The sequence below is a fragment of the Echiichthys vipera genome (genome assembly GCF_963691815.1).
Source record: "Echiichthys vipera genome assembly, chromosome: 3".
Lineage (NCBI taxonomy): Eukaryota > Metazoa > Chordata > Actinopteri > Perciformes > Trachinidae > Echiichthys > Echiichthys vipera.
Genome location: NC_139828.1, coordinates 964,585 through 1,035,836, shown reverse-complemented (window position 1 = coordinate 1,035,836; position 71,252 = coordinate 964,585). Strand labels below are relative to the sequence as shown.

At 49.1% G+C, this 71,252-nt stretch overlaps 3 protein-coding genes across 3 annotated transcripts; all 3 read left to right on the top strand.

Moving 5' to 3' along the window:
• Positions 1 to 11,627: 11,627 nt before the first annotated feature.
• LOC310966836 (NLR family CARD domain-containing protein 3-like) lies at positions 11,628 to 18,336 on the top strand (the record flags this gene model as incomplete). The annotated part of the gene is made up of 8 exons (XM_083940765.1): positions 11,628 to 11,644; positions 11,979 to 12,057; positions 12,198 to 12,288; positions 12,623 to 14,462; positions 14,566 to 14,739; positions 16,539 to 16,712; positions 17,111 to 17,157; positions 17,581 to 18,336. 8 exons carry the CDS (start codon positions 11,628 to 11,630, stop codon positions 18,123 to 18,125), a joined length of 2,967 nt encoding a protein of 988 aa, XP_083796891.1. The 3' UTR covers positions 18,126 to 18,336.
• A 6,950-nt stretch (positions 18,337 to 25,286) lies between these two features.
• On the top strand, positions 25,287 to 67,597 carry LOC310966500 (protein NLRC3-like). Its single transcript, XM_083940252.1, has 10 exons — positions 25,287 to 27,659; positions 32,135 to 32,272; positions 32,602 to 32,680; positions 32,821 to 33,046; positions 61,515 to 63,315; positions 63,419 to 63,592; positions 64,676 to 64,849; positions 65,442 to 65,615; positions 66,278 to 66,324; positions 66,748 to 67,597. The coding sequence occupies exons 1-10, from the start codon at positions 27,634 to 27,636 to the stop codon at positions 67,290 to 67,292; spliced, it is 3,384 nt and encodes a 1,127-aa protein (XP_083796378.1). The 5' UTR covers positions 25,287 to 27,633; the 3' UTR covers positions 67,293 to 67,597.
• LOC310966819 (NACHT, LRR and PYD domains-containing protein 3-like) lies at positions 33,075 to 39,669 on the top strand (the record flags this gene model as incomplete). The annotated part of the gene is made up of 9 exons (XM_083940747.1): positions 33,075 to 33,093; positions 33,246 to 33,886; positions 34,004 to 35,064; positions 35,168 to 35,341; positions 36,426 to 36,599; positions 36,713 to 36,765; positions 37,247 to 37,367; positions 38,356 to 38,402; positions 38,784 to 39,669. 9 exons carry the CDS (start codon positions 33,075 to 33,077, stop codon positions 39,362 to 39,364), a joined length of 2,871 nt encoding a protein of 956 aa, XP_083796873.1. The 3' UTR covers positions 39,365 to 39,669.
• Positions 67,598 to 71,252: the final 3,655 nt, after the last annotated feature.

Sequence of the window (71,252 nt, the reverse complement as noted above, 5' to 3'; positions counted from 1 at the left end):
AATCAGGTGCCTGCAGCGCCGCCTGCTGGAGAGAGGGAGGATAATTAGAGCAAGAGCAGAAGGCTACAGACTGCAGATGGAAAAGACTAGAACACGAGGAAGGAGGAGTAAAACGAGTGTTTTTGAGGTTTCACACTTTGTTTCTTCAGTTTTGGGAGGATGTCGCACTCAGCTGCTGTTCACGTTGCTGGGTTCTGTTTCTTTAACTGTTGAACAAGTGTGTTTCAGTCGGGATCACTGATGTGTGAAGACCCCTGGAGCTGTGGAGAGAAGATGGAGAGCCACCCACAGGAGAGAGCGAGTTGGAGTGGATGATCACCTGTTCTGCAAACTCACCTGCACACGCGCACAGAGACACTGACGTCAGCACTGGGATCGCGGTTGGACAACACTGACAGGTTTGGCAGCAAAACAAGGAGGATTTAATTTCAATTCAATTCAATTCAGTTTTATTTATAGTGTCAAATCATAACAGCAGTGATCTCAGGACACTTTACAGAGCAGGTAAAGACCACACTCTATGACTTATTTATGATTTACAGAGACCCAACAATTCCCCCGTAGAGTACGGTGGAGACGCAAACCTTCACTATAACAGACAGGAACGTCAGACAGACCCAGCTCTGTGGAGGACGCACATCTGTCTGCACCGGAGAGAGGAAGAGAAGGAGAGAGAGAGAGAGGAAAGACACACAGATGGACAGAGAGAGAGAGACAGACACACTTCCAGAGATGCAAGCAAAGCCTAACAGTAACTATAATATCTATAGTAATGTGAATATAACGCATATGTTAAGGCAGTTAAAACAACAGAACAGTAGAAACAAGCACAGCTGAGGTGACAGAATATGAACATGATCATAATTATGGTGGCAAACATGATCAATGATGAGTCGTGGCAATAGCAGCTACGACGCAGCTACAAATGTTATAGTTTATTAAACTAGTGATAGTTTATATGAGTAACAGTGACAATAGCAGCAGGAAGCGTCATGTAGGACCACGGCAGCAGGCACCACCACCATCAGCAGAGACCTGCGAGACGACAAAGCACAAACAGCTCCGGGGAAGAAGCTGAATCAGTAACATGCATTGATGGGACATGAATGATTCAGACAGAGAGGAGAGAAGCTCAGAGGATCCTGCTCTGGTGCAGCACGTACCAGAGCAGGAGGCGGGGATTTGAACTGAGAAAGGACTTAACCGGAAGACCGGTCACATACCAAGCAGAGGAGATCTGACTTACTGGTTCTGCTAATGTGTGAAATGGGATTGACTTGTATTTGGATCAGTTTCCTTGAACTATGTTTTATGTTGGTTATTAATGTTTCCTTACTGTGAGCCGGATTGCTATTACAGGGACGGGTTGTATGAAAGGAGCTGAAGCTTAAACAGAGCTGGTTAAGCAAAGCAAAGAGAAACAGAAACATAGAACTAAACTCATAAATAGGCCTGACTAAGATCAAATGAGAACTTGAACTGAGTAAACTCCAAATAGATGCCAGGAACTAAACAACCAACATAGGAACCTAAGTACAAACTCATCTCAGCTCAAACAGGCTGGATTTAATCCAAACAGCAAATAGGGATAAATAACCTTATTTTTCTGAACTCTGGGTTTCATTTTGAATGGTTGAGGGGAGATTTAGTCATTCATGTCTTGTATGTATGTGAAAGTGTTTGGTACCAATTGTTCTCTACATATAAAAGCCGGCAGTTAAAGTTCTCTCCCTGGTCTGTGGTCTGTGATTCTGACACTAGGACCAACCACTCACCTGCACCTGGACTCTGGTCCTGTACATAAAGTGCTGCATATAGCTGCTGTGATTTTGGACAGTCTCTCGTTCTCCTCTTTGGTCGTTCTCTCCCTCTGTCGGTGTTTCTCTGTGTGTGCTCTCTTCCTGTTCTCTGGCTGGAGTGTGTTTCCTGGCAGCTGACGCTCGTTGGCACTGATCAGCTGCCTCTCTGTACATGAACCCGGTCCTGAGCGTCACCCTGTGCCGGATCACACCCTCTTCTTACCCTGATGTCTCCCTGTGCACCTGCTCCTCTCGTGTCCATTCACACCTGAACGCACCTGAACGCACCTGAACACACCTGAACGCACCTGAACGCACCTGAACGCACCTGAACACACCTGAACACACCTGAACACACCTGAAAGCACCTGAACACACCTGAACGCACCTGAACGCACCTGATCGCACCTGAACGCACCTGAACGCACCTGAAAGTGTAAGATGCATCTTTTTGTGGTGTTTTGCATCTATTTTTAGTCATTTTGCATCTTTTTGTGCTGGTTTTGCATCTATTTTTAGTCATTTTGCATCTTTTTGTGCTGGTTTTGCATCTATTTTTAGTCATTTTGCATCTTTTTGTGCTGGTTTTGCATCTATTTTTAGTCATTTTGCATCTTTTTGTGCTGCTAGATACCAAAACATGCTCTGATTCACTTTGAATCCCCTTGTTGTTGAATGGTGCTGTACAAATAAAGTGGCGTGACACCATCTGCTGTGAGAGCTCTCTGACACTGACGCTGTCTCTGACTCTGGTTGGACTGGTTTTGACGTCACTCTGATGTTTTTAGACTCTGAAGTTCTCAGGATGTGACGGCGTCCTCAGATCAGACGCACACAGACTCCAGGACTGACGAGGAAGAAAGCAGCAGCGTCTTCTCTCACAGTGAGTTCACTTTGATCCCATTGTGCTGTTTCACTCTGTAACTGGACACTGCAGCGGTTTCTTGGTGCTGGTTCAAAGTCTCCATTGGAAATATTCTGCAGAGTTTCTCTCTGAGTTTAAGAGCAATTCATTCAGAACGATTGACATCAAATGTTCATATTTCTCCAAAAGAGTCGACAGCACTTTGACTGTAATCTGAGTTCACATCCTGGTGAAAGCAGCAGGGAGTGTCTGAACTGCTCCGACCGGTTGGATCAACTTAGTGCTTTTATTTTGACTCTGATCCGACAGTCAAAGCTTTAGCAGCTAAATATAGCTTTCAATCACATTTTGAAAAGGTGTGTGGCTGAACTGATGACGGCAGCCATTTTGAAAAGGTGTCTGGCTGATCTGTTGACGGCAGCCATTTTGAAAAGGTGTGTGGCTGACCTGATGACGGCAGCCATTTTGAAAAGGTGTGTGGCTGAACTGATGACGGCAGCCATTTTGAAAAGGTGTGTGGCTGAACTGATGACGGCAGCCATTTTGAAAAGGTGTGTGGCTGACCTGATGACGGCAGCCATTTTGAAAAAGTGTGTGGCTGATCTGATGGCAGCAGCCATTTTGAAAAGGTGTGTGGCTGATTTGATGACAGCAGCCATTTTGAAAAGGTGTGTGGCTGATCTGATGACGGCAGCCATTTTGAAAAGGTGTGTGGCTGATCTGATGACGGCAGCCATTTTGAAAAGGTGTGTGGCTGATCTGATGATGGCAGCCATTTTGAAAAGGTGTGTGGCTGATCTGATGACGGCAGCCATTTTGAAAAGGTGTGTGGCTGATCTGATGGTGGCAGCCATTTTGAAAAAGTGTGTGGCTGATCTGATGATGGCAGCCATTTTGAAAAGGTGTGTGGCTGATCTGATGACAGCAGCCATTTTGAAAAGGTGTGTGGCTGATCTGATGGTGGCAGCCATTTTGAAAAGGTGTGTGGCTGATCTGATGACGGCAGCCATTTTGAAAAGGTGTGTGGCTGACCTGATGACGGCAGCCATTTTGAAAAGGTGTGTGGCTGACCTGATGACGGCAGCCATTTTGAAAAGGTGTCTGGCTGACCTGATGGCGGCAGCCATTTTGAAAAGGTGTGTGGCTGATCTGATGGTGGCAGCCATTTTGAAAAGGTGTGTGGCTGATCTGATGGCGGCAGCCATTTTGAAAAGGTGTGTGGCTGATCTGATGGCGGCAGCCATTTTGAAAAGGTGTGTGGCTGATCTGATGACGGCAGCCATTTTGAAAAGGTGTCTGGCTGACCTGATGGCGGCAGCCATTTTGAAAAGGTGTGTGGCTGATCTGATGGTGGCAGCCATTTTGAAAAGCTGTGTGGCTGATCTGATGACGGCAGCCATTTTGAAAAGGTGTGTGGCTGATCTGATGACGGCAGCCATTTTGAAAAGGTGTGTGGCTGACATGATGACGGCAGCCATTTTGAAAAGGTGTGTGGCTGACCTGATGGTGGCAGCCATTTTGAAAAGGTGTGTGGCTGATCTGATGATGGCAGCCATTTTGAAAAGGTGTGTGGCCGACCTGATGACGGCAGCCATTTTGAAAAGGTGTGTGGCTGACCTGATGACGGCAGCCATTTTGAAAAGGTGTGTGGTTGACCTGATGACGGCAGCCATTTTGAAAAGGTGTGTGGCTGATCTGATGACGGCAGCCATTTTGAAAAGGTGTGTGGCTGACCTGATGACGGCAGCCATTTTGAAAAGGTGTGTGGCTGACCCGATGACGGCAGCCATTTTGAAAAGGTGTGTGGCTGACCTGATGACGGCAGCCATTTTGAAAAGGTGTGTGGTTGACCTGATGACGGCGGCATTTTTGAAAAGGTGTGTGGCTGACCTGATGACGGCAGCCATTGTGAAAAGGTGTGTGGCTGACCTGATGACGGCAGCCATTTTGAAAAGGTGTGTGGCTGACTGATGACGGCAGCCATTTTGAAAAGGTGTGTGGCTGACCTGATGACGGCAGCCATTTTGAAAAGGTGTGTGGCTGACCTGATGACAGACTTGTAATCCAAAGATGAAAAAAAAAACACATTGAAACTTAAAAAGATATAGAAAGAAAAAACTAAGAAAAAAAAATTAACAATTTACACGTACAGTCTGAAAAGGGGATGGAAGGAAGCAACGCTTATATATTTCCAACCCCTCACCCAGCACCACCCAACCCAAAATAACATATTATAACAATACAATATATTGTAGTGACACAAACAGACAGACAGACAGACAGACAGACAGACAGACAGACAGACAGACAGACAGGCCCAAACCTTTCCTGCTTCTACACCCCCTCTTCCCTCCAGAACATATAGGCAACAGAGCAAATGCCGGACAGGCATTTAGACAGATAGACAGGCATTCAGACAGACAGGTGTTTAGACAAACAGACCGGATCCTGGCGTGCTGCGATGAAATAGCAGCCACACACACCCTCAGTGTAGAAGGAGGCCGATCATCATGTAGGAGCGATTGCAAAAACGTAAGAATGGTAGGAACAGTCCAGAGAACTGGATCAACATTCTCAACTGAACCCCAGTTAGAGAACAGTTTCCACCTGTGCTGATACAGCAGACGGGTAGAGGGCGCTCTGGCACCCAAATAGTTCCCCTGACAGGCTCTATGCCATCGCTCAGCAGCGGATTGGGCCCTGCAGGGGCCAAAGGATGCCAAATCCTTCCCCTCTCTGTAAGGTGCCAGGGTGTCCCGCAACAAAGTTTGTGGAGCAGGGGAAACCAGGTCCTGGCAGGCCAGAACAGGGCCACAAGCAGAAGCCTGTGACCCTGATGAAGCACCCTGAGAAGTGTTTGGAAGATCAGGGGAAGCGGTGGGAAGACAAAGAGAAGGCTGTCCGGCTATCCATGGGCCAGAGCACCCTGACCCAGAGGGGTGGTCATCTCCATTAAGGAGAACCAAAGTGGGCAGTGGGCTGACTCCTCCGGGGCAAAGAGTTATGCACCGTGGCCCCTGGAGGCAAATGCCGAGCCCCCAACCCTGTTGCCTGGTGTGATCGGTCTGGACAGTTCGTTCAAGCGCCTGTAGAGTAGCTGTGCCAAACAGCTCCCCAGGTTTCGGACAAGGGTGACTGTGCAAGCCAGACCTGGCGGCGAATCTGAACAAGAGTGGACATCAAACGTCCCAGTTCCCTCGACATTAAGGCAAAAGCCTGCAGTGAGGCATCCCTGACGCTGATGCGGGATGCATCCACTTCAGCCCACTGCAGGGACGCCGATAGGATAGGATAAGATGCAAGAGTGACTAGTCAATACGACCCATCCGTGCCGCCGTGGCGTAAACTTTATAAAGAAGGTCATCCGTGACCCGACATTGTGGGCGAGGGCACCTGGCATCTGGCCTCAGGGCCTCGTCGGGGGGAAACTATGAGGGAAGCGATTGTCGGCTAACCACCGACATGTGGTCAAGGCCAAATTGTGCCGCATCCCCCATTGGGCCAGAGTCCGGCTGTAAGGTCAGGAGAGAGCGTTAGAGTCTCTCCAGGATGCGTGCAACTCCTTCAGATATTCCTCAGAGGGACGAACGGTGAAGGTGGTAGGGGCCAGAGTGCACTTGAAGAAAGCACTAGCAGGCGCTGGCTCCACCTGCTGGAGATCCAGCTGCAGGCGTGCCAGGGCTGCACGAATGATGGATCCCATGGAGCCATCTGCCGTCCCCTCCGCAGAGCTCTGAGCGGAGGAACGAGAGCCTGGAGGACATCTCATTAATGTCCCAGGCATGGATGTTTGCTCGGGGTGAAACCAAGACAAGGAGAGGGGAGCAAGAGCACTCACTTCACTGATACCGTATCAGCATGTGCTAACTCCTGCTAGCGTAATATAACAAAACCAATCGACCTCACCAGATGCAGGTAGTTTGTTCTTCTTTCTTAGTGACGAACGAGGACGGGGCATCCGTCCTTCCAGGCAAAAAGCAACCGCATGTATAGCTAAAGCTAATGATACCGCAGTAACAAGCATTAGTCTGCAGAGCGAGAAGATGGAAAGGAAGTGATCTCGTGGATGACACAGGAACTTATACCTGAGCCGGGGGTCATCCGAGGTCACATCTGACCTTGTTGATATTAATACTCGACCTGCACATGAGAGAGACAGAAGATACTCAGTGTTAAGCGCTGCCTCTGGCGTCAGTGAGGATGAAGTAGACACTATTTTTAGATACTTTTTAAAAATCAAACATTATTTCACCATGGTTGTGAGGTCCTGTTACAGTCACCCCAGTTGATTGAAGTGATGTCAGTAATGAAGGAGAGGATGTGAATGAACGGTGTTGGGCTGTATCTCTTTAAATGTTCCCTTCTGTCATTTGAATGCATTTGGTCCTGACAGAGACGTGGACTCTGCTATGAACCAGTGTGAGGACGGAGAGGACGGAGCCCCTCTCTCTAAAACCACTCTGTGTGGGGAACATGAGGGACAGACCAAAGCTCAGAGGTGAGAGGAGGAGGAGGAGGAAGATGATGATGGACTCTTCTTCATGTCAGAGCTCAGATCACTCCACCATCATGATTCACACTGAGCTCCTGAACATGTTTGCTTAGAATATGAACGACTCACTTTATTAGTTCACAAAGAGCCAACGACTGATGATCCACTGAGATGAGACGCCATCTTTGATCAGATTACATGTTGATGACCAGGACAACGTTACTCATCCACTGTCTTTGTATCAGGGAGCAGCAGCAGAGACCTGCACCTGGACCTGGACCTGGATCTGGACCTGGTTCTGGACCTGGTTCTGGACCTGGACCCAGCTGTGTGTCCATGAAGAGTGACCGGTCTAAGGGCTGGTTATTTGACTTTAAAGATGAACAACCTGCTGATGGAAGGTGAGAATTGTAAACTGAACTTTATTTTCTGACTCTCTGTTTCTTGTGTTTCTTAAAGTGAATGCAAAACCAACAATTCTCTGGCTAATCTCACACTCCATTGCTCCAAAGACCCCGAGTTACTTGAACTCCTTCACTTGGGTCAAGGACTCCCTACCCTGTGCAGGCAGTCCTGACCCTGATAGGGACAGCAGCTTCACTCTTGCTGAGCTGAACCGATCCAGAGAGTGCTGAAGGTCACTGACCGATGACACTGTAACCCTACGCCTCGATATCCTGTCCATGAATATCACAAACAGGATTGGTTACAAAGCCCAGCCCTGTCCCCCACCTGCCCAGGGTGAACCCCGCCGTGTGTTACAGCCGTCAAGCCTGGAAGAGCTCATGGTTGAGGCACCCAGAGCAGTGCCTTGGGTGCCACAACCATGAGCTCCTTTTTTTGGTGCTGAGTTAAAGTAGATTTGATGACATCCAGGTTTTTTATTGTGAAGACAGTTGATAAGACACTTTGGGGAGAGCTGCATGAATGGAGCGGTGCTGAGATACAGTTGGGTGTCATCGGCATAACAGTGGAATTTGAGTCCATAGTGGAGGATGATGCCACAGAGGGGGAGCATGTAGATGGTGAAGAGGAGTGGACCGAGCATGAAACCTTAGGGAACGCCTTGGTTGACTGGGGCTGGTGGGGAGCTGGAGCCATTTATGGTGACATACTGTTTCATGTGGGTGAGGTATGACTGGAACCAGGAGAGGGCTGTGGTGGTGAGGCCTAGGTGGTCGGATTGGCGGTTGAGGAGTATAGTGAGGGAGACATTGCCAGAGTCAGCAGTGGTGAGGAGGACGGATCTCGTCAAACATCGAGGCTTTGCAATGGTGGACTTGTTTGACTCTCAGAGACTTCTGCCGGGGAAATTGAAGCTAATCCCCATCACCCTCCAGTGGCTCCTTCTGTAACACGTTTACCTCCTCAGTTGAGGTCAACAAGGTCCCATTCTTGCTGTACACAGCTTGGAATGTTCCCTGTTTCCCCTTCCTGAGTGCCAGACGGTTTTCCAGAAGCACTTTGGTACTGACTGAAAGTCCGTCTCCATGGCTACTCCTGACTTCTCCCACACCTATGACAAAATCAGAAGCAGAAGCTTTGAACATATCCCCCTCTGGTTCAATGCCCCCAACCTCCAGAGGGGTGTTAGAAAGAAGTGTGAGGTGAAGATCTCATGGACAGGGTCATCCCCCAGACGTTTCCAATTCACCCACACTGCCCGTTTGGGCTTACCAGGTCTGCCCCCACCTTCTGATCCAACTCACCCCCAGAGGGGGATCAGTTTACAGCACCGGCCCTCTCTTCAACCGAGTGTCCAAAACAGATCAGGCTTCAGATCACATGATACGATCACAACATTGATCATTGAGCTTCGGCCTAGCGTGCTCTGGTACCAGGTAAAATTATGAGCATCCTTGTGTTTGAACATGGCGTACAAACCAAGCCCCCACCACAGCGACTTCCTGATTGATCCAATATGGAAGTGCCAAAAACGTCAGTTCCCTGAGTGTCCACTAGGGGCAGACTTTATATCAGAGCAGTTTCTCATTGACCCACATGTTAAACAGGCCGTTTACACAGCATCATTAAACCTGTTTAAGGCCTGGGACAATTGCACCATGACTTGAAGACAGTCTACTACCAATGGCAGCGACACTAGATGCTAATCTGGAGCAGCGGGAGGACCCGGGCCGTGAGGGTTGGTGTTTTACAGTCTATGAGCATGGGACTGTGTTGAACATCAGTTTAAATCAGAGATCAGAAATTCTGCCTGGACTTCACTCGCAGGGCCGCTGTAAAGTCCACTAGAGACGCGGGATAATCTTTTTAAAACTGACTCCTGTTCCCTCCTCGTCCCGGAACAAAAATCTCAACATTGACTCCAACTCCCATTTATCAAGCACCGTATTGTGTTAGCCAAGCTCCCGGGCGATGGAGCTTATGTGGTTAATTCTGTATTCATCAAGCAGACCGACAAATCTCCCTCCCCCAAACGTCACATCACTGCCCTTTTTTGGTAAGAGGAAATGTACTGTACCCTGCCTCACGCCCAAAGCCCGCTGGGACCGGCTCCAGTCCCCCGTGACCCCGTCAAACATATGATGTCCATTCCTCTGTCAGTAATGATGTCATGGGTGAGCAGGGCTTCATTGTTAGAGGAGCAAGTATTCAGGAGCATAGAAGTCACAGTGTTGGGGGAAGATGCTGGAGTAGGCGACAAGGAAGGAACAATGCTATCAACATAGACGATTTGATTTGTTGAAGAGACCTGTCATCCAAGACAGCCCCCCCCCCCCCCCCCAAAGCTTTCAGCATCTCTGGACGGATCTCGTCAGACATCGAGGCTTTGCAATGGTGGACTTGTTTGACTATCTCAGAGACTTCTGCCGGGGAAATTGATGATAATCCCCATCACCCTCCAGCTCACGCCCAAAGTCCGCTGGGACCGGCTCCAGTCCCCCGTGACCCCGTTAGGAATAAGCAGTTGCAGATGATGGAAGGACCGAGACACTGGACTGTCCAAACAAGTCTTTGTGTTCGTGTTATCAGGATCATGACAAACAGAGAAAACTAATTCATTAATCAGGTCAAAAGTATTGTTTCCATTTCAAACTGCTTTTCATAGTTTGTGTGTGTCAGGATGCAGAAGCAGAGACCTGGACCTGGACCTGGACCTGGATCTGGACCTGGACCTGGACCTGGATCTGGACCCAGCTGTGTGTCCATGAAGAGTGACGACTCTAACGGTCGTCTTATTGACTTTAAAGATGGACGACCTGCTGATGGAAGGTAGGAATTCAAAACTGAACTTTTTTATTAGCTGATTTCTCTGAAGAAGAATCACATCTTTAAATTCATCATATTTGTTCTCAAGAAGAATGACATTGCCAGAGTCAGCAGCGGTGAGGAGGTCATTGCTGCAGAGTTCATTGGTGAACCATGGGGCAGGGCGGGTGACAGAGATGGTCCGGGTCTCGAGGGGGATGAAAGAATCAAGGCTGAGGGATAGAGGGGTTTAGGGGGGGGGGTAAATGAGGACAACATGGAGCGGAGCAGACCCAGCCAGTTTGAACACAACACACTCAAATGAGGTGATATTGTGTACTGGGAGTTCTTTGACCAGGATGTCAGCTCCATGGATAATAGCATACCCACCACCACGGCCCACGGAGCGGGGCTTCTGAATGAACACATAGTCAGGAGGTGTGGCTTGGTGGAGTGCCAGAAAGTTCTGCTGGTTTTGCCGTGTCTCAGTCAAACATATGATGTCCATTCCTCTGTCAGTAATGATGTCATGGGTGAGCAGGGCTTCATTGTTAGAGGAGCAAGTATTCAGGAGCATAGAAGTCACAGTGTTGGGGGAAGATGCTGGAGTAGGCGACAAGGAAGGAACAAAGCTATCAACACAGACGAGGGACGATAGACACCAGCGTCCTCTCACATCCGGGCCATGACCGTATCCATTTGTGGATAAAACAGGATGATGTTGAAGAGACCTGTCATCCAAGACACCCCCCCCCCCCCCCCCCCAAAGCTTTCAGCATCTCTGGACGGATCTCGTCAAACATCGAGGCTTTGCAATGGTGGACTTGTTTGACTATCTCAGAGACTTCTGCCGGGGAAATTGATGATAATCCCCATCACCCTCCAGCTCACGCCCAAAGCCCGCTGGGACCGGCTCCAGTCCCCCGTGACCCCGTTAGGAATAAGCAGTTGCAGATGATGGAAGGACCGAGACACTGGACTGTCCAAACAAGTCTTTGTGTTCGTGTTATCAGGATCATGACAAACAGAGAAAACTAATTCATTAATCAGGTCAAAAGTATTGTTTCCATTTCAAACTGCTTTTCATAGTTTGTGTGTGTCAGGATGCAGAGGCAGAGACCTGGACCTGGACCTGGACCTGGATCTGGACCTGGACCTGGACCTGGATCTGGTCCTGGACCTGGACCTGGACCTGGATCTGGACCCAGCTGTGTGTCCATGAAGAGTGACCGGTCTAAGGGTCGTCTTATTGGCTTTAAAGATGGACGACCTGCCGATGTAAGGTAATCATTTCACAGTGAAGTTTGTTATTATCTGATTTCTCAGAAGAAGAATCACATCTTTCATACATTCATCATGTTCGTTCTCAAAGAGTCAAATGTTGTTTAAGACTCAACTCAATTACAAAGCACACAACTGTCAGTTTCATGACTTTACAGAAGTACACAGAAGATGTGTGTGTTGCTTCTCTACTTGTGTTGAAACACACACCTCTCTGTCCTGCTGCCTCCTGAGACACAGCTGCTGCTCATGTTGTCTTCAAATCAGCATGAATCACCTGTGGACACATGTGAGTCCGTAAATGTCCCTAAACTTGATGTTTTCTCTGCAGAGTTGAGCAGGAGAGCTCCGAGGTTCCCACTGATCGGTCCGCTCAGCAGCATCACACACACCTGGACTCAGTGTTTACGGTGCGTACATGTGCAAACACACCTTTCACTGTGAACTTCATCAACTCCATATTAAATGATGATGGGGCCGTTCAGGAACAGCCTGATGAATCACATGTTGTGTTGAAGCAGTTTAAATCCACTTCATCGTTCTGTTCCAGCTGCTGGAGAAGAACATAGTCACTTTTGTGAAGAACGAGCTGAAGAGGATCCACAAGGTTCTGAGTCCAGATTACCCAGAATGCTTAGAGAGTCAGAGGGAGGATGAGGAGGTGTTGGACAGTGAGGATGAAGAGCAGAGGAGCAGCAGAGAGGCGTTTCTGAAGATCACACAGTTGTTCCTGAGGAGAATGAAGCAGGAGGAGCTGGCTGACTGTCTGCAGAGCAGTAAGAGGATCTGAATGTCTTTAACATGATGGAAAAGGGAAATGGAGGCAGCATGGGAGAAGTTTACATTTCCAAACTGTGCTGCACACATCTGCATCAGACCAGAGGCTGTTTGTCCTCCACTGATGAGCTGAATGAAACTGTTGGAGGAGGAACTATACAGCCAGTGTTCAATGTTCTGTTGTCTGGTTTTCTGTAGGATCCACTCACTGGTTTCATTTGTTCTTTGTTCGTTCAGGAAGTCTTTCTGGAGTTTGTCGACGTGAACTGAAGTCTCACCTGAAGAAGAAGTTCCAGTGTGTGTTTGAGGGGATCGCTAAAGCAGGAAACCCAACTCTTCTGAATCAGATCTACACAGAGATCTTCATCACAGAGGGAGGGAGTGCAGAGGTCAATGATGAACATGAGGTCAGACAGATTGAAATAGCATCCAGGAAACACGACAGACCAGAAACAACAATCAGATGTGGAGACATCTTTAAAGCCTCACCTGGAAGAGAGGAACCAATCAGAGCAGTGATGACAAAGGGAGTGGCTGGCATTGGGAAAACAGTCCTAACACAGAAGTTCACTCTGGACTGGGCTGAAGGCAAAGCCAACCAGGACGTACACTTCACATTTCCATTCACTTTCAGAGAGCTGAACGTGCTGAAGCAGAGAAAGTTCAGCTTGGTGGAACTTGTTCATCACTTCTTTAGTGAAACCAAAGAAGCAGGAATCTGCAGGTTTGAAGAGTTCCAGGTCGTGTTCATCTTTGACGGTCTGGACGAGTGTCGACTTCCTCTGGACTTCCACAACACTGAGGTCCTGACTGATGTTACAGAGTCCACCTCAGTGGATGTGCTGCTGACAAACCTCATCAGGGGGAAACTGCTTCCCTCTGCTCGCCTCTGGATCACCACACGACCTGCAGCAGCCAATCAGATCCCTCCTGAGTGTGTTGACATGGTGACAGAGGTCAGAGGGTTCACTGACCCACAGAAGGACGAGTACTTCAGGAAGAGATTCAGAGATGAGGAGCAGGCCGGCAGAATCATCTCCCACATCAAGACTTCACGAAGCCTCCACATCATGTGCCACATCCCAGTCTTCTGCTGGATCACTGCTACAGTTCTGGAGGAAGTGACGAGAACCAGAGAGGGAGCAGAGCTGCCCAAGACCCTGACTGAGATGTACATCCACTTCCTGGTGGTTCAGTCCAAACTGAAGAGCATCAAGTATGATGGAGGAGCTGAGACGGATCCACACTGGAGTCCAGAGAGCAGGAAGATGATCGAGTCTCTGGGGAAACTGGCTTTTGAGCAGCTGCAGAAAGGAAACCTGATCTTCTATGAGTCAGACCTGAGAGAGTGTGGCATCGATATCAGAGCAGCCTCAGTGTACTCAGGAGTGTTCACACAGGTCTTTAAAGAGGAGAGAGCACTGTACCAGGACAAGGTGTTCTGCTTCATCCATCTGAGTGTTCAGGAGTTTCTGGCTGCTCTTCATGTCCATCTGACGTTCACCAACTCTGGAGTCAACCTGCTGTCAGGAGAACAAAGCTCGAGCTTGTGGTTTATACTTAGAAACAAACCTAAACCAACACATCTCTACCAGAGTGCTGTGGACGAGGCCTTACAGAGTCCAAACGGACACCTGGACTTGTTCCTCCGCTTCCTCCTGGGTCTTTCACTAGAGACCAACCAGAAACACCTACGAGGCCTGCTGACACAGACAGGAAGTAGTTCACACACAAAAGAGGAAACAGTCCAGTACATCAAGAAGAAGATCAGTGAGAATCTGTCTGCAGAGAAAAGCATCAATCTGTTCCACTGTCTGAATGAACTGAAGGATCGTTCTCTGGTGGAGGAGATCCAACAGTCCCTGAGTTCAGGACGTCTCTCCACAGATGAACTGTCTCCTGCTCAGTGGTCAGCTCTGGTCTTCATCTTACTGACATCAGGAAAAGATCTGGACGTGTTTGACCTGAAGAAGTACTCTGCTTCAGAGGAGGCTCTTCTGAGGCTGCTGCAAGTGGTCAAAGCCTCCAACAAAGCTCTGTACGTGCTCACATGAATATCAGATTACTGTAGTTTTTATTCATTCAGAACTAACAACCATTGTTCGTCATTACTGTCTCATGTATTGCTGATTCCTCTTTAGACTGAGTGGCTGTAACCTGTCAGAGAGAAGCTGTGCAGCTCTGTCCTCAGTCCTCAGCTCCCAGTCCTCTAGTCTGAGACATCTGGACCTGAGTAACAACGACCTGCAGGACTCAGGAGTGGATCTGGTGTCTGATGGACTGAAGAGTCCACACTGCAGACTGGAGACTCTCAGGTTGGTGCTCTGCTATTTTAAGAGGATGACCCTCTGAAGTCTGATTGTCCCTAATATATGAATTACTATTTGACCTTTCTATTGAATCCATTCAAGATTAGTGACTGCAACCGTGCTTTAGCATGATTGTCCCTCCTCCCCCTTGTTCCAGGTCCGGCATGCGCTCACATTACTTGAAATGATCCGGGACTTTGCTCAATTTCTTATACCATCATTCTTTCATCACCCCAGATCTGCAGAAAACACAACAGACGCATATAAACAGACATCAGGCCTGCCTTCAATGATCCTGCTCGTACATGTTCAATCGTGCTTTACTAAAGCCCTCTTCTCTCAACCGGACCGGGGTCCAGAATTGTACCGTACTTAAGCACAGAACAGTTGTACTGACACTGGTCTATCAAACTAGACTTTAGACGGGAGCTTGATCTGCTGGGGCTCTGCCTTCCAGATCATCCTCCAGGAGATCTCCTTCTCCAGTGCACCCTCCCACCTCGTCCATGCACCCTGCTGTCGCATGCCCACCTCCCGCTGGTTCTGTGCTCTTTGACACCGGCCCGCACTTCCTCTAGGACTAGCTGCCACATGTCCCTGCCATGGGCCTTGTCATATCCGGTTTGTGCAATGGTTCCTAACCCTGCCCAGCCAGTGTGTACCTTGCTCTCCAAAGCCCTGTGTCTCAGCCAGGACTATGCTATCTCCAGACCTTCCTGGGCTCTCCACTTCTTGCCTGTCCAAACTGCGATACCAGCTAATGCCACTTTCGAGTCCTTTTGGTCCTGCTAAAGCAGTGCTTCTCTGGTAAGACATTGAACTCCTCTTCGAGGCTGCTCAAAGGCAGCTGGAGCTTGGTACTCTGTCTGTAAAGTGCTGTGCTGCACAAGCTGCATGGCAGCCCCAGCCACCTGTGGAGGTGGCTGCTGACCTTCTCCATGGTCCCTATCATCGACAAGGTAACCTCATACACCAGAAGAGGCCACAGGTAAGATGCCATGTTGTCATATCCAGGCCTTATATCGGCCTGGTAGGCCAGACTTCTGCAGAGCGGTGAGCCAAGATTCCAACTCCTTGATGGTGGATTGGATGGATGTTACGTCCCTGAGGATGCAGTCGAAGACCAAGGCTCTTGATGGTTTTTCCGTGAGGGACAGGATTGCAATTCCATCCCCTTTGAAATGAAACTTGTCCACCACTTCCCCATCCTTCAAAACCATGGACCTGGACTTGACAGGCTTGACACTCAAACGCTGGCTTGCTGTTGGCCATTTCATCTGCTACTTCTGGACTACTCAGCCTGGAGCCGAAGAGTTTGGTGCTTGGAGGGTCTGGGAACTGTGAGGTTCCTCCGGGCTCGGCTCCTCCTGCATCTCACCAGAAGAGACTTCTTTGCACTGTGCAGCGCTCTCCTGCAGCATGCATTTCATCTTTGCCAGGTTGATTTCAAGGCCGCGTTTATTCTTGAAGACCTTGCAGCAAATGCACATAGCAGTTGTCGTTGTTGCTCAAAGGTTTGAAAGGCCGTCATCGTTGGGTCCGTCCTGTTTGGATGCTCATCCTCCTCCCTAATCCAGCGAAACTGAGACAAAGATACATCGTCAGATGCGTCGGGACACATCTTCAGTGATGTTCCTGAGGTCATCGGGTTTATTGAAAATGCTTCTGTCTGCTTCAACACTCATCAGAGAAGAGAGAAGCACGACAAAGAAGAAATGCAATTTCACCGACTGTGACGCATCAACGAGGTTCTCCACCAGCACTGATGTTATTACACTGGGGTGTGTGTGTGTGTGTGTGTGTAGTCTCTCAGGCTGTCTGGTCTCAGAGGAAGGCTGTGCGTCTCTGGTCTCAGCTCTGAGCTCCAACCCGTCCCATCTGAGAGAGCTGGACCTGAGCTACAATCATCCAGGAGACTCAGGAGAGAAGCTTCTGTCTGCTGGACTCAAGGATCCACACTGGAGACTGGACTCTCTCAGGTATGGACAGACAGACAGACTGGACTCTCTCAGGTGTGGACAGACAGACAGACTGGACTCTCTCAGGTATGGACAGACAGACAGACTGGACTCTCTCAGGTATGGACAGACAGACAGACTGGACTCTCTCAGGTATGGACAGACAGACAGACTGGACTCTCTCAGGTGTGGACAGACAGACAGACTGGACTCTCTCAGGTGTGGACAGACAGACAGACTGGACTCTCTCAGGTATGGACAGACGGACAGACTGGACTCTCTCAGGTGTGGACAGACAGACAGACTGGACTCTCTCAGGTGTGGACAGACAGACTGTTTGTGTCTCTAACTGATGAACTCTGGTTCCTGTTGAAGGACCTGATGAGTGAAGTTGATGGTGTCGTTGTGTCTTCCTGCAGGATGGACCATGGTGGACCACAGTGGTTGAGACCTGGTCTGAGGAAGTGTGAGTGTGTTTTCAGTGTGATTCAGGAGAACTCAGCTGCTCATGTTACACTAGAGTTTGACATGTTCTGGACTGAAGTACAAACATGAACTTCTCCAGAGTTTCAATCAGGATCCAGCTTCTGTTTTTGTGCAGAAAGATTTTAGAACTGAATCCATTTCAAATCCACAAAGACCCCAAAGTGAAGTCAGTGATCCAACAGAACTAATGGATCCATTTCATTAGCAGTGGAGCCAACAGAGAGCTCTCTTTGCTCCTTCTTCTTTGGACTCTGACATTAGAGAAGAGCTGTGTTGCCTTCAGGTGCTGCTTTAAACTCCGTATTCACAGTTTGACAGATGGAAGTTGTGTTCAGGAAGCCTTCAGTTTTCTACATCACAGATGAAAACCTGCAGCTGTGTTGTGTCTTGTTCTCTCCATCAGATGCCTGTGAACTGGAACTGGACACAAACACAGTACACAGAGGACTCAAACTGTCTGACAACAACAGGAAGGTGACACGTGTGAAGAAGGATCAGTCATATCCTGATCATCCAGACAGGTTTGACTCCTGGGCTCAGCTGCTGTGTAGAACTGGTCTGACTGGTCGCTGTTACTGGGAGGTCGAGTGGAGAGGAAAGGTTTTTATATCAGTGAGTTACAGAGGAATCAGCAGGAGAGGAAACAGTAAATACTGTGTGTTTGGACGGAATGATCAGTCCTGGAGTCTGTTCTGCTCTGATGATGATGGCCGTTACTCTGTCAGACACAATGACAGAGAAACCTTCATCACCTCCTCCTCCTCCGTCTCTAACAGAGTAGCCGTGTATGTGGACTGTCCTGCCGGCTCTCTGTCCTTCTACAGAGTCTCCTCTGACTCACTGATCCACCTCCACACCTTCAACACCACGTTCACTGAACCTCTTTATCCTGGGTTTAGGCTCTGGTCGCCTGGTTCCTCAGTGTCTGTGTGTCCTCTGCAGGTCTGAGTCTCTCCTGTGCACAGAAACACTGAAGATCAGCTGCTGAAATCAAAGTTCAGTGTGTTCACCATCACACACACACTCTGCACTGTGAAGCAGATCTGTCTCACACTCACACACTGATCTGATTTCACCTCTTTGATCATCAACATTTAACACTTTAGCTAGAAACTCTTCCTGAAACGTGACGAGAGGAATCGATCTTTCTGAGTCATGATGTCGTATATTTCTAATGTGGAAAGCATCTGGAACCATCTCCATGTTTTCTAATGTTTCCAAAAGCTTTTAATAAAATCTATGCTTCTGTTGTATGTTGAGGGTCCACGTGTCTTCATTTCATCACTTTCAACATCAGCAGGTTCCTCCTGAGGTGGATCTGGTCCTCGCCGTCGCAGTGTGAGCGCTCAGAGGGCGAGCAGCTCCTGGTTCATCCATTCTTGGAAACGCATTTTCTCAGGAATCCGCCCTGGAGTAAGTTTGGTGTCTGTGAGTATAAAATATATATATATATATATGTTATGGTTTGTGTTGGATCAGGACCCAAATGCACGACTCGACTCTGGTTCAAAGTGCAACGAACAGTCTTCAATGTTCAAAAGGGTGCAAGCATAGGTGCGAGGTGGAGGGGTGGTGCGAGGTCCCAGGATCCTGATGTGGGAGGTGGAGTCACCGAGGAGTGCGTGGATGCAGGTGGCGTGATGTGAGGTCCGCTGTAGGGGAATGGTGATGCAGTGAGAGAGCTCCGAGGAGCTGGCAGCAGGCAGGTCCACAGGCAGGTCCACAGGCAGGTCCACAGGCAGGTCCACAGGCAGGCAGGTCCACAGGCAGGTCCACAGGCAGGCAGGGAGGAAGCAACGCTCAGGACTGCACAGCAAACACAGTAATCTGGAGCAAGGTAGCAAAAACACAGGGAGATTAGCTTCACAAGCTAAGCACAGGCCTTATCCCTCCCAGTCAGCAAGGTATTGGTATCCCCGCCCCCTGCGACGCACGTCCAGGATGCGACTGACTGTGAAGGCCGGGTGTCCATCGATGAGCCGGGGGGATGGAGGGGCGACGGCAGGAGGGCACAGAGTACTGGTGGAAACAGGTTTTAGCTGGGAGACATGGAAGATGGGATGTACCCTCAATGACGCAGGGAGCTTGAGGCAAATAGCAGAAAGGTTAATAATGGACTCAATTTTATAAGGACCAATAAATCTGGGAGACAGCTTTTTGGAAGTCACACTGAGAGGAATGTCCTTAGCTGGAGTACGCCGCCGGTCCGCCAACCTACGATTCTGGTCCTGGGTGCGCAGAAGAGCAGCCTTGGTATCTCTCCAGATTCTGCGGATCCTTCGGAGGTTTAGCTGGACCGATGGTACGGCGATCTCCTGCTGTTGGGAAGGGAACAGAGGAGGTAAATAACCAACAGAGGCTTCAAAAGGAGTCAAACCCGTAGCTGCAGACGTCAGAGAGTTATGAGAGTATTCCACCCAGGTGAGATGAGTCCTCCAGGAGGCAGGGTTCTGAGCACATATGCAGCACAGCACAGTCTCCAGATATCGATTGGCTCTCTCCATTTGGCCATTGGACTGTGGGTGGTATCCCAAAGACAAGCTCTCTGTAGCGCCCAATGCCCGGCAAAATTCTTTCCATACTTTAGACGTGAACTGGGGGCCTCTGTCTGACACGATGACTGATGTAATGCCATGGATCCGGAGCACATTGTTTACCAGTATTTCATCAGTCTCTGTAGCTGAGGGAAGCTTAGGCAGTGTCACAGAATGTACCGCTTTGGAGAAGCGGTCAACAATGGTAAGAATAGTGTCATTACCTTGGGACAACGGCAGTCCGGTGACAAAGTCCACAGCGATATGGGACCAAGGACGACTGGGCACAGGGAGCGGACGGAGGAGACCTGCAGGTGGCCGATGAGTAGCTTTCCCTCGAGCACAGACAGAACATGCCTTGACATACTCACTGGTGTCTGCAGCCATGGTTGGACACCAGAAGTGGCGTTGAAGCAGGGACATGGTGCGGGAAGCACCAGGATGGCAGGCAAACCGGGATGTGATGTGTGGCCCCACAGGAGAACCTGAGGGCGGACAAAAACAGGAACCAACAAGCTACCCCGGGGACCACCACCGGGATCCATAAATGCTGAAAGCTTTGGGTTGGGAGGGGCTGTACTGGTCGACACATCTCTGCAACATTGCGTGGAAGTCTGGGACAGTGCCAAGGAATGGAAGACCAGGGTGGTGGTTCCCCTGTTTAAAAAGGGGGACCAGAGGGTGTGTGCCAGTTAGAGGGGTATCACACTAAAAAAATACAGATTCTTTCCTGGATGGGATCGGATCCTGGATAGGGGGCCTCAGAGTTGGCTCATGAAGGCATATGACCTGGTCCTTCGTGAGATACTGTGGGAGGTGCTGAGGGAGTATGGGTTCACTTCTGAGGGCTATCCGGATCCTTGGCAGTTACCGGATTCGTTCCTGGTGGGGGTCGGCCTCTGCCAGGGGTGCTCTTTGTCACCAATCCTGTTTGTGGTTTTCATGGACAGGATATGGAGGCGTAGTCGTGGTGGGGAGGGGCTGCAGTTCGATGGGCTGAGGATCTGGTCTCTGACGTGGTCCTGATGGCGTCGTCGGTCAGTGACTTTCAGCACTCACTGGATCGGTTCACAGCCGAGTGTGAAACGGCCGGGATGAGGATCAGCACCTCTAAACCTGAGGCCGTGGCTGGTGCTACTTTTTTAGAAAACATTGGTTTCTTAAGGTCGATCGCAGGGATCGGGAAAATAGAATCCCAGTATCTACAGTTTTCCCTAGGATTTGTGTTATTCATTATATCAGCTACACATATTTAGATAATTATAGCTGGAATATTTGTAAGAGGGGTCTAGGACTCATACACGCTACACAGTTCTGTTTACACATGTTAGCAGCTTGTTCAACCATTAATAACCAATTGTTATTGTGTCCAGATTCCCCTGTTGCTGCCTGGAGCCATTCATCTGGAGTATACGCTGCTCTAGGTTCTTCAAATGCAAAAACTCCTTGTTCACTACAATTATACATGCATAGACTTATCAGGAATAAAGGATCAGTGCTGGAAGACCATCCCCATAATAGAAACAGCCAGCATTGGTCTCCTGTTCCCCTAAAGTCGGGAGGGGACAATGTTTCCCCCTCTGTGAGGTTCACTGTTATTATTAGTTTGTTATCCTTTCCAGGATCCTTTAGGCTAACTATATTCCTATGGTATGTAGCCCATGCTGTGGTGGTATAAGTACTCCAGTTTTGGTTATCTGGATCATCTACCAGCGTGTCCCACCTTGTGTCTTGTTGGTCATTAGTCATGTACCATTGCGTATAACCTGTTCCGCTATGTCCTTTATGTGAGAGTCTACCTACTGGGACGACTGTTGTGGATGTTTGGTTTGCTGGTAAATATATTTGAGGAATGGAGTAGTGCATTCGTGTTGTTTTCACCTCACAGTCAGCCTTTGTGTTTACCCTTCCACGTTTAGGACGCTCTAAAGCTGAGGTTGTTATATTTGGATGTAGTCTAGGTGGTTCCCATAGGTTCCACATGAACAGGATCATTATTATTAGACAGGTAGATGCCACCCAGCACCGGATGGCATCTCCTAACCATCTTTGGGTCATTTTGGCTAAATGTATCTCCTATACTTGGTTTGGTGTCTTATAAACGCTTCACTGACTTTCAGGTCTATCCAGCCTCTAAACGTCTGAATCCACCCTATTATCAGATTTTGGCTCACTCCCCTAACGGAGCCTTTAACCAAAATGACCCTTTTGCAGTGTGTTAAATGGATCCACGTTAATCATTCTGCTATCTTTACTGCTGTGGGGTTTGTCAGCAATACGTGATACGGCCCTTCACACTTAGGTGAACACCAATGTTTCCTCTTTATGCTTCTTATTAGCACCCAGTCTCCCAGTTCCACTAGCTGGAGTTCCTGCTGGGGGACAGAAAGGTTTTTCATTAGTTTGCTTCTGTTTTGGTTTTTCCAACATGGACCTCATATAGTCAGCTAAATTAGCCTCATCATCTGTTTCCCATTGGTTTTTAAATTGGGGTAGTCTTTATGGTTTTTCAAAGAACATTTCATAAGGTATCAGTTTAAAAAGCACAGGTGATGTTTATGTTTAATGTCACTAAAACTAAACATTGTGTCCATGGTCTTCCTGTTTCTTCAAGACACTTTTTAAGTCTGTTTTTAATCGTTCATTCTTTCTACTCGGCAGCACTTTGTGGTTGGTAAGCTCAATGATTCTTCAGATCAATATGAAACATTATCCCAATCTTCTTTCCTATCTGGTTTACAACATGAGTTCTGTTATCACTGTAGATGTCCTCAGGTGTCCCGTACCTGGGAATGATGTCTTTACAGAGGCCTTTGCCACCGTCACAGCGTCGGGATGATTGGTTGGAAAAAGTTCAATCCATTTAGAAAATGCATCTATTATGAATGGACTACTTTTTACTACTTTTCCCCTTAATTTTGGTTTAATTCTATAAAATCCATGTGGATTATTTGGAACGGATATTTAGGTGTAGGGAGCTTTGCTCTACGCGGTCTCAGATGACCTTGTGGGTTGTGCCTGGCACACGTCAGACATGCTCTACAGAAATGTTCTGAATAAGAGTTGAATCCATAGGTCGTATAATATTGGTGTATCTGTCCCACCATCCCTCCTGTTGAGACACGTGTTGACCCATGGCTCAATATTGCCGCCCATTTACACAAGTTCCTTGGTAGGACAGGTTTGTTGTCTGGTCACTGGAATATGTTGTCTCGTACTTTTGCTCTGTTTTTTATCCAAACTTCTCTTTCAGTTGGTGGACTTTGTTCTTGCATTGCTTTGAAGGTAGTTTGATCTAGAGTTGTGCATTCTTGCTCTGTCAACACAGTTGTGTGACCTGTTGCTGCTGCTTGTGCTGTTTCGTCTGCAAATGCATTTCCTAGGGAAACAGTATCTGTGCCGGACGTATGTGCTGCACATTTACATCTTGCTAATGCTTTTGGAAGTTGCACTGTTTGCAATAGATCTGTCAAAAGTTCCACATGTGTTCCTAGTTTCCCTGTTGAGGTTTTCCTGCCTCTGTTCTTCCAATATGGTGCAAACGTATGAACTGTAGCATATGCATGTTGACTATCAGTATAGATAGGTACTTCTTTGTTTTTCATTCATTGACATGCTTCAGTTAGTGCTATTTATTCTGCAGCCTGTGCTGAATAATGTGACGGCAGCTGTTCTGCTTTTAGCACCGTCGGGTGAGTTACAGCTGCATCTCCTGTCAGGGTTTTACGTAGTTCATCCTTTTTAGAGGAACCATCTACAAACATCACCTCTCCCTTTTGTAATGGTTGGTCTCTCAGAGCGGCTCTGCTGTTAGCTGTCTGTTCTGCTAGTTCCTGCCAATCATGTTGTCCACCATCCTCTGGGAGGGGCAACAGCGTAGCAGGATTCAGAGTTGGACATCTTCCACTGGTCAGAGGGGGTTGTGACAGCAAAGTAGACATGCAAGACAGATGTCTAGCTGGTGACAGGAACGTCATATTCGTTTGTCGTAGTAGCACAGACGCAGCATGTGCTACTTTCAAAACCAGTGGATGAAACAAAACTATTGCAGCACTTGTTTCTACAGCCGCGGAGGCTGCTATGACTGCTCTCACACAGGCAGGCAGTGCACATGCTACACTGTCTAGTTGAGATGAAAAATATGCTTCAGGTTTCAGTTTGTCTCCAGGTTTCTGTTCGAATACAAAGGTCAGAAAATATCATTTGCAATCTCCCATTTGAACAAAGGGTTTCCCATAATCTGGTGATGCTGGTGCTGTGCTAGAAACCAAAACTTGCTCTGTGTCCCCAGAGTCAGGACTAAACATGGGACAGGTCTGCTCTGTGTCCCCAGAGTCAGGACTAAACATGGGACAGGTCTGCTCTGTGTCCCCAGAGTCAGGACTAAACATGGGACAGGTCTGCTCCGTGTCCCCAGAGTCAGGACTAAACATGGGACAGGTCTGCTCCGTGTCCCCAGAGTCAGGACTAAACATGGGACAGGTCTGCTCTGTGTCCCCAGAGTCAGGACTAAACATGGGACAGGTCTGCTCTGTGTCCCCAGAGTCAGGACTAAACATGGGACAGGTCTGCTCTGTGTCCCCAGAGTCAGGACTAAACATGGGACAGGTCTGCTCTGTGTCCCCAGAGTCAGGACTAAACATGGGACAGGTCTGCTCTGTGTCCCCAGAGTCAGGACTAAACATGGGACAGGTCTGCTCTGTGTCCCCAGAGTCAGGACTAAACCTGGGACAGGTCTGCTCTGTGTCCCCAGAGTCAGGACTAAACATGGGACAGGTCTGCTCTGTGTCCCCAGAGTCAGGACTAAACATGGGACAGGTCTGCTCTGTGTCCCCAGAGTCAGGACTAAACATGGGACAGGTCTGCTCTGTGTCCCCAGAGTCATGACTAAACCTGGGACAGTTCTGCTCTGTGTCCCCAGAGTCAGGACTAAACATGGGACAGGTCTGCTCTGTGTCCCCAGAGTCAGGACTAAACCTGGGACAGGTCTGCTCTGTGTCCCCAGAGTCAGGACTAAACATGGGACAGGTCTGCTCTGTGTCCCCAGAGTCAGGACTAAACATGGGACAGGTCTGCTCTGTGTCCCCAGAGTCATGACTAAACCTGGGACAGTTCTGCTCTGTGTCCCCAGAGTCAGGACTAAACATGGGACAGGTCTGCTCTGTGTCCCCAGAGTCAGGACTAAACCTGGGACAGGTCTGCTCTGTGTCCCCAGAGTCAGGACTAAACATGGGACAGGTCTGCTCTGTGTCCCCAGAGTCAGGACTAAACATGGGACAGGTCTGCTCTGTGTCCCCAGAGTCAGGACTAAACATGGGACAGGTCTGCTCTGTGTCCCCAGAGTCAGGACTAAACATGGGACAGGTCTGCTCTGTGTCCCCAGAGTCAGGACTAAACATGGGACAGGTCTGCTCCGTGTCCCCAGAGTCAGGACTAAACATGGGACAGGTCTGCTCTGTGTCCCCAGAGTCAGGACTAAACATGGGACAGGTCTGCTCCGTGTCCCCAGAGTCAGGACTAAACATGGGACAGGTCTGCTCTGTGTCCCCAGAGTCAGGACTAAACATGGGTCAGGTCTGCTCTGTGTCCCCAGAGTCAGGACTAAACATGGGTCAGGTCTGCTCTGTGTCCCCAGAGTCAGGACTAAACATGGGACAGGTCTGCTCTGTGTCCCCAGAGTCTCTCTCTCTCTCTCTCTCTCTCTCTCCCTCTCTCAGTTCTCATCCTCCCTCCCTCCTCCTCTTCTTCGTTGGTGTCAGTTGTCAGCTGTCTCTCTCTCTCCCCCCCCCTCAGTTCTCCTCCTCCCTCCCTCCTCCTCTTCTTCGTTGGTGTCACTGTTCTACTTTCACTTTCTCCTGCTGTGACGCAGTTTCTGATTCCTGCTGTTAAACTTTGGTGAGTGACTCTTTTCAGCTGATCTCTGATCTGTGACTTTCATCAAACTGTACAAATGTGTTTGTGTTGAAGACTTTAGCTCTGTGCTAACAGTTAGCTGTTAGCCACCGTGTTCAGGATCACCAGCTGCTCCAACCACAGAGGGCTAACTGTGCTAACCACGCTAAGTATGCTAAACATGCTAACTTTAGGAACTAGCTGCTCCAACCACAGAGGTCTAACTGTGCTAACCATGCTAAGTATGCTAAACATGCTAACTATAAGAACCAGCTGCTCCAACCCCAGAGTGCTAACTGTGCTAACCGTGCTAAGTATGCTAAACATGCTAACTATAAGAACCACCTGCTCCAACCCCAGAGTGCTAACTGTGCTAACCGTGCTAAGTATGCTAAACATGCTAACTATAAGAACCACCTGCTCCAACCACAGAGGGCTAACTGTGCTAACCATGCTACGTATGCTAAACATGCTAACTATAAGAACCAGCTGCTCCAACCACAGAGGGCTAACCATGCTAACCATGCTACGTATGCTAAACATGCTAACTATAAGAACCAGTTTCTGCTCAAACTGTGAAATACTTTGTTAGGAAAAGAGAAAGTTCAGTTTTAAATGTTACGGAGTTAAAAACACATCAGCTAAATGTAGTGAAAGTTTCAAAGTAAAAGCTTTATCAGATAAATGTAGTTAAAGTTTCAAAATAAAAGCACAGAATGCAGCTAAATGTAGTGAAAGTTTCAAAGTAAAAGCTTTATCAGATAAATGTAGTTAAAGTTTCAAAATAAAAGCACAGAATGCAGCTAAATGTAGTGAAAGTTTCAAAGTAAAAGCACAGAGTGCAGCTAAATGTAGTGAAAGTTTCAAAGTAAAAGAACAGAGTGCAGCTAAATGTAGTGAAAGTTTCAAAGTAAAAGCACAGAGTGCAGCTAGATGTAGTGAAAGCTTCAAAGTTAAAGCACAGAGTGCAACTAAATGTAGTGAAAGTTTCAAAGTAAAAGCACACAGTGTAGCTAAATGTAGTGAAAGTTTCAAAGTAAAAGCATTATCAGCTAAATGTAGTTAAAGTTTCAAAGTAAAAGCCCAGAGTGCAGCAAAATGTAGTGGAAGTTTCAAAGTAAAAGCACAGAGTGCAGCTAAATGTAGTGAAAGTTTCAAAGTAAAAGCACAGAGTGCAGCTAAATGTAGTGAACGTTTCAAAGTAAAAGCACAGAGTGCAGCTAGATGTAGTGAAAGTTTCAAAGTAAAAGCACAGAGTGCAGCTAAATGTAGTGAAAGTTTCAAAGTAAAAGTACAGAGTGCAGCTAAATGTAGTGAAAGTTTCAAAGTAAAAGCACAGAGTGCAGCTAAATGCAGTGAAAGTTTCAAAGTAAAAGAACAGAGTGCAGCTAAATGTAGTGAAAGTTTCAAAGTAAAAGCACAGAGTGCAGCCAGATGTCGTGAAAGTTTCAAAGTAAAAGCACAGAGTGCAACTAAATGTAGTGAAAGTTTCAAAGTAAAAGCACAGAGTGCAGCTAAATGTAGTGAAAGTTTCAAAGTAAAAGCACAGAGTGCAGCTAAATGTAGTGAAAGTTTCAAAGTAAAAGCACAGAGTGCAGCTAAATGTAGTGAAAGTTTCAAAGTAAAAGCACAGAGTGCAGCTAAATGTAGTGAAAGTTTCAAAGTAAAAGCACAGAGTGCAGCTAAATGTAGTGAAAGTTTCAAAGTAAAAGCACAGAGTGCAGCTAAATGTAGTGAAAGTTTCAAAGTAAAAGCACAGAGTGCAGCTAAATGTAGTGAAAGTTTCAAAGTAAAAGCACAGAGTGCAGCTAAATGTAGTGAAAGTTTCAAAGTAAAAGCACAGAGTGCAGCTAAATGCCTCCTGTCAGTGTTGAACTGTAATGAATGATGTGCTGAGGTGATTCTGAGCGGCTCTTTCCTGTTTTGAACCGTTTTCTGTGAAGCTGCAGTGATTCTTCTCCTTATTGGTCGATTCTTTTCTCGGTGGATCAGCAGAGAAGCATCGCTGACGTCTCTGCACTCAAACTACAATGAAGAGGACTTATCATTCAACCCTGTGAGCAAACAGACTCTACACGTCTAAGCAACACTAAATATCAAAATAAAGCCTCGTTTGGATTCATTTCCCTTTGCTCATCAGGCTCTTTTCCAGAAGTTCAACCATTCTTTTACACTTTTACACTATTTTACATTTAATTTCATCTCATTTTTTAAACTTCCAAAAGAGGAAGTCTCTAAATGAACATGGTTCTGTTGGTTAACTCCATGAAAGCTTTTATTTTGAAATCCCTTCACACATTGAAACAGGAACTCTAACTGGGAAAAGTGTGAACATGAAATGAAGAGTTTTTGGATTCTTTGTCCAAAAGAACAAATGTTGCTAACGTCTTGTTCCTTTTCAGCCCAGTTGATTGAAGTGATGTCAGTAATGAAGGAGAGGATGTGAATGAACGGTGTTGGGCTGTATCTCTTTAAATGTTCCCTTCTGTCATTTGAATGCATTTGGTCCTGACAGAGACGTGGACTCTGCTATGAACCAGTGTGAGGACGGAGAGGACGGAGCCCCTCTCTCTAAAACCACTCTGTGTGGGGAACATGAGGGACAGACCAAAGCTCAGAGGTGAGAGGAGGAGGAGGAGGAAGATGATGATGGACTCTTCTTCATGTCAGAGCTCAGATCACTCCACCATCATGATTCACACTGAGCTCCTGAACATGTTTGCTTAGAATATGAATGACTCACTTTATTAGTTCACAAAGAGCCAACGACTGATGATCCACTGAGATGAGACGCCATCTTTGATCAGATTACATGTTGATGACCAGGACAACGTTACTCATCCACTGTCTTTGTATCAGGGAGCAGCAGCAGAGACCTGGACCTGGACCTGGACCTGGATCTAGATCTGGACCTGGATCTGGACCTGGATCTGGACCTGGATCTGGGTCTGGACCTGGATCTGGATCTGGATCTGGACCTGGACCTGGACCTGGACCTGGATCTGGACCTGGATCTGGACCTGGACCTGGATCTGGGTCTGGACCTGGATCTGGATCTGGACCTGGATCTGGACCCAGCTGTGTGTCCATGAAGAGTGACCGGTCTAAGGGCTGGTTAATTTACTTTAAAGATGAACAACCTGCTGATGGAAGGTGAGAATTGTAAACTGAACTTTATTGTCTGACTCTCTGTTTCTTGTGTTTCTTAAAGTGAATGCAAAACCAACAGTTCTCTGGCTAATCTCACACTCCATTGCTCCAAAGACCCCGAGTTACTTGAACTCCTTCACTTGGGTCAAGGACTCCCTACCCTGTGCAGGCAGTCCTGACCCTGATAGGGACAGCAGCTTCACTCTTGCTGAGCTGAACCGATCCAGAGAGTGCTGAAGGTCACTGACCGATGACACTGTAACCCTACGCCTCGATATCCTGTCCATGAATATCACAAACAGGATTGGTTACAAAGCCCAGCCCTGTCCCCCACCTGCCCAGGGTGAACCCTGCCTTCGCCCGATGTTCCCAGTGGGAACAAGTCCGACTTCCTGCCAAGGACCTGGACACGGCTCTGACTTTGGGAGCAGTGAGATGTGACCCCCTTCGCCCCATACTCCCCCAGCACCTCCCACAGTATCTCTCAGGGGACCTGGTCATACGCCTTCTCCAGATCCACAACACACATGTAGATCAGAGTAGCATCTTCCCAGGCCCCCTCCAGGATCCTTGGGAGAAGAGCTGGTCCATTGTTCCATGTTCTGGACTGAATCCACCTGGTTCCTCTTCAGTCTGAGGTTTGACTACAGGACGAACCTCCTCTCCAGCATCTTGGAGTCGACTTCACCAGGGAGGCTGAGTCGTGTGATACCCCTGTAACTGGCTCACACGGAACCACCATCCTGGTCTGCCACTTCTTTGGCACTGTCCCTGACTTTCACCCAATGTTATTAATAATAATAATAACATAGATTTATGTAGCGCCTTTCAAGGAACCCGAGGACACGTTATATACGTGGGGCATACAGCCAAACAGTCATACACACAAAGAACAAATCTAGGGCTCAAAGACCTTGGTGAACAGGAATGAGAGCAGATTTGAAGATTATCAGGCTGAGGAGTTGCGGGTATCCTTGGGGAGTGAGTTCCAGAGGGTGGGGGCTGTCATGCTGAAGGCTCTGTCCCCAGATGTTAGCAGGTTGGTGTGGGGGATGGAGAGTAGACCTGAGTCACATGACCGCAGGATGGGGTAAGTTAGTGGAGGAGGTCGGATAAGTACTGGGGGGGGCAAGGGCATGAAGGCCTTTGTAGATCAGGAGGATGATTTTATATGTGATGCTGAACTTGACCGGGAGCCTGTGGAGGAGGATGAGTGTGGGGGTGATGTGCTGCCAGGGTTTGGTGTGGGTGAGGACCCTTGCAGCTGAGTTCTGAACATATTGGAGCCTGTCCAGAGTTTTACTGAAAACCCCAAACAGGACTCTGTCGCAATAATCCAGTCTGGAGTTAATGAGAGCGTGGATGAGGGTCTCTGCAACAGAGTCTGTGAGGGAAGGTAGACGGAGTCTGGAGATATTTTTGAGGTGAAAGACGGTGGATTTGGTGATTGATTTGATGTGTGACTGTAATGAAAATGTAGAGTCAAGGATGACACCTGGGTGGGGGTTGTGTGTGTGTTACAGCCGTCAAGCCTGGAAGAGCTCATGGTTGTGGCACCCAGAGCAGTGCCTTGGGTGCCACAACCATGAGCTCCTTTTTTTAAAAGTAGATTTGATGACATCCAGGTTTTTATTGTGAAGACAGTTGATAAGACACTTTGGGGAGAGCTGCATGAATGGAGCGGTGCTGAGATACAGTTGGGTGTCATCGGCATAACAGTGGAATTTGAGTCCATAGTGGAGGATGATGCCACAGGGGGGGAGCATGTAGATGGTGAAGAGGAGTGGACCGAGCATGAAACCCTAGGGAACGCCTTGGTTGACTGGGGCTGGTGGGGAGCTGGAGCCATTTATGGTGACATACTGTTTCATGTGGGTGAGGTATGACTGGAACCAGGAGAGGGCTGTGTTGGTGAGGCCTAGGTGGTCGGATTGGCGGTTGAGGAGTATAGTGTGGGAGACATTGCCAGAGTCAGCAGCGGTGAGGAGGTCATTGCTGCAGAGTTCATTGGTGAACCATGGGGCAGGGCGGTGACAGAGATGGGCCGGGTCTTGAGGGGGATGAAAGACTCAAGGCTGAGGGATAGAGCAGAATTATAGTGGGCTACCAGGCCATCTACCCCGGTATCAGGCGGAACTGAGGGCATGTGACTTGAGATCAGGTTGGTTGGATAGGCCTGGTGCACCCAGATTTTATGTTTCAGAATGTTATGGTGCGTTTAGACCACTGCATGGGCGCAGAGACCGGAACAGTGAAGAGGATAGCATGGTGCTCAGACACAGCTAGGTCTAGGCACTGTAGGTGGGAGGGAGGTGAGCCTGTGGAACAAACCAAATCCAGTGTTTGCCCTTTGGCGTGGGTGACACCTTGGGCATGCTGTGTGATGTTAAGGCAGTCCAGCAGTGACAGGAATTACACATGAATGTTGAAGTCTCCAAGCAAGAGTGTGGATGGAGACAAGGAGGAGACGGAGGCGAGCAATTCAGAGAGCTCTTACATGAATGTGCTGGAAGGTTTAGGGGGGGGGGGGGTAAATGAGGACAACATGGAGCGGAGCAGACCCAACCAGTTTGAACACAACACACTCAAATGAGGTGATATTGTGTACTGGGAGTTCTTTGACCAGGATGTCAGCTCCATGGATAATAGCATACCCACCACCACGGCCCACGGAGCGGGGCTTCTGAATGAACACATAGTCAGGAGGTGTGGCTTGGTGGAGTGCCAGAAAGTTCTGCTGGTTTTGCCGTGTCTCAGTCAAACATATGATGTCCATTCCTCTGTCAGTAATGATGTCATGGGTGAGCAGGGCTTCATTGTTAGAGGAGCAAGTATTCAGGAGCATAGAAGTCACAGTGTTGGGGGAAGATGCTGGAGTAGGCGACAAGGAAGGAACAAAGCTATCAACACAGACGAGGGACGATAGACACCAGCGTCCTCTCACATCCGGGCCGTGACCGTATCCATTTGTGGATAAAACAGGATGATGTTGAAGAGACCTGTCATCCAAGACAGCCCCCCCCCCCCCCCCCCCCCCCCCCCCAAAGCTTTCAGCATCTCTGGACGGATCTCGTCAAACATCGAGGCTTTGCAATGGTGGACTTGTTTGACTATCTCAGAGACTTCTGCCGGGGAAATTGATGATAATCCCCATCACCCTCCAGCTCACGCCCAAAGTCCGCTGGGACCGGCTCCAGTCCCCCGTGACCCCGTTAGGAATAAGCAGTTGCAGATGATGGAAGGACCGAGACACTGGACTGTCCAAACAAGTCTTTGTGTTCGTGTTATCAGGATCATGACAAACAGAGAAAACTAATTCATTAATCAGGTCAAAAGTATTGTTTCCATTTCAAACTGCTTTTCATAGTTTGTGTGTGTCAGGATGCAGAAGCAGAGACATGGACCTGGACCTGGACCTGGACCTGGACCTGGATCTGGACCCAGCTGTGTGTCCATGAGGAGTGACCGGTCTAAAGGTCGTTATATTGACTTTAAAGATGGACGACCTGCTGATGGAAGGTAATCATTTCACAGTGAAGTTTGTTATTATCTGATTTCTCAGAAGAAGAATCACATCTTTCATACATTCATCATGTTCGTTCTCAAAGAGTCAAATGTTGTTTAAGACTCAACTCAATTACAAAGCACACAACTGTCAGTTTCATGACTTTACAGAAGTACACAGAAGATGTGTGTGTTGCTTCTCTACTTGTGTTGAAACACACACCTCTCTGTCCTGCTGCCTCCTGAGACACAGCTGCTGCTCATGTTGTCTTCAAATCAGCATGAATCACCTGTGGACACATGTGAGTTCGTAAATGTCCCTAAACTTGATGTTTTCTCTGCAGAGTTGAGCAGGAGAGCTCCGAGGTTCCCACTGATCGGTCCGCTCAGCAGCATCACACACACCTGGACTCAGTGTTTACGGTGCGTACATGTGCAAACACACCTTTCACTGTGAACTTCATCAACTCCATATTAAATGATGATGGGGCCGTTCAGGAACAGCCTGATGAATCACATGTTGTGTTGAAGCAGTTTAAATCCACTTCATCGTTCTGTTCCAGCTGCTGGAGGAGAACATCGTCACTTTTGTGAAGAACGAGCTGAAGAGGATCTACAAGGTTCTGAGTCCAGATTACCCAGAATGCTTAGAGAGTCAGAGGGAGGATGAGGAGGTGTTGGACAGTGAGGATGAAGAGCAGAGGAGCAGCAGAGAGGCGTTTCTGAAGATCACACAGTTGTTCCTGAGGAGAATGAAGCAGGAGGAGCTGGCTGACTGTCTGCAGAGCAGTAAGAGGATCTGAATGTCTTTAACATGATGGAAAAGGGAAATGGAGGCAGCATGGGAGAAGTTTACATTTGCAAACTGTGCTGCACACATCTGCATCAGACCAGAGGCTGTTTGTCCTCCACTGATGAGCTGAATGAAACTGTTGGAGGAGGAACTATACAGCCAGTGTTCAATGTTCTGTTGTCTGGTTTTCTGTAGGATCCACTCACTGGTTTCATTTGTTCTTTGTTCGTTCAGGAAGTCCTTCTGGAGTTTGTCGATATGAACTGAAGTCTCACCTGAAGAAGAAGTTCCAGTGTGTGTTTGAGGGGATCGCTAAAGCAGGAAACCCAACTCTTCTGAATCAGATCTACACAGAGATCTTCATCACAGAGGGAGGGAGTGCAGAGGTCAATGATGAACATGAGGTCAGACAGATTGAAGCAGCATCCAGGAAACACGACAGACCAGAAACAACAATCAGATGTGGAGACATCTTTAAAGCCTCACCTGGAAGAGAGGAACCAATCAGAGCAGTGATGACAAAGGGAGTGGCTGGCATTGGGAAAACAGTCCTAACACAGAAGTTCACTCTGGACTGGGCTGAAGGCAAAGCCAACCAGGACGTACACTTCACATTTCCATTCACTTTCAGAGAGCTGAATGTGCTGAAGGAGAGAAAGTTCAGCTTGGTGGAACTTGTTCATCACTTCTTTAGTGAAACCAAAGAAGCAGGAATCTGCAGGTTTGAAGAGTTCCAGGTCGTGTTCATCTTTGACGGTCTGGACGAGTGTCGACTTCCTCTGGACTTCCACAACACTGAGGTCCTGACTGATGTTACAGAGTCCGCCTCAGTGGATGTGCTGCTGACAAACCTCATCAGGGGGAAACTGCTTCCCTCTGCTCGCCTCTGGATCACCACACGACCTGCAGCAGCCAATCAGATCCCTCCTGAGTGTGTTGACATGGGGACAGAGGTCAGAGGGTTCACTGACCCACAGAAGGACGAGTACTTCAGGAAGAGATTCAGAGATGAGGAGCAGGCCGGCAGAATCATCTCCCACATCAAGACTTCACGAAGCCTCCACATCATGTGCCACATCCCAGTCTTCTGCTGGATCACTGCTACAGTTCTGGAGGAAGTGACGAGAACCAGAGAGGGAGCAGAGCTGCCCAAGACCCTGACTGAGATGTACATCCACTTCCTGGTGGTTCAGTCCAAACTGAAGAAGGTCAAGTATGATGGAGGAGCTGAGACGGATCCACACTGGAGTCCAGAGAGCAGGAAGATGATCAAGTCTCTGGGGAAACTGGCTTTTGAGCAGCTGCAGAAAGGAAACCTGATCTTCTATGAGTCCGACCTGAGAGAGTGTGACATCGATATCAGAGCAGCCTCAGTGTACTCAGGAGTGTTCACACAGGTCTTTAAAGAGGAGAGAGGACTGTACCAGGACAAGGTGTTCTGCTTCATCCATCTGAGTGTTCAGGAGTTTCTGGCTGCTCTTCATGTCCATCTGACGTTCACCATCTCTGGAGTCAACCTGCTGTCAGGAAAACAAACAAGAAACAAGCCTGAACCAACACGTCTCTACCAGAGTGCTGTGGTCGATGCCTTACAGAGTCCAAACGGACACCTGGACTTGTTCCTCCGCTTCCTCCTGGGTCTTTCACTACAGACCAACCAGAAACACCTACGAGGCCTGCTGACACAGACAGGAAGTAGTTCACGGACAAAAGAGAAGACAGTCCAGTACATCAAGGAGAAGATCAGTGAGAATCTGTCTGCAGAGAAAAGCATCAATCTGTTCCACTGTCTGAATGAACTGAAGGATCGTTCTCTGGTGGAGGAGATCCAACAGTCCCTGAGTTCAGGACGTCTCTCCACAGATGAACTGTCTCCTGCTCAGTGGTCAACTCTGGTCTTCATCTTACTGACATCAGGAAAAGATCTGGACGTGTTTGACCTGAAGAAGTACTCTGCTTCAGAGGAGGCTCTTCTGAGGCTGCTGCCAGTGGTCAAAGCCTCCAACAAAGCTCTGTACGTGCTCACATGAATATCAGATTACTGTTGTTTTTATTCATTCAGAACTAACAACCATTGTTTGTCATTACTGTCTCATGTATTGCTGATTCCTCTTCAGACTGAGTGGCTGCAACCTGTCAGAGAGAAGCTGTGCAGCTCTGTCCTCAGTCCTCAGCTCCCAGTCCTCTAGTCTGAGACATCTGGACCTGAGTAACAGCGACCTGCAGGACTCAGGAGTGGATCTGGTGTCTGATGGACTGAAGAGTCCACACTGCAGACTGGAGACTCTCAGGTTGGTGCTCTGCTGTTTTAAAATGATGACCCTCTGAACTCTGAATTTCTTCATGTATCCCTGATCTAAATCTGAGCGGTCGTGTGTTGTCAGACTTCTTTGCTCGCCACGGATCGTCTTTAACTAACACCATGTTGGAACATGAGGATGCTCAGAAGTGTCCTGTGGGAAATAACCAGGGTTTCCTTCTTTCTTTGTACGTGTTTCTTAGTCTATGATGTAAATCCTTGGTTTCTGTGTGTTGATTAACACAACAGTGGAGCTGTGGATGAGTGCTGGGGGATTGTGGAGAGGAGTCACATGGGGCTTTCAAATGGTGACATTTGGTGCTCGTAAAACATTGATAACATCCACTGGGGTCATAAACATTGGGTAGTGTGTGTTCTGTTACTGTGATGTCCTTGTGTCTGTGAGGTGCTTTGATGTGACTGTTTATATGCTGAAGCTATCTGGAGAACGGGAGAGAACAGCTCAGACCCGGTTGTGGGAGCGTCTCTCCTGTATGCATGCAGCTTAGTAAAGACATGATTTGAGAAACTCTGAGGACTCCAGAGAATGTCTTTCACAGTACGTGGTACCAGAGCATCCTAGGCCAAAGGTCCATGATTGATTTTGTGATCGTATCTTCTGATCTGAGGCCGTATGTTTTGGTTCATTCAGAACTAACAACCATTGTTTGTCTGGAGTCTCCCTTAGAGAGAGGGGGAGAAGTTCAGCATCCGTGAGGAACTCGGAGTAGAGCCGTTGCTCCTTTGTGTCGAAAGGAGCCAGTTGAGGTGGTTCAGGATCATCTGGTAAGGATGAACCCTGGGCGCCTCCCTAGGGAGGTGTTCAAGGCACGTCCAGCTGGGAGGAGGCCTCGGGGAAGACCCAGGACCAGGTGGAGAGATTAGATCTCCACACTGGCCTGGGAACGCCTCAGGATCCCCCAGTTAGAGCTGGTTAATGTGGCCCGGGAAAGGGAAGTTTGGGGTTTCCTGCTGGAGCTGCTGCTCCTGAGACCTGATCCAGGATCAGAGGCTGAAGATGAGTGAGTGACGAGTCTGATCAATCATGGGATGAACTTTCTGTTTCATTATTTTAGGATGAGCGGCTGCAACCTGTCAGAGAGAAGCTGTGCAGCTCTGTCCTCAGTCCTCAGCTCCCAGTCCTCTAGTCTGAGACATCTGGACCTGAGTAACAACGACCTGCAGGACTCAGGAGCGGATCTGGTGTCTGATGGACTGAAGAGTCCACACTGCAGACTGGAGACTCTCAGGTTGGTGCTCTGCTGTTTTAAAATGATGACCCTCTGAACTCTGATTCTCTTTGTTTCCTACTAGAGAGCAGTTTGTGCATTGTCCTGTTTGTCTGTTTGTGTGTCCCTGCAAGAACCATTCATCCGATCGACTTCACACTTGGCAGCTGTTTTAATGGGGAGCCAAGTGAGAGCAGTGTTAGGTGCAATTTGGACACATGTTCAATATCAATACACTTCTAATATTCCCAAAGCAACTGCTGTGCAGCAGTGTGGGGTTGGTCTTCTGGGAGTCCACCATGTCAGAGCTGACATCAGCTGTCAGCTGTTGCCTTAGTAACAGTAAACATTCAGTCGTCTGTCTAAATACAGGAAGTGATGTGTCGGATAAATGAATAACACTGAAGAATGAATAAGGCCGAGTTAGTGATGAGTGGATGTTGAATATGGATGCTTCTGTCTGCTTCAACACTCATCAGAGAAGAGAGAAGCACGACAAAGAAGAAATGCAATTTCACCGACTGTGACGCATCAACGAGGTTCTCCACCAGCACTGATGCTATTACACTGGGGTGTGTGTGTGTGTGTGTGTGTGTGTGTGTGTGTGTGTGTGTGTAGTCTCTCAGGCTGTCTGGTCTCAGAGGAAGGCTGTGCTTCTCTGGTCTCAGCTCTGAGCTCCAACCCGTCCCATAGAGAGCTGGACCTGAGCTACAATCATCCAGGAGACTCAGGAGAGAAGCTTCTGTCTGCTGGACTCAAGGATCCACACTCGAGACTGGACTCTCTCAGGTATGGACAGACAGACAGACTGGACTCTCTCAGGTATGGACAGACAGACAGACTGGACTCTCTCAGGTGTGGACAGACAGACAGACTGGACTCTCTCAGGTGTGGACAGACAGACAGACTGGACTCTCTCAGGTGTGGACAGACAGACAGACTGGACTCTCTCAGGTGTGGACAGACAGACAGACTGGACTCTCTCAGGTGTGGACAGACAGACAGACTGGACTCTCTCAGGTGTGGACAGACAGACAGACTGGACTCTCTCAGGTATGGACAGACAGACAGACTGGACTCTCTCAGGTATGGACAGACAGACAGACTGGACTCTCAGGTATGGACAGACAGACAGACTGGACTCTCTCAGGTGTGGACAGACAGACAGACTGGACTCTCTCAGGTGTGGACAGACAGACAGACTGGACTCTCTCAGGTGTGGACAGACAGACAGACTGGACTCTCTCAGGTGTGGACAGACAGACAGACTGGACTCTCTCAGGTGTGGACAGACAGACAGACTGGACTCTCTCAGGTGTGGACAGACAGACAGACTGGACTCTCAGGTATGGACAGACAGACAGACTGGACTCTCTCAGGTATGGACAGACAGACAGACTGGACTCTCTCAGGTGTGGACAGACAGACAGACTGGACTCTCTCAGGTGTGGACAGACAGACAGACTGGACTCTCTCAGGTGTGGACAGACAGACAGACTGGACTCTCTCAGGTGTGGACAGACAGACAGACTGGACTCTCTCAGGTATGGACAGACAGACAGACTGGACTCTCTCAGGTGTGGACAGACAGACAGACTGGACTCTCTCAGGTGTGGACAGACAGACAGACTGGACTCTCTCAGGTGTGGACAGACAGACAGACTGGACTCTCTCAGGTGTGGACAGACAGACTGTTTGTGTCTCTAACTGATGAACTCTGGTTCCTGTTGAAGGACCTGATGAGTGAAGTTGATGGTGTCTTTGTGTCTTCCTGCAGGATGGACCATGGTGGACCACAGAGACTGAGACCTGGTCTGAGGAAGTGTGAGTGTGTTTTCAGTGTGATTCAGGAGAACTCAGCTGCTCATGTTACACTAGAGTTTGACATGTTCTGGACTGAAGTACAAACATGAACTTCTCCAGAGTTTCAATCAGGATCCAGCTTCTGTTTTTGTGCAGAAAGATTTTAGAACTGAATCCATTTCAAATCCACAAAGACCCCAAAGTGAAGTCAGTGATCCAACAGAACTAATGGGTCCATTTCATTAGCAGTGGAGCCAACAGAGAGCTCTCTTTGCTCCTTCTTCTTTGGACTCTGACATTAGAGAAGAGCTGTGTTGCCTTCAGGTGCTGCTTTAAACTCCGTATTCACAGTTTGACAGATAGAAGTTGTGTTCAGGAAGCCTTCAGTTTTCTAAATCACAGATGAAAACCTGCAGCTGTGTTGTGTCTTGTTCTCTCCATCAGATGCCTGTGAACTGGAACTGGACACAAACACAGTACACAGAGAACTCAAACTGTCTGACAACAACAGGAAGGTGACACGTGTGAAGAAGGATCAGTCATATCCTGATCATCCAGACAGATTTGACTACTGTCCTCAGCTGCTGTGTAGAACTGGTCTGACTGGTCGCTGTTACTGGGAGGTCGAGTGGAGAGGAAGAGTTCATATATCAGTGAGTTACAGAGGAATCCGCAGGAAAGGAGACAGAAAAGACTGTGTGTTTGGATGGAATGATCAGTCCTGGAGTCTGCTCTGCTCTGATCATGATGGCCGTTTTTCTGTCTATCACAATAACAGAGTAACATCCATCACCTCCTCCGTCTCTCACAGAGCAGCAGTGTATGTGGACTGTCCTGCCGGCTCTCTGTCCTTCTACAGAGTCTCCTCTGACTCACTGATCCACCTCCACACCTTCAACACCACGTTCACTGAACCTCTTTATCCTGGGTTTAGGCTCTGGTCAACTGGTTCCTCAGTGTCTGTGTGTCCTCTGCAGGTCTGAGTCTCTCCTGTGCACAGAAACACTGAAGATCAGCTGCTGAAATCAAAGTTCAGTGTGTTCACCATCACACACACACTCTGCACTGTGAAGCAGATCTGTCTCACACTCACACACTGATCTGATTTCACCTCTTTGATCATCAACATTTAACACTTTAGCTAGAAACTCTTCCTGAAACGTGACGAGAGGAATCGATCTTTCTGAGTCATGATGTCGTATATTTCAAATGTGGAAAGCATCTGGAACCATCTCCATGTTTTCTAATGTTTCCAAAAGCTTTTAATAAAATCTATGCTTCTGTTGTATGTTGAGGGTCCACGTGTCTTCATTTCATCACTTTCAACATCAGCAGGTTCCTCCTGAGGTGGATCTGGTCCTCGCCGTCGCAGTGTGAGCGCTCAGAGGGCGAGCAGCTCCTGGTTCATCCATTCTTGGAAACGCCTTTTCTCAGGAATCCCCCCTGGAGTAAGTTTGGTGTCTGTGAGTATAAAATATATATATATATGTTATGGTTTGTGTTGGATCAGGACGCAAATGCACGACTCCACTCTGGTTCAAAGTGCAACAAACAGTCTTCAATGTTCAAAAGGGTGCAAGCATAGGTGCGAGGTGGAGGGGTGGTGCGAGGTCCCAGGATCCTGATGTGGTAGGTGGAGTCACTGAGGAGTGCGTGGATGCAGGTGGCGTGATGTGAGGTCCGCTGTAGGGTAATGGCGATGCAGTGAGAGAGCTCCGGGGAGCAGGTCCACAGGCAGGTCCACAGGCAGGTCCACAGGCAGGTCCACAGGCAGGTCCACAGGCAGGTCCACAGGCAGGTCCACAGGCAGGTCCACAGGCAGGCAGGTCCACAGGCAGGCAGGTCCACAGGCAGGCAGGTCCACACGCAGGTCTACAGGCAGGTAGGGAGGAAGCAATGCTCAGGACTGCACAGCAAGCACAGTAATCTGAAGCAAGGTAGCAAAAACACAAAGAGATTAGCTTCACAAGCTAAGCACAGAGCACAGGGCAAAAATACAACGAAGCCAGGATCCAAACAGCAACGTAGACTGAAGAAACGATCTGGTGATGAGCAGGAGAGAAACCAGTGGCTTTATAGGAGGCTTGTTTGTAGAGTGAGTTCACCTGCTTCACCTGTGGAGAAGAAGCCACGCCCACATGCACACACAGCACAGACAGGGGGAGAGACACAGGAGGAATAATACAGACAGGGACACAACAACACACACAAGGAAAACGCAGGGCTGCCATGATGGAATCATGACGGTACCACCCCCCAAAGATTGACTTCAGACGGTCTACCTGGTCCTCTGGGATGTGCCTGATAGAAGTAAGTGGGAAGAGAGGGGTCCAAGATGAGCCCCCAGGAATACCAACTCCTCTACTCTGGGCCGTATCCCTCCCAGTTAGCAAGGTATCAGTATCCCCGCCCCCTGCGACTCACGTCCAGGATGCGACTGACTGTGAAGGCCGGGTTTCCATTGATGAGCCGGGGGGATGGTGGGGCGACGGCAGGACGGCACAGAGTACTGGTGGAAACAGGTTTAAGCTGGAGACATGGAAGATGGGATGTATCTTCAATGACGCAGAGAGCTTGAGGCGAATGGCAGAAAGGTTAAAAATGAACTCAATTTCATCAGGACCAATAAATCTGGGAGACAGCTTTTTGGAAGTCACACTGAGGGGAATGTCCTTAGCTGGAGTACGCCACCGGTCCGCCAACCTCCGATTCTGGTCCTGGGTGCGCAGAAGAGCAGCCTTGGTCTCTCTCCAGATTCTGCGGATCCTTCGGAGGTATAGCTGGACCGATGGTACGGCGATCTCCTGCTGTTGGGAAGGGAACAGAGGAGGTGAATAACCAACCGAGGCTTCAAAAGGAGTCAAACCCGTAGCTGCAGACGTCAGAGAGTTATGAGAGTATTCCATCCAGGTGAGATGAGTCCTCCAGGAGGCAGGGTTCTGAGCACATATGCAGCGCAGCACACTGTCCAGATCTCGATTGGCTCTCTCCTTTTGGCCATTGGACTGTGGGTGGTATCCCGAAGACAAGCTCTCTGTAGAGCCCAATGCCCGGCAAAACTCTTTCCATACTTTAGACGTGAACTGGGGGCCTCTGTCTGACACGATGACTGATATAATGCCATGGATCCGGAGCACATTGTCCACCAGTAATTCATCAGTCTCTGTAGCTGAGGGAAGCTTAGGCAGTGCCACAGAATGCACCGCTTTGGAGAAGCGGTCAACAATGGTAAGAATAGTGTCATTACCTTGGGATAACAGCAATCCGGTGACAAAGTCCACAACGATATGGGACTAAGGACGACTGGGCACAGGGAGCGGACGGAGGAGACCTGCAGGTGGCCGATGAGTAGCTTTCCCTCTAGCACAGACAGAACATGCCTTGACATACTCACGGGTGTCTGCGGCCATGGTTGTCCACCAGAAGTGGCGTTGAAGCAAAGACATGGTGCGGGAAGTACCAGGATGGCAGGTAAACCGGGATGTGATGTGTGGCCTCACAGGAGAACCTGAGGGTGGACAGAAACAGGAACAAACAAGCAACCCCGGGGACCACCACCGGGATCCATAAATGCTGAAAGCTTTGGGTTGGGAGGGGCTGTACTGGTCGACACATCTCTGCAACATTGCATGGAAGTCTGGGACAGTGCCCAGGAATGGAAGACCAGGGTGGTGGTTCCCCTGTTTAAAAAGGGGGACCAGAGGGTGTGTGCCAGTTACAGGGGTATCACACTAAAAAAATACAGATTCTTTCCTGGATGGGATCGGATCCTGTAAAGGGAGCCTCAGAGTTGGCTCATCAAGGCATGTGACCTGGTCCTTCGGGAGATACTGTGGGAGGTGCTGCGGGAGTATGGGGTCACTTCTGAGGGCCATCCAATCTCTGTACTATCAAAGAGAGAGCTGTGTCCAGATCCTTGGCAGTTATCGGATTCGTTCCTGGTGGGGGTCGGCCTCTGCCAGGGCTGCACTTTGTCACCAATCCTGTTTGTGATTTTCATGGATCTATCGAGGCGTGGTCGTGGTGGGGAGGGGCTGCAGTTCGGTGGGCCGAGGATCTGGCCTCTGCTTCTTGCAGATGACGTGGTCCTGATGGCGTCGTGGGTCAGGGACCTTCAGCACACACTGGATCGGTTTGCAGCCGAGTGTGAAACGGCCGGGATGAAGATCAGCGCCTCTAAATCTGAGGCCGTGGCTCTCAGCAGGAAACCGGTGGATTGTTACTCCGGGTCTGGAATGAGTCCTGACCCCAAGTGAAGGAGTTCAAGGACCTCGGGATCTTGTTAACGAGTCAGGGGACGATGGAACTTGAGTTTGGTAAGGATGAACCCTGGGCGCCTCCCTAGGGAGGTGTTCCAGGCACGTCCAGCTGGGAGGAGGCCTCGGGGAAGACCCAGGACCAGGTGGAGAGATCAGATCTCCACACTGGCCTGGGAACGCCTCATTTAAAGTCTGTTAATGTCCACTGAGCCCAGTACAAAGGCCGCTCTTCCAGATGCCGCACCGGTACTCTCCTCTCCGTCTGCAGCGGCTCCGTGGCTGGCTCGTGGACCCCGGATCCTGCCGCCTCCCATGCTACAGACATCTCTGACTGGATGGTCGCCCACCTCCTGCACACCCTCAAGGACAGAGCGACCCCTTTCTGTCGAACCGACAATAAATCCACGTTGTTCAGGCTTATCACTGCCTCCATCGTCTCCACAGCTCCGGGCAGCCACCCACTTCCGGGTTCCTGTTCCGGCGTTCTCCCGGAGCCCTCTCCGAGGGCCAGGTCGTAAGTCTGGCTGTGCTGTATCCGATTGGTCCCATGTTTTCTCTTTTTTCTTTCATCCACAGGCTGCACCTCCGACCCCCGCACATGCATCCCTCCTTTGGCATTCTTTCTCCTCCCCTTCCTTCTGCTAGGGTTCGCCTGGCATCTTTGGGTCCACCCGCACCCGGAGCTCCGCCCCTGCTTTCTGTAACTCAAGCCACTGGGCAGCTGTTTGGGTACCTGCAGCCCCTGCCAGCTATGGAGCTCCGCCCTTCATTTCCTCATTCTATCCCTATCCTGTCAAATCAGGATTTTACCCGAGCGGTACTCTGACCACTCCTCCTCTATGGGTCAGCAGGAAGGCCATTATTCAGGCTAATTTTAATTAAAGAACGCTGTATGATGTTCAAACATACACTCTTCCGGGCAGGGCGTACCAGACCACGCTATGGAAATTCTCGAGCGCTGGTCATCACGAGCCTACCGAAGTTACAGCCACAGCCATCACAGCGACATCAGACCGGCTAATTCTCACCCCATACGTTGATGGTTCCCGGACACTCGTCCAAACTTCAACCCAGTTCATCCATTCATCCCGCGACGGCTGACCACTCCCCTTGTCTCTCCCCTTTTCACCCCTCGTTGCACAACGGCCGATCCCTCCCCTTCGAGTCCTTTCCATTCCTTTTCCCGCAAAGACCGACCCCTCTCCTCATCCCTCCCCTTTGACCCCCCCCCTTTCCGTCCTAAGACCGACCTTGTTCCTCCCCTTCGACCCCATTTATCCCTCACCCTGTAACGACCGATCCCTCCCCTTCTGCTCCTTTCCATCCCTCATCTCTCCCCTTCGACCCCGTTCATCTCTCACCCCATCATTCAGCATCCCTTGGTTATTCCGAATCGTCATGTTTCTGGTTGTCTCTACCTCCACGGATGTCTGTCTTTGTCTCTCTGTCCAACTGTCTGTCGCTTCTCTCTCTCTTTTGTCCTTTTCCTCCTCCCCAACCGGTCAAGACAGACGCCCGTCCTCCATAGAGCCGGGTCTGTTCCAGTTCCTGCCCGTATAGGGGAAGGTTTTCGTTGCCACTGTGTGCCCCTGGTTGTCGCTCATGGGGGAATTGTTGGGTCTGTGTGAACCATATTAAGTCATAGAGTGCCGTCTTTACCTACTCCATAGGTGAAGTGTCCCGAGATGACTTTTGTTCTGAAGTTCACTGTAACTTAAATCAAATTCATGTGAAGACGCCCCCCTCGGGTTCATCTGCCCCCATAACCCCTCCCAGCCCGGGCTCTTCTACTTCATCTTCCTTCACCAACAATATCTGTGACCTCGATCCGGCGACTTCGGGCTCTGCACTGACGCAGCCCCCTGTCCCTCAGCGTCGGTCGTTACCTCTGTGGTAGACGTCCGCCTCTGAACTTCTCTCTCCTCCCCCTGCGCTTTGGAGCCGTGCCTCGTTGTTGTTGCTGCTGTTCTTTGGGGTCATGAGTGGTAATTCTCTTAAATCCATCCAGACGACCACATTACCGTCGACATCATCAACAAGGCAGCTCAACCCCACATGTCCATCCACAGCCTTAACTCAACCGCTCCGCTCACGTTTCAGGCTAACTCCATCGCCAACCCCCTCTCATTCCTGAATCCAAATGATTGCATATACTAACCCATACAGCTCGCCGGAGCACCCGCCCCTCCTTTTATATTTGTACCCCCGCATAAGCGTGTTAATCCGACCTACGGAACACAGAATCCCATATCGCTCCAAGCTCTCACCCTCTGCAGCCGACCTCCTCATCCCCAGCATCCAGACCCTCCGTGCAGGATGCATCTTCTCCCCCGTCAACCCAACTCTTCAATTATGTTCGTCTTGGCGAGTTTGGTTTCCTCAGGCGTCCAGCATTTACCACCTACGACCCATCGCTACATGCCAGCCTCACCAGCACTCCTACCCATTTCCCTAAATACCCTCTGGTCATGCCAAACTACCTAAGCCATGTACAGGTGTCAGGTTCAAGCCTAAAACCCCCAAAACTTAACAAAAGAGAGAAAGACAAGAGTTCTATGTTTTACTTGCAAGGAGAACGGACAGAGATGTGTTCAGTTACAACCTCCTGCCGCTCTGAAGTTCTCTCTGCCGAACCCTTTCTCTTTATTTACTTTCGCTGGTTCCAAAATACAACGAGTTACAATGAGTTACAGCTCTTAAGGTGAGGGGCACACAGCTGCAACTCCAGACATATGGACCATTCATTGTCTTTATGACTTTACAACTCTAAGGAAGCCTTAAAACATGTCCTGTCACTAATCAGCTGAGCAGGGTCGGTGTTTTCACAGATGCCTCTTTGGTGACTCATCAACAGTCACGCTTATCTGATTTCTTCCACCTGCAAAACAACTCTACACAAATGAGCTGTTCACACACACACACACACACCAAGTAAGGTTAGATTATATGTAACGGCAGTTTGAGTAAATATGAGATGACTTTATGCACAATTACTCCAACATTTCCCTCCTGTTTATCACTTATTTGCTCACTTTTAGCCACGTGTTTGATTTTCAGCTGTAAGATCATTTTCATGAGCACAAATACATTTACACACTGTCAGAGTCATAATCTGTTGGATCAGGACACAGTTTCGTCAAATCAAAAGGAGTTTCCGTGTCGTCGTCATCGTTGCTTTCATCATCACTTTGGGGATCGCTGCCAAGCAAAGGATACAGCTGCTCCATGTTGTTCTCCATGGGTGAAATAGCTGTAGTAATGAGACGGTTAAGCAAAGCACGCAGACAGGGAACACAACAGCATCCACACAAGGTTAAAATAGCAGCAAAAACTGCTATGGAGACTAGGACAGAGGACACCAAAGTTCTTTCCTTCCCAAACGCATCCATCCAGGAGTCCCACATAGTGGTCCAGACTCCAGAGTGCTCCTTCATCTTACTGTTGAGCGTACGGAGCCCTGCTACGGCCTCGGTGAGGCTGCCATCAGCAGCAGTGTTGTTAGGGATGAAAGTGCAGCACTGTTCACCGAACATTGCACATACCCCTCCTTTCTCGGCCAATAGCACGTCCAGGGCTATTGGTTTTTGATGCCATGAGGGAAGTTGCAGCTAATTGATCGTGAACTGCTTGTAAACCACTTTGTGTCCAATTTCCTAGCTTTTGCACGTTGTAGTGGATGTAATTGATTCTGTCTACATTCTCTTCAACTGTCCACCACAAGCAACAAATAGATTCACAACCTGCAGATATCTGGTTGGCTTCTTTATATTCATCTGGCACCCTCGTGAAACTCCTGTAGCATCAATGTGTGTTGGATCTCTTACATGTGTCTCATACTGTGTCAGAACCGCGAACATTGTTGTTTTTCTGTCTCGTGTCTTTTGAAACGTGTGGATTCACCGATGTCTCCTGGCGTTTCTTGTGGTTAGATATTTGTATGATAGAGGCTCAGCTGCGTGATGTTGGCTCACATTGACGTTTCACTTTAACAACAGTGGATCAGATGAACTGTTTAAAGCTTTCCTCTCTTTTAATTCACTGAGTTCAGATAGAAAATGCTGCCAAAGGTGGAATATGGAGGAGTCCAGAAATACACAACAGTTCCACAAATTGATGAAACTCTGACTTCCAACAGTTTCTTCAGGAGGTTCGTCTTCACACATTTTAAGCTGAAACAACCTGATCGGCCATTTTAGAGAATGTGTCCATGATTGTCGTGTCTCTGTTTTGTTTTTAAGCCTTCGTGCTCTAAATATCTGATGACATGGTTGATAATAAACTTCATGTAGCTTGTTTTTTATGTTTCCCAGTAACAGACACATTCAGCCTGCAGGCCCAGCTTGTGACTGAAGGTGTGCTCGGCTCGACTGACACATCACAGACCGAGGTTGATGCCGACACATTCGATGAGCTGGTCAAGTCAGGGGTGAGGAGCTTCAAGGTTGGATATCGCCAGTATCCAGTAACAGGTGAGGTTCTGTTGTCTTGATTATCTGTTTATCTTTCACAAATGAATGAACTGAAATTGATTCCACTCTAAACTGTTTCTCTAGACCAGGGGTCTGCGACCCACGGCTCCGGGGCCGCATGCGGCTCTTCAGCCCCTTTTCAGCGGCTCCCTGTAGCTTTGGCAAAAAATTATATAAACAATGTGTAAATAAGGTGTTTTTTTGCACCGTGGACGAGGGAAACATTTGATCTTGGAGGTGATATTGAAACAATATTAGTGTACCTGCTCCTCTCGTGTCCATTCGCACATGAACGCACCTGAACACACCTGAAAGTGTAAGATGCATCTTTTTGTGGTGGTTTTGCATCTATTTTTAGTCATTTTGCATCTTTTTGTGGTGGTTTTGCATCTATTTTTAGTCATTTTGCATCTTTTTGTGCTGGTTTTGCATCTATTTTTAGTCATTTTGCATCTTTTTGTGCTGGTTTTGCATCTATTTTTAGTCATTTTGCATCTTTTTGTGCTGGTTTTGCATCTATTTTTAGTCATTTTGCATCTTTTTGTGCTGGTTTTCATCTATTTTTAGTCATTTTGCATCTTTTTGTGGTGGTTTTGCATCTATTTTTAGTCATTTTGCATCTTTTTGTGCTGGTTTTGCATCTATTTTTAGTCATTTTGCATCTTTTTGTGGTGAGCGTCGCTCGGTGCCGGATCACACCCTCTTCTTACTGTAAGAGCAGATTTATGTTAATTGTTCTGTGTATATGGTCTGATTGTAATTGGCGGGTCATCCTATATAGGGTAGGAACCTTTGGGGGCTCGTCAGGTGTTTCCAACCGGAAAGGAAAAACCGTTTTTGACCGCTTCGCTTCGCTGTATGCTCCGTGTGGATGTGTGATTGAAAGCATGAGAAGTCAAATAAAGTGAATTGTTGCATCTGAACGTGACTCTCATTCATCCGTCATGTCATAGTAAAAGCGCGTCATTTAGGTTTCCTGTGGAAATGCCTCAGTGGCTTAAAGCATTGGCTTAGCTTCTACACTCAGAGTCCAAAACTGTCTGAATAGTCGACAACAACTGCTGGACTTTCATATTGGACTTTTGTCGCGTCATGATGTTGGTGTCAAAACGCGAAGAACAAGTATAAAGTTGGACTTTCGTTGCGTTTGGTGGTGGACGCGAGGAAAAGAGCCATGGCGGAGGCTGTGTGTGCTGACCGGCGCTCCAGCACCTGAGTGCCAGCGGCTCACCTGGCGAGGAGGCGCCGGTGAGGAGGACCGCGAGGAGGACCGCGAGGAGGAGCGGCCGAGGAGACGCCGGTGAGGAGAGGACCCCGAGGAGGAGCGGCCGAGGAGACGCCGGTGAGGAGGACCGCGAGGAGACGCCGGTGAGGAGACGCCGGTGAGGAGGAGCGGGCCAGAGACGCCGGTGAGGAGGAGCGGGCCAGAGACGCCGGTGAGGAGGCGCCGGTGAGGAGACGCCGGTGAGGAGGAGCGGGCCAGAGACGCCGGTGAGGGCACGGAGGAACTTCGTATGGCCACAGCCTTGATCTTCAGGAATAGGTAAGGTAGCGCTCCCACTAATAAAAGATGGCCATCTAAATCTAAAAGTGTGCACACAGAAGACACAAGGGCATGATTCCAGTGCATTGGTTGCTGAAGCGGAAAAACATTTGACTGGGTTGATCAACATTTGTGGACTGTCGGACTTTAAATGGAGGACTTGGAAACTAACGTGGGCACTTCGTCAGGTGTCGGTTGCTGCCGGCAGACAGGAGCCTTTGGCCGGCGGTAGCGACGCACGGAGAAGCCAACGAGTGGTCCAACTTTGTGTTAAAGGACTCGCAGACAAGCTTGACCGATTACAAAATGCTAGAAAGGTTCAACTAAATAAAGCAAGTGCTTTAAGGAAATCAATACAAGAGTCTATGCAAAATATTAAAGTGTCCGAGGTCAAAAATCTTTACATGGGTTTACTGAACTTTGTGATGAAATAAGATGTTTGCATGATGCTTTGATGCTTTTGTTGCCACAGGAGGAAACAGAAAAACATGAAACGTGGTTCAAGGCTAAAATGATGTTCAATGATGAGTTTACTGATGAAGCTGAAATGTGGGTCGAATCAAATGAAAGTCAGAAGTCTGAAACTGAAAATAATGGGGATAAAGGTTTTGAAAATGATGATCTAAAACCAAACCACAGTGTTTCTAATGTGGATAAAAACTCAAACAAGTGTCACAAGCCGCAGGTCAAGCACTGCTTCCTCTGTAAGAATAAAGGCAACAGCAGAAGAAGCCAAGTACTAACGGCTGCGGCCTGCTGCTGCAGACGTCCAGCAGGTCCAGCCCCGCCCATGACACACACAGCCCCGCCCATGACACACACGTCACATGCCAAGCTCTGCCTACCCGGTAGAAACAGCGCCTGGATGGAGGATTTTCTCCTACTACTACGCTAGTCATAGACAACAAAATGTAAACACAACAAAAGACCTAAACACTAGAAGCAGACACAACAATGTAAAACACAACAAAATAAATGACTAACAACAAGATATGACACTAAAGTATGTGCAATAGAAGGTGTGTGCAATGAGATATAAATATACAAAATAACAAAACTACGAAAGCGCAGCTTAGTGCGTGTAGTGTGCAGATGGTGTGAGTGTGTGTGTGTGTGTGTGGCTGCATGTGGGGGCTTAGTTTGGGTGGGGGGTTGGTCAGCTGGGGTGTGTGAGAAGGGGCGAGAGGGGGCGAGAGGGTGCTTGTGGGTGTTGGGTGGAGAGAAGCGATGTGAATCGTAAGAAGACTTATTCTTAGACTTAGACAAACTTTATTGTCATTCAAGCACATTTGCATATACATGAACGAAATTACGTTGCAAGGCTCCAGAACCACCAAAAAAAATATACAATATAAATATAAATGGATAAAAAGTAAAAGGTAAAAATATAAAAGGAGGCAAGATTTAGACATATCTACAACAAAATAAAATAAAATATAGCATCTAAGAGACAGAAAGTTACACAGCTGTTTGAAGTGAATGTTAGCAGCCAAAATATATATATGTATATATGTATATATATATATGACGGTACAAATAAATAAACAGTAAACGGTGTAATAAACAGTGAATATAAACTGTGAGTAACAGAATGGAATGAGGTAGTGCATAGTGCATGAGCTGTGAAAGCCATCACCCCCCTGCAGTGACAATGACTCGCTTCGCTTCGGGGCTCTCGGTGACACTGGCTGCTTCGGGGCTCTCGGTGACACTGGCTGCTTCGGGGCTCTCGGTGACACTGGCTGCTTCGGGGCTCTCGGTGACAGTGGCTGCTATGGGGCTCTCGGTGACACTGGCTGTTTCGGGGCTCTCGGTGACACTGGCTGCTTCGGGGCTCACGGTGACACTGGCTGCTATGGGGCTCTCGGTGACACTGGCTGCTTCGGGGCTCTCGGTGACAGTGGCTGCTATGGGGCTCACGGTGACAGTGGCTGCTTCGGGGCTCTCGGTGACAGTGGCTGCTTCGGGGCTCTCGGTGACACTGGCTGCTTCGGGGCTCTCGGTGACACTGGCTGCTTCGGGGCTCTCGGTGACACTGGCTGCTTCGGGGCTCTCGGTGACACTGGCTGCTTCGGGGCTCTCGGTGACAGTGGCTGCTTCGGGGCTCTCGGTGACACTGGCTGCTTCGGGGCTCTCGGTGACAGTGGCTGCTATGGGGCTCACGGTGACAGTGGCTGCTTCGGGGCTCACGGTGGCTGTTTTTTGGCTCTTGGGAACAGATCTTACAGCACAGACTTTTAAGTGAGAAATGAAATGGTTCCTTCTTATAATAGTTGTGTCACAGGTGAGGCAGTGAAAATGGTGAGCGTCTCTGCATTTAAAGCTGCATTTGCAGATTCGGTATTCTGCAAAACAAAATATTTATTACATTAGAGTTATTGACAGCCTAACACAAGTACAGTATTTGCTTCTGTAGACCACATAAAGAGTGACAATACCTCCATGGCGGACTGCTGCATCCAAATGTGTTTTCATATGGTGCACTATACTGTCATGCTGGCTTGTCTTAAAAGGACAACAAAGACAGTTATAAGATTCCCCTGAGGGAAAAACTGGCTCCTCACTTGCTGCGAAATGGGTTGGATGCTGAACAAAAATAGAAGAACAATTGACCATTAGATTCAAGATACACAAGGCATATTAGCATTAACATTATTATAAGTCTCAAAAAAGAAAAGTCATATGTCTCTTCTAGTTGTAATGAGCCTTCTCTCATATGCACTTTTTTCCTAAGAATACTACACAGCTATATCTAAGCAATTCATGGCATTTACTGTGTTATTGTCACTCCTTTATCTATTAGCATATAGTATCAGTACTGATTAGTTGTTTGTTGCATATATAATCACTTTAAACAGGCTATTGCAATGCAATATGAAGAAAACACACCATGAATGTTTCCTTTAAAGGAAACTTGCCCCCTGTTGTGCAGGCGCAGTGGGACCAGAAAGAAAACAAATACAGAAAATGGTGCACCTCCCCCAGTCCAATACATTGTAATTAACATAATTCCAACTAGTGCAAAACATCCAACGAAAGACATTTCACTGCATGTCAGAAGTTTCAAATTAAAAATTAGAGGTTGTTCACGAGTCCAAAGATGTGAATAAAGTTTTTCATTTAATGCATTTATTGTAGCAACGTAATTTCACTCACCGACATAATTTCTCCTTGATGAAATCTTCTAATCGACTACCTGCAGAGAGAGAGAGAGTGTAATGGCTGCAGCGGCTGCGGGTGCGGGGCTTGGCTGTCGGGCGGGAGGCGGGACCTGCTTGAGGCGGGACCTGCTTGATCGTCTGCAGCGGTTCAGCCCCGCTGCATACGATTGTATTGCAGCAGGCCGCAGCCGTTACCCACTCTCTTTTTGTGGTGGTTTTGCATCTATTTTTAGTCATTTTGCATCTTTTTGTGCTGCTAGATACCAAAACATGCTCTGTGTCCCCAGAGTCAGGACTTAACATGGGACAGGTCTGCTCTGTGTCCCCAGAGTCAGGACTAAACATGGGACAGGTCTGCTCCGTGTCCCCAGAGTCAGGACTAAACATGGGACAGGTCTGCTCTGTGTCCCCAGAGTCAGGACTAAACATGGGACAGGTCTGCTCTGTGTCCCCAGAGTCAGGACTAAACATGGGACAGGTCTGCTCTGTGTCCCCAGAGTCAGGACTAAACATGGGACAGGTCTGCTCTGTGTCCCCAGAGTCAGGACTAAACATGGGACAGGTCTGCTCTGTGTCCCCAGAGTCAGGACTAAACATGGGACAGGTCTGCTCTGTGTCCCCAGAGTCAGGACTAAACATGGGACAGGTCTGCTCTGTGTCCCCAGAGTCAGGACTAAACATGGGACAGGTCTGCTCTGTGTCCCCAGAGTCAGGACTAAACATGGGACAGGTCTGCTCTGTGTCCCCAGAGTCAGGACTAAACATGGGACAGGTCTGCTCTGTGTCCCCAGAGTCAGGACTAAACATGGGACAGGTCTGCTCTGTGTCCCCAGAGTCAGGACTAAACATGGGACAGGTCTGCTCTGTGTCCCCAGAGTCAGGACTAAACATGGGACAGGTCTGCTCTGTGTCCCCAGAGTCAGGACTAAACATGGGACAGGTCTGCTCTGTGTCCCCAGAGTCAGGACTAATCATGGGACAGGTCTGCTCCGTGTCCCCAGAGTCAGGACTAAACATGGGACAGGTCTGCTCTGTGTCCCCAGAGTCAGGACTAAACATGGAGAGGAAGCGTTCTCTTAAATCCAGACTGAAGACTTTTCTGTAACTTCTGTAAAACTCTTTAATGTTTTAAAAATGACCTTTGATGCGTTTTAAATCTTTTCTACGTCTTAATTGACCTTTGATGGGTTTTAAACGTCGATGTTTCATGTGTTATTTCTCCCGATGCTTTGAATGTTTGATGTGAAGCACTTTGAATCCCCTTGTTGTTGAATGGTGCTGTACAAATAAAGTGGCGTGACACCATCTGCTGTGAGAGCTCTCTGACACTGACGCTGTCTCTGACTCTGGTTGGACTGGTTTTGACGTCACTCTGATGTTTTTAGACTCTGAAGTTCTCAGGATGTGACGGCGTCCTCAGATCAGACGCACACAGACTCCAGGACTGACGAGGAAGAAAGCAGCAGCGTCTTCTCTCACAGTGAGTTCACTTTGATCCCATTGTGCTGTTTCACTCTGTAACTGGACACTGCAGCGGTTTCTTGGTGCTGGTTCAAAGTCTCCATTGGAAATATTCTGCAGAGTTTCTCTCTGAGTTTAAGAGCAATTCATTCAGAACGATTGACATCAAATGTTCATATTTCTCCAAAAGAGTCGACAGCACTTTGACTGTAATCTGAGTTCACATCCTGGTGAAAGCAGCAGGGAGTGTCTGAACTGCTCCGACCGGTTGGATCAACTTAGTGCTTTTATTTTGACTCTGATCCGACACTCAAAGCTTTAGCAGCTAAAAATAGCTTTCAATCACATTTTGAAAAGGTGTGTGGCTGACCTGATGACGGCAGCCATTTTGAAAAGGTGTGTGGCTGACCTGATGACGGCAGCCATTTTGAAAAGGTGTGTGGCTGACCTGATGACGGCAGCCATTTTGAAAAGGTGTGTGGCTGATCTGATGACGGCAGCCATTTTGAAAAGGTGTGTGGCTGACCTGATGACGGCAGCCATTTTGAAAAGGTGTGTGGCTGACCCGATGACGGCAGCCATTTTGAAAAGGTGTGTGGCTGATCTGATGACGGCAGCCATTTTGAAAAGGTGTGTGGCTGATCTGATGACGGCAGCCATTTTGAAAAGGTGTGTGGCTGACCTGATGACGGCAGCCATTTTGAAAAGGTGTGTGGCTGACCTGATGACGGCAGCCATTTTGAAAAGGTGTGTGGCTGATCTGATGGCAGCAGCCATTTTGAAAAGGTGTGTGGCTGATCTGATGGCGGCAGCCATTTTGAAAAGGTGTGTGGCTGATCTGATGACGGCAGCCATTTTCAAAAAGGTGTGTGGCTGACCTGATGACGGCAGCCATTTTGAAAAGGTGTGTGGCTGATCTGATGACAGACTTGTAATCCAAAGATGTAAAAAAAACACATTGAAACTTAAAAAGATATAGAAAGAAAAACAAAGAAAGAAAAATTAACAATTTACACGTACAGTCTGAAAAGGGGATGGAAGGAAGCAACGCTTATACATTTCCAACCCCTCACCCAGCACCACCCAACCCAAAATAACATATTATAACAATACAATATATTGTAGTGACACAAACAGACAGACAGACAGACAGACAGACAGGCCCAAACTTGTCCTGCTTCTACACCCCCTCTTCCCTCCAGAACATATAGGCAACAGAGCAAATGCCAGACAGGCATTTAGACAGATAGACAGGCATTCAGACAGACAGGTGTTTAGACAAACAGACCGGATCCTGGCGTGCTGCGATGAAATAGCAGCCACATACACCCTCAGTGTAGGAGGCCGATCATCATGTAGGAGCGATTACAAAAACGTAAGAATGGTAGGAACAGTCCAGTGAACTGGATCAACATTCTCAACTGAACCCCAGTTAGAGAACAGTTTCCACCTGTGCTGATACAGCAGACGGGTAGAGGGCGCTCTGGCACCCAAATAGTTCCCCTGACAGGCTCTATGCCATCGCTCAGCAGCGGATTGGGCCCTGCAGGGGCCAAACCCATAGCTGAAGGCAGCAAGGGTTGGGATGCCAAATCCTTCCCCTCTCTGGAAGGTGCCAGGGTGTCCCGCAATGAAGTTTGTGGAGCAGGGGAAACCAGGTCCTGGCAGGCCAGAACGGGGCCACAAGCAGAAGCCTGTGACCCTGATGAAGCACCCTGAGAAGTGTTTGGAAGATCAGGGGAAGCAGTGGGAAGACAAAGAGAAGGCTGTCCGGCCACGCATGGGCCAGAGCACCCTTACCCAGAAGGGTGGTCGTCTCCATTAAGAAGAACTAGAGTGGGCAGTGGGCTGACTCCTCCGGGGCAAAGAGTTATGCACCGTGGCCCCTGGAGGCAAATGCCGAGCCCCCAACCCTGTTGCCTGGTGTGATCGGTCTGGACAGTTCGCTCAAGCGCCTGTAGAGCAGCTGTGCCAAACAGCTCCCCAGGTTTCGGACAAGGGTGACTGTGCAAGCAAGACCTGGCGGCGAGTCTGAACAAGAGTGGACATCAAACGTCCCAGTTCCCTCGACATTAAGGCAAAAGCCTGCAGTGAGGCATCCCTGACGCTGATGGGGGATGCATCCACTTCAGCCCACTGCAGGGACGCCGATAGGATAGGATAAGATGCAAGAGTGACTTGTCAATACGACCCATCCGTGCAGCCGTGCCGTAAACGTTATAAAGAAGGTCATCCGTGACCCGACATTGTGGGCGAGGGCACCTGGCATCTGGCCTCAGAGCCTCGTCGGGGGGAAACTATGAGGGAAGCGATTGTCGGCTAACCACCGACATGTGGTCAAGGCCAAATTGCGCCACATCCCCCATTGGGCCAGAGTCCGGCTGTAAGGTCAGGAGAGAGCGTTAGAGTCTCTCCAGGATGCGTGCAACTCCTTCAGATATTCCTCAGAGGGACGAACGGTGAAGGTGGTAGGGGCCGGAGTGCACTTGAAGAAAGCACTAGCAGGCGCTGGCTCCACCTGCTGGAGATCCAGCTGCAGGCGTGCCAGGGCTGCACGAATGATGGATCCCATGGAGCCATCTGCCGTCCCCTCCGCAGAGCTCTGAGCGGAGGAACGAGAGCCTGGGGCACATCTCATTAATGTCCCAGGCATGGATGTTTGCTCGGGGTGAAACCAAGACAAGGAGAGGGGAGCAAGAGCACTCACTTCACTGATACCGTATCAGCATGTGCTAACTCCTGCTAGCGTAATATAACAAAACCAATCGACCTCACCAGATGCAGGTAGTTTGTTCTTCTTTCTTAGTGACGAACGAGGATCGGGGCATCCGTCCGTCCAGGCAAAAAGCAACCGCATGTATAGCTAAAGCTAATGATACCGCAGTAACAAGCGTTAGCCTGCAAAGTGAGAAGATGGAAAGGAAGTGATCTCGTGGATGACACCAGAACTTATACCTGAGCCGGGGGTCATCCGAGGTCACATCTGACCTTGTTGATATTGATACTCGACCTGCACATGAGCGAGACAGAAGATACTCAGTGTTAAGCGCTGCCTCTGGCGTCAGTGAGGATGAAGTAGACACTATTTTTAGATACTTTTTAAAAATCAAACATTATTTCACCATGGTTGTGAGGTCCTGTTACAGTCACCACAGTTGATTGTAGTGATGTCAGTAATGAAGGAGAGGATGTGAATGAACGGTGTTGGGCTGTATCTCTTTAAATGTTCCCTTCTGTCATTTGAATGCATTTGGTCCTGACAGAGACGTGGACTCTGCTATGAACCAGTGTGAGGACGGAGAGGACGGAGCCCCTCTCTCTAAAACCACTCTGTGTGGGGAACATGAGGGACAGACCAAAGCTCAGAGGTGAGAGGAGGAGGAGGAGGAAGATGATGATGGACTCTTCTTCATGTCAGAGCTCAGATCACTCCACCATCATGATTCACACTGAGCTCCTGAACATGTTTGCTTAGAATATGAACGACTCACTTTATTAGTTCACAAAGAGCCAACGACTGATGATCCACTGAGATGAGACGCCATCTTTGATCAGATTACATGTTGATGAACAGGACAACGTTACTCATCCACTGTCTTTGTATCAGGGAGCAGCAGCAGAGACCTGGACCTGGACCTGGGCCTGGACCTGGACCTGGACCTGGACCTGGACCCAGCTGTTTATCCATGAAGAGTGACCGGTCTAAGGATTTGTCAATCTGCTTTAAAGATGAACAACCTGCTGATGGAAGGTGAGAATTGTAAACTGAACTTTATTTTCTGACTCTCTGTTTCTTGTGTTTCTTAAAGTGAATGCAAAACCAACAATTCTCTGGCTAATCTCACACTCCATTGCTCCAAAGACCCCGAGGTACTTGAACCCCTTCACTTGGGTCAAGGACTCCCTACCCTGTGCAGGCAATCCTGACCCTGATAGGGACAGCAGCTTCACTCTTGCTGAGCTGAACCGATCCAGAGAGTGCTGAGCGTCCCTGTTGGAACAAGTCTGACTTCCTGCCAAGGACCTGGGCACGGCTCTGACTTTGGGAGCAGTGAGATGTGATCCCCCTCCCCCCAGACTCCCGCAGCACCTCCCACAGTATCTCCCAGGGGACCTGGTCATACGCCTTCTCCAGATCCACAACACACATGTAGATCAGAGTGGCATCTTCCCAGGCCCCCTCCTTGGGAGAAGAGCCGGTCCATTGTTCCATGTTCTGGACTGAATCCACCTGGTTCCACTTCAATCGGAGGTTCGACTACAGGACGAACCTCCTCTCCAGCATCTTGGAGTCGACTTTACCAGGGAGGCTGAGTCGTGTGATACCCCTGTAACTGGCTCACACGGAACCACCATCCTGGTCTGCCACTTCTTTGGCACTGTCCCTGACTTTCACCCAATGTTATTAATAATAATAATAACATAGATTTATGTAGCGCCTTTCAAGGAACCCCAGGACACGTTATATACGTGGGGCATACAGCCAAACAGTCCTCACACAAAGAACAAATCTAGGCCCAAAGACCTTGGTGAACAGGAATGAGAGCAGATTTGAAGATTATCAGGCTGAGGAGTTGCGGGTATCCGTGGGGAGTGAGTTCCAGAGGGTGGGGGCTGTCATGCTGAAGGCTCTGTCCCCAGATGTTAGCAGGTTGGTGTGGGGGATGGAGAGCAGACCTGAGTCACATGACCGCAGGATGGGGTTAGTTAGTGGAGGAGGTCGGATAAGTACTGGGGGGGGCAAGGGCATGAAGGCCTTTGTAGGTCAGGAGGATGATTTTATATGTGATGCTGAACTTGACCGGGAGCCTGTGGAGGAGGATGAGTGTCGGGGTGATGTGCTGCCAGGGTTTGGTGTGGGTGAGGACCCTTGCAGCTGAGTTCTGAACATATTGGAGCCTGTCCAGAGTTTTACTGAAAACACCAAACAGGACTCTGTCGCAATAATCCAGTCTGGAGTTAATGAGAGCGTGGATGAGGGTCTCTGCAACTGAGTCTGTGAGGGAAGGTCGAGGGAGTCTGGAGATATTTTTGAGGTGAAAGACGGTGGATTTGGTGATTGATTTGATGTGTGACTGTAATGAAAATGTAGAGTCAAGGATGACACCTGGGTTGCAGACTTCGGGGGGGGGGGGGGCGTGTGTTACAGCCGTCAAGCCTGGAAGAGCTCATGGTTGTGGCACCCAGAGCAGTGCCTTGGGGGCCACAACCATGAGCTCCTTTTTTTGGTGCTGAGTTAAAGTAGATTTGATGACATCCAGGTTTTTTATTGTGAAGACAGTTGATAAGACACTTTGGGGAGAGCTGCATGAATGGAGCGGTGCTGAGATACAGTTGGGTGTCATCGGCATAACAGTGGAATTTGAGTCCATAGTGGAGGATGATGCCACAGAGGGGGAGCATGTAGATGGTGAAGAGGAGTGGACCGAGCATGAAACCTTAGGGAACGCCTTGGTTGACTGGGGCTGGTGGGGAGCTGGAGCCATTTATGGTGACATACTGTTTCATGTGGGTGAGGTATGACTGGAACCAGGAGAGGGCTGTGGTGGTGAGGCCTAGGTGGTCGGATTGGCGGTTGAGGAGTATAGTGAGGGAGACATTGCCAGAGTCAGCAGCGGCGAGGAGGTCATTGCTGCAGAGTTCATTGGTGAACCATGGGGCAGGGCGGGTGACAGAGATGGACCGGGTCTCGAGGGGGATGAAAGACTCAAGGCTGAGGGATAGAGCAGAATTATAGTGGGCTCCCAGGCCATCTACCCCGGTATCAGGCGGAACTGAGGGCATGTGACTTGAGATCAGGTTGGTTGGATAGGCCTGGTGCACCCAGATTTTATGTTCCAGAATGTTATGGTGCGTTTAGACCACTGCATGGGCGCGGAGACCGGAACAGTGAAGAGGATAGCATGGTGCTCAGACACAGCTAGGTCTAGGCACTGTAGGTGGGAGGGAGGTGAGCCTGTGGAACAAACCAAATCCAGTGTTTGCCCTTTGGCGTGGGTGACACCTTGACGCTGGGATCAGGTCTATACATGTATAGTCCTGATCCTGACGCTTGGATCAGGTCTATACATGTATAGTCCTGATCCTGACGCTGGGATCAAGTCTATACATGTTTAGTCCTGACCCTGACGCTGGGATCAGGTCTATACATGTTTAGTCCTGATCCTGACGCTGGGATCAGGTCTATACATGTATAGTCCTGACCCTGACGCTGGGATCAGGTCTATACATGTATAGTCCTGACCCTGACGCTGGGATCAGGTCTATACATGTATAGTCCTGGTCCTGACGCTGGGATCAGGTCTATATATGTATAGTCCTGACCCTGCAGCTGGGATCAGGTCTCAGAATAAGACTCTGTATCAGTAATGTTGATATAATAGAAGAAGAGGAAGAAGACATACTCTTGATCCTTATGATGATAAACAATGACAGAGTCTGGTACTTTTTCCTTTTGAAACTGCTTTTCATTAATTTGTTTGTTTGTATCAGGATGCAGCAGAGACCTGGACCTGGACCTGGACCCAGCTGTGTGTCCATGAAGAGTGACCAGTCTAAGGACTGGTTTGAGGACTTTCAAGTCGGCCAACCTGCTGATGGAAGGTGAGAATTAAAAACTGAACTTTGTTATTAACTGACTGAGTCAAATTGTCTCATCCTCTTATCCGGGATCGGGTCGCGGCACTTTCAGCAGCTCCAGCAGGGGACCCCAAACGTCCCTTTCCCGGGCCACATGAACCAGCTCTAACTGGGGGACGCCGAGGCGTTCCCAGGCCAGTTTGGAGATCTAATCTCTCCACCTGGTCCTGGGTCTTCCCCGAGGCCTCCTCCCAGCTGGACGTGCCTGGAACACCTCCCTAGGGAGGCGCCCAGGGTTCATCCAGACCAGATGATCCTGAACCACCTCAACTGGCTCCTTTCAACACAAAGGAGCAGCGGCTGGCTACAAAAGAGGGCGTGTTGGTCGGATTCAGGAGTTCCTCAAAGTCCTTCCACCGCCCCATGACCTCATCAGCTGAGGGCACCAGCGTCCCGTCCTTACTGTAAACAGCTTGGACGGTTCCCCGTGTCCCCCTCCTGAGGTGCTAAATGGTGGTCCAGAAGCACCTAGGTGCCCCCCAAAGTCCTTCTCCAGGACTTCTGTGAACTTCTCCCACACCCGCTGCCACAGGCCTCCTTCTTCAGGGTTACCGCCCCTTGAGACACCTAACCAACAAACTCCGCCTCCTTCCCCCATAGAGAGGTGACGCTCCACTTCCCCAGAGCCTCTGCAGCAGCGCCCTGACCCCAGCAGTTCCTCCTGCGAGTGTTGGGCCCACAGGACGGAGAGGAGGGAGGCGCCACGTCACTTTTTCGGGCTCTGCCCGGCCAGCCTCCGTGGCAAACCCGGCCACCAGGCGCTTGCCGTTGAGCTCTCCGCCTGGGTCTGGCTGCAGACGGAGGGCTCGGGCTTCCTCCGGGCAGGGTCTCTCTTCTTCTTCCTCGTTTTTCCATAGAGTCTTTATTTAAGACATAACTCAGGTACTTGGGACTGAACTGTTCTTCTTTTCTCTGCAGAGTTGAGCAGGAGCGCTCCGAGGTTCCCACTGATCGGTCCGCTCAGCAGCATCACACACACCTGGACTCAGTGTTTACGGTGCGTACATGTGCAAACACACCTTTCACTGTGAACTTCATCAACTCCATATTAAATGATGATGGGGCCGTTCAGGAACAGCCTGATGAATCACATGTTGTGTTGAAGCAGTTTAAATCCACTTCATCGTTCTGTTCCAGCTGCTGGAGGAGAACATCGTCACTTTTGTGAAGGAAGAGCTGAAGAGGATCCACAAGCTTCTGAGTCCACATTACCCAGAATGCTTAGAGAGTCAGAGGGAGGATGAGGAGGTGTTGGACAGTGAGGATGAAGAGCAGAGGAGCAGCAGAGAGGCGTTTCTGAAGATCACACAGTTGTTCCTGAGGAGAATGAAGCAGGAGGAGCTGGCTGACTGTCTGCAGAGCAGTAAGAGGATCTGAATGTCTTTAACATGATGGAAAAGGGAAATGGAGGCAGCATGGGAGAAGTTTACATTTCCAAACTGTGCTGCACACATCTGCATCAGACCAGAGGCTGTTTGTCCTCCACTGATGAGCTGAATGAAACTGTTGGAGGAGGAACTATACAGCCAGTGTTCAATGTTCTGTTGTCTGGTTTTCTGTAGGATCCACTCACTGGTTTCATTTGTTCTTTGTTCGTTCAGGAAGTCATTCTGGAGTTTGTCGACGTGAACTGAAGTCTGACCTGAAGAAGAAGTTCCAGTGTGTGTTTGAGGGGATCGCTAAAGCAGGAAACCCAACTCTTCTGAATCAGATCTACACAGAGATCTTCATCACAGAGGGAGGGAGTGCAGAGGTCAATGATGAACATGAGGTCAGACAGATTGAAGCAGCATCCAGGAAACACGACAGACCAGAAACAACAATCAGATGTGGAGACATCTTTAAAGCCTCACCTGGAAGAGAGGAACCAATCAGAGCAGTGATGACAAAGGGAGTGGCTGGCATTGGGAAAACAGTCCTAACACAGAAGTTCACTCTGGACTGGGCTGAAGGCAAAGCCAACCAGGACGTACACTTCACATTTCCATTCACTTTCAGAGAGCTGAATGTGCTGAAGCTGAGAAAGTTCAGCTTGGTGGAACTTGTTCATCACTTCTTTAGTGAAACCAAAGAAGCAGGAATCTGCAGGTTTGAAGAGTTCCAGGTCGTGTTCATCTTTGACGGTCTGGACGAGTGTCGACTTCCTCTGGACTTCCACAACACTGAGGTCCTGACTGATGTTACAGAGTCCACCTCAGTGGATGTGCTGCTGACAAACCTCATCAGGGGGAAACTGCTTCCCTCTGCTCGCCTCTGGATCACCACACGACCTGCAGCAGCCAATCAGATCCCTCCTGAGTGTGTTGACATGGTGACAGAGGTCCGAGGGTTCACTGACCCACAGAAGGACGAGTACTTCAGGAAGAGATTCAGAGATGAGGAGCAGGCCGGCAGAATCATCTCCCACATCAAGACTTCACGAAGCCTCCACATCATGTGTCACATCCCAGTCTTCTGCTGGATCACTGCTACAGTTCTGGAGGAAGTGACGAGAACCAGAGAGGGAGCAGAGCTGCCCAAGACCCTGACTGAGATGTACATCCACTTCCTGGTGGTTCAGTCCAAACTGAAGAAGGTCAAGTATGATGGAGGAGCTGAGACGGATCCACACTGGAGTCCAAAGAGCAGGAAGATGATCGAGTCTCTGGGGAAACTGGCTTTTGAGCAGCTGCAGAAAGGAAACCTGATCTTCTATGAGTCAGACCTGAGAGAGTGTGGCATCGATATCAGAGCAGCCTCAGTGTACTCAGGAGTGTTCACACAGGTCTTTAAAGAGGAGAGAGGACTGTACCAGGACAAGGTGTTCTGCTTCATCCATCTGAGTGTTCAGGAGTTTCTGGCTGCTCTTCATGTCCATCTGACGTTCACCAACTCTGGAGTCAACCTGCTGTCAGGAAAACAAACCTCCCGCTTGTGGTTTCTACTTAGAAACAAAACTAAACCAACACGTCTCTACCAGAGTGCTGTGGACGAGGCCTTACAGAGTCCAAACGGACACCTGGACTTGTTCCTCCGCTTCCTCCTGGGTCTTTCACTAAAGACCAACCAGAAACACCTCCGAGGCCTGCTGACACAGACAGGAAGTAGTTCACACACAAAAGAGAAGACAGTCCGGTACATCAAGAAGAAGATCAGTGAGAATCTGTCTGCAGAGAAAAGCATCAATCTGTTCCACTGTCTGAATGAACTGGAGGATCGTTCTCTGGTGGAGGAGATCCAACAGTCCCTGAGATCAGGACGTCTCTCCACAGATGAACCGTCTCCTGCTCAGTGGTCAGCTCTGGGCTTCATCTTACTGACATCAGGAAAAGATCTGGACGTGTTTGACCTGAAGAAGTACTCTGCTTCAGAGGAGGCTCTTCTGAGGCTGCTGCCAGTGGTCAAAGCCTCCAACAAAGCTCTGTACGTGCTCACATGAATATCAGATTAATGTAGTTTTTATTCATTCAGAACTAACAACCATTGTTTGTCATTACTGTCTCATGTATTGCTGATTCCTCTTCAGACTGAGTGGCTGCAACCTGTCAGAGAGAAGCTGTGCAGCTCTGTCCTCAGTCCTCAGCTCCCAGTCCTCTAGTCTGAGACATCTGGACCTGAGTAACAACGACCTGCAGGACTCAGGAGTGGATCTGGTGTCTGATGGACTGAAGAGTCCACACTGCAGACTGGAGACTCTCAGGTTGGTGCTCTGCGTTTTTAAAATGATGACCCTGTGAACTCTGAATTTCTTCATGTATCCCTGATCTAAATCTGAGCGGTCGTGTGTTGTCAGACTTCCTTGCTAGCCACGGATCGTCTTTAACTAACACCATGTTGGAACATGAGGATGCTCAGAAGTGTCCTGTGGGAAATAACCAGGGTTTCCTTCTTTCTTTGCACGTGTTTCTTAGTCTATGATGTAAATCCTTGGTTTCTGTGTGTTGATTACCACAACAGTGGAGCTGTGGATGAGTGCTGGGGGATTGTGGAGAGGAGTCACATGGGGCTTTCAAATGGTGAAGTTTGGTGCTCGTAAAACATTGATAACATCCACTGGGGTCATAAACATTGGGTAGTGTGTGTTCTGTTACTGTGATGTCCTTGTGTCTGTGAGGTGCTTTGATGTGACTGTTTATATGCTGAAGCTATCTGGAGAATGGGAGAGAACAGTTCAGACCCGGTTGTGGGAGCGTCTCTCCTGTATGCATGCAGCTTAGTAAAGACATGATTTGAGAAACTCTGAGGACTCCAGAGAATGTCTTTCACAGTACGTGGTACCAGAGCATCCTAGGCCAAAGGTCCATGATTGATTTTGTGATCGTATCTTCTGATCTGAGGCCGTATGTTTTGGTTCATTCAGAACTAACAACCATTGTTTGTCTGGAGTCTCCCTTAGAGAGAGGGGGAGAAGTTCAGCATCCGTGAGGAACTCGGAGTAGAGCCGCTGCTCCTTTGCGTTGAAAGGAGCCAGTTGAGGTGGTTCAGGATCATCTGGTCTGGATGAACCCTGGGTGCCTCCCTAGGGAGGTGTTCCAGGCACGTCCAGCTGGGAGGAGGCCTCGGGGAAGACCCAGGGCAAGGTGCAGAGATTAGATCTCCACACTGGCCTGGGAACGCCTCAGGATCCCCCAGTTAGAGCTGGTTAATGTGGCCCGGGAAAGGGAAGGTTGGGGTCCCTGCTGGAGCTGCTGCCCCTGAGACCTGATCCAGGATCAGAGGCTGAAGATGAGTGAGTGATGAGTCTGATCAATCATGGGATGAACTTTCTGTTTCATTATTTTAGGATGAGCGGCTTCAACCTGTCAGAGAGAAGCTGTGCAGCTCTGTCCTCAGTCCTCAGCTCCCAGTCCTCTAGTCTGAGACATCTGGACCTGAGTAACAACGACCTGCAGGACTCAGGAGTGGATCTGGTGTCTGATGGACTGAAGAGTCCACACTGCAGACTGGAGACTCTCAGGTTGGTGCTCTGCTGTTTTAAAATGATGACCCTCTGAACTCTGATTCTCTTTGTTTCCTACTAGAGAGCAGTTTGTGCATTGTCCTGTTTGTCTGTTTGTGTGTCCCTGCAAGAACCATTCATCCGATCGACTTCACACTTGGCAGCTGTTTTACTGGGGAGCCAAGTGAGAGCAGTGTTAGGTGCAATTTGGACACCTGACATGTTCAATATCAATACACTTCTAATATTCCCAAAGCAACTGCTGTGCAGCAGTGTGGGGTTGGTCTTCTGGGAGTCCACCATGTCAGAGCTGACATCAGCTGTCAGCTGTTGCCTTAGTAACAGTAAACATTCAGTCGTCTGTCTAAATACAGGAAGTGATGTGTCGGATAAATGAATAACACTGAAGAATGAATAAGGCCGAGTTAGTGATGAGTGGATGTTGAATATGGATGCTTCTGTCTGCTTCAACACTCATCAGAGAAGAGAGAAGCACGACAAAGAAGAAATGCAATTTCACCGACTGTGACGCATCAACGAGGTTCTCCACCAGCACTGATGCTATTACACTGGGGTGTGTGTGTGTGTGTGTGTGTGTGTGTGTGTGTAGTCTCTCAGGCTGTCTGGTCTCAGAGGAAGGCTGTGCTTCTCTGGTCTCAGCTCTGAGCTCCAACCCGTCCCATCTGAGAGAGCTGGACCTGAGCTACAATCATCCAGGAGACTCAGGAGAGAAGCTTCTGTCTGCTGGACTCAAGGATCCACACTGGAGACTGGACTCTCTCAGGTATGGACAGACAGACAGACTGGACTCTCTCAGGTATGGACAGACAGACAGACTGGACTCTCTCAGGTATGGACAGACAGACAGACTGGACTCTCTCAGGTGTGGACAGACAGACAGACTGGACTCTCTCAGGTATGGACAGACAGACAGACTGGACTCTCTCAGGTATGGACAGACAGACAGACTGGACTCTCTCAGGTGTGGACAGACAGACAGACTGGACTCTCTCAGGTTTGGACAGACAGACAGACTGGACTCTCTCAGGTGTGGACAGACAGACAGACTGGACTCTCTCAGGTATGGACAGACAGACAGACTGGACTCTCTCAGGTGTGGACAGACAGACAGACTGGACTCTCTCAGGTGTGGACAGACAGACAGACTGGACTCTCTCAGGTATGGACAGACAGACAGACTGGACTCTCTCAGGTGTGGACAGACAGACAGACTGGACTCTCTCAGGTGTGGACAGACAGACAGACTGGACTCTCTCAGGTGTGGACAGACAGACAGACTGGACTCTCTCAGGTGTGGACAGACAGACAGACTGGACTCTCTCAGGTGTGGACAGACAGACTGTTTGTGTCTCTAACTGATGAACTCTGGTTCCTGTTGAAGGACCTGATGAGTGAAGTTGATGGTGTCTTTGTGTCTTCCTGCAGGATGGACCATGGTGGACCACAGTGGTTGAGACCTGGTCTGAGGAAGTGTGAGTGTGTTTTCAGTGTGATTCAGGAGAACTCAGCTGCTCATGTTACACTAGAGTTTGACATGTTCTGGACTGAAGTACAAACATGAACTTCTCCAGAGTTTCAATCAGGATCCAGCTTCTGTTTTTGTGCAGAAAGATTTTAGAACTGAATCCATTTCAAATCCACAAAGACCCCAAAGTGAAGTCAGTGATCCAACAGAACTAATGGGTCCATTTCATTAGCAGTGGAGCCAACAGAGAGCTCTCTTTGCGCCTTCTTCTTTGGACTCTGACATTAGAGAAGAGCTGTGTTGCCTTCAGGTGCTGCTTTAAACTCCGCATTCACAGTTTGACAGATAGAAGTTGTGTTCAGGAAGCCTTCAGTTTTCTAAATCACAGATGAAAACCTGCAGCTGTGTTGTGTCTTGTTCTCTCCATCAGATGCCTGTGAACTGGAACTGGACACAAACACAGTAAACAGAAGACTCAACCTGTCTGACAACAACAGGAAGGTGACACGTGTGGAGGAGTTCCAGTCATATCCTGATCATCCAGACAGATTTGACTACTGGGAAGAGCTGCTGTGTAGAACTGGTCTGACTGGTCGCTGTTACTGGGAGGTCGAGTGGAGAGGAGGAGTTCATATATCAGTGAGTTACAGAGGAATCAGCAGGAAAGGAGACAGAAAAGACTGTTTGTTTGGACGGAATGATCAGTCCTGGAGTCTGATCTGCTCTGATGATGATGGCCCTTCCTCTGTCTGTCACAATGACAGAGAAACATCCATCACCTCCTCCTCCTCCGTCTCTCACAGAGCAGCAGTGTATGTGGACTGTCCTGCCGGCTCTCTGTCCTTCTACAGAGTCTCCTCTGACTCACTGATCCACCTCCACACCTTCAACACCACGTTCACTGAACCTCTTTATCCTGGGTTTAGGCTCTGGTACCCTGGTTCCTCAGTGTCTGTGTGTCCTCTGCAGGTCTGAGTCTCTCCTGTGCACAGAAACACTGAAGATCAGCTGCTGAAATCAAAGTTCAGTGTGTTCACCATCACACACACACTCTGCACTGTGATGCAGATCTGTCTCACACTCACACACTGATCTGATTTCACCTCTTTGATCATCAACATTTAACACTTTAGCTAGAAACTCTTCCTGAAACGTGACGAGAGGAATCGATCTTTCTGAGTCATGATGTCGTATATTTCAAATGTGGAAAGCATCTGGAACCATCTCCATGTTTTCTAATGTTTCCAAAAGCTTTTAATAAAATCTATGCTTCTGTTGTATGTTGAGGGTCCACGTGTCTTCATTTCATCACTTTCAACATCAGCAGGTTCCTCCTGAGGTGGATCTGGTCCTCGCCGTCGCAGTGTGAGCGCTCAGAGGGCGAGCAGCTCCTGGTTCATCCATTCTTGGAAACGCCTCAGGAATCCCCCCTGGAGTAAGTTTGGTGTCTGTGAGTATAAAATATATATATATATGTTATGGTTTGTGTTGGATCAGGACCCAAATGCACGACTCGACTCTGGTTCAAAGTGCAACAAACAGTCTTCAATGTTCAAAAGGGTGCAAGCATAGGTGCGAGGTGGAGGGGTGGTGCGAGGTCCCAGGATCCTGATGTGGTAGGTGGAGTCACCGAGGAGTGCGTGGATGCAGGTGCCGTATGTGAGGTCCGCTGTAGGGTAATGGTGATGCAGTGAGAGAGCTCCGGGGAGCAGGTCCACAGGCAGGTCCACAGGCAGGTCCACAGGCAGGCAGGTCCACAGTCAGGTCCACAGGCAGGTAGGGAGGAAGCAACGCTCAGGACTGCACAGCAAGCACAGTAATCTGAAGCAAGGTAGCAAAAACACAAAGAGATTAGCTTCACAAGCTAAGCACAGAGCACAGGGCAAAAATGCAAAGAGGCCAGGATCCAAACAACCACGGAGACTGACGAAACGATCTGGTGATGAGCAGGAGAGAAACCAGTGGCTTTATAGGAGGCTTGGTTGTAGAGTGAGTTCACCTGCTTCACCTGTGGAGAAGAAGCCACGCCCACATGCACACACAGCACAGACGGGGGGAAAGACACAGGAGGAATAACACAGACAGGGACACAACAACACACACAAGGAAAACTCAGGGCTGCCATGATGGAATCATGACGGTACCACCCCCCAAAGATTGACTCCAGACGGTCTACCTGGTCCTCTGGGATGTGCCTGATAGAAGTCAGTGAGAAGAGAGGGGTCCAAGATGAGCCCCCAGGAATACCAACTCCTCTCCTTGGGGCCGTATCCCTCCCAGTTAGCAAGGTATTGGTATCCCCGCCCCCTGCGACTCACTTACAGGATGCGACTGACTGTGAAGGCCGGGTTTCCATTGATGAGCCGGGGGGATGGTGGGGCGACGGCAGGACGGCACAGAGTACTGGTGGGAACAGGTTTAAGCTGGAGACATGGAAGATGGGATGTATCTTCAATGACGCAGGGAGCTTGAGGCGAATGGCAGGAGGGTTAAAAATGAACTCAATTTCATCAGGACCAATAAATCTGGGAGACAGCTTTTTGGAAGTCACACTGAGGGGAATGTCCTTAGCTGGAGTACGCCGCCGGTCCGCCAACCTCCGATTCTGGTCCTGGGTGCGCAAAAGAGCAGCCTTTGTCTCTCTCCAGATTCTGCGGATCCTTCGGAGGTATAGCTGGACCGATGGTACGGCGATCTCCTGCTGTTGGGAAGGGAACAGAGGAGGTAAATAACCAACAGAGGCTTCAAAAGGAGTCAAACCCGTAGCTGCAGACGTCAGAGAGTTATGCGAGTATTCCACCCAGGTGAGATGAGTCCTCCAGGAGGCAGGGTTCTGAGCACATATGCAGCGCAGCACACTCTCCAGATCTCGATTGGCTCTCTCCGTTTGGCCATTGGACTGTGGGTGGTATCCCGAAGACAAGCTCTCTGTAGAGCCCAATGCCCGGCAAAACTCTTTCCATACTTTAGACGTGAACTGGGGGCCTCTGTCTGACACGATGTCCGATGGAACGCCATGGATCCGGAGCACATTGTCCACCAGTAATTCATCAGTCTCTGTAGCTGAGGGAAGCTTAGGCAGTGCCACAGAATGCACCGCTTTGGAGAAGCGGTCAACAATGGTAAGAATAGTGTCATTACCTTGGGATAACAGCAATCCGGTGACAAAGTCCACAACGATATGGGACCAAGGACGAATGGGCACAGGGAGCGGACGGAGGAGACCTGCAGGTGGCCGATGAGTAGCTTTCCCTCGAGCACAAACAGAACATGCCTTGACATACTCACGGGTGTCTGCGGCCATGGTTGTCCACCAGAAGTGGCGTTGAAGCAGGGACATGGTGCGGGAAGTACCAGGATGGCAGGCAAACCGGGATGTGATGTGTGGCCCCACAGCAGCACCTGAGGGCGGACAAAAACAGGAACAAACAAGCAAGCCTGGGGACCACCACCGGGATCCATAAAAGCTGAAAGCTTTGGGTTGGGAGGGGCTGTACTGGTCGACACATCTCTGCAACATTGCGTGGAAGTCTGGGACAGTGCCAAGGAATGGAAGACCAGGGTGGTGGTTCCCCTGTTTAAAAAGGGGGACCAGAGGGTGTGTGCCAGTTACAGGGGTATCACACTAAAAAAATACAGATTCTTTCCTGGATGGGATCGGATCCTGTAAAGGGGGCCTCAGAGTTGGCTCATCAAGGCATGTGACCTGGTCCTTCGGGAGATACTGTGGGAGCTGCTGCGGGAGTATGAGGTCACTTCTGAGGGCCGTCCAATCTCTGTACTATCAAAGCGAGAGCTGTGTCCGGATCCTTGGCAGTAAGTCAGATTCGTTCCTGGTGGGGGTCTGCCTCTGCCAGGGGTGCTCTTTGTCACCAATCCTGTTTGTGATTTTCATGGATCTATCTAGGTGTGGTCGTGGTGGGGAGGGGCTGCAGTTCGGTGGGCTGAGGATCTGGTCTCTGCTTTTTGCAGATGACGTGGTCTTGATGGCGTCGTCGGTCACTCACTGGATCGGTTCTCAGCCGAGTGTGAAACGGCAGGGATGAGGATCAGCACCTCTAAATCTGAGGCCGTGGCTCTCAGGAGGAAACCGGTGGATTGTTGAACCGGGTCGGGAATGAGTCCTGACCCCAAGTGATGGAGTTCAAGTACCTCGGGATCTTGTTAACAAGTGAGGGGACGATGGAACTTGAGTTTGGTAAGGGTGAACCCTGGGCGCCTCACTAGGGAGGTGTTCCAGGCACGTCCAGCTGGGAGGAGGCCTGGGGGAAGACCCAGGACCAGGTGGAGAGATCAGATCTCCACACTGGCCTGGGAACGCCTCATTTAAAGTCTGTTAATGTCCACTGAGCCCAGTACAAAGGCCGCTCTTCCAGATGCCGCACCGATACTCTCCTCTCCGTCTGCAGCGGCTCCGTGGCTGGCTCGTGGACCCCGGATCCTGCCGCCTCCCGTGCTACAGACATCTCCGACTGGATGGTCGCCCACCTCCTGCACACCCTCAAGGACAGAGCGACCCCTTTCTGTCGAACCGACAATAAATCCACGTTGTTCAGACTCATCACTGCCTCCATCGTCTCCACAGCTCCGAGCAGCCACCCACTTCCGGGTTCCTGTTCCGGCGTTCTCCCGGAGCCCTCTCCGAGGGCCAGGTCGTAAGTCTTGCTGTGCTGTATCCGATTGGTCCCATGTTTTCTCTTTTTTCTTTCATCCACAGGCTGCACCTCCGACCCCCGCACATGCATCCCTCCTTTGGCATCCTTTCTCCTCCCCTTCCTTCTGCTAGGGTTTGCCTGGCATCGTTGGGTCCACCCGCACCCGGAGCTCCGCCCCTGCTTTCTGTAACTCAAGCCACTGGGCAGCTGTTTGGGTACCTGCAGCCCCTGCCAGCTATGGAGCTCCGCCCTTCATTTCCTCATTCTATCCCTATCCTGT

Bases quoted from the DNA above. Each gene is read 5' to 3' on its own strand.
- LOC310966500 (XM_083940252.1), top strand. From the start codon at position 27,634: ATGAAGAGGACTTATCATTCAACCCT. The intron at 63,316-63,418 runs GTACGTGCTCAC...ATTCCTCTTCAG, and splicing joins AAAGCCTCCAACAAAGCTCT to ACTGAGTGGCTGCAACCTGT. The intron at 65,616-66,277 runs GTATGGACAGAC...GTCTTCCTGCAG, and splicing joins TGGAGACTGGACTCTCTCAG to GATGGACCATGGTGGACCAC.